Below are 61,356 nucleotides of genomic sequence, written 5' to 3'. Positions count from 1 at the left end.
ATGCCGAGAGGTGCATCCGACCAAAGTATCACTGTGCAGCACAAGCTGTTTGCTAAGCCAAAGTGACAGTCCAAGACGTACTCTGTGAGGCTCCCAGCGCGAGGACCACGCCACAAAGGAGAGCTAGTTGCCAGCGCTTCATTCTAGAGAACGTGCAAGGTGTTTAACGAATGCAAAGCGCTGCTGGTGCTGCGCTTTGTGACTGGCAAACCGGGGAGCGTTCAAACTGAACTAGACAATGAGACCAGGTCACAAATACAATACCATAATCACGCAGAACTCCTTCACCTGCAACCTGGAAGTGCGGAGTTGTGTGCTTGCTGGAATGTTTGAAGGGCGACGGGGTTTCATGAGTTTCGTGCGGAAGTTCGTGAAAGTTCGCGAGATGGACACCCTGTCCACTGACGAGGTGGAGTATTGGCGGCAACCCCGGTTATATTTTCCCACAAAACCCCTTGAATACTTCAACGCGGCCACACAACACAAGCAGAACCACAAACGAGCAGGTTGGCGCCGATCATATGAAGATGAACCAAGTGCATGAAGACAAATGGGTTGAGCTTTATACCGGGGTAAATCATGGCACTCAAAGCCTTTAGGGTGCATGTGCCTATCAAAAGATAGCCACCTGTTTACACACAGACCGTAATGCAACTGAAACCTTGCAGGTCAAAGCAGAGGGCATTCCAAACATTCATGAAACGCTTTGTTCAATCATGTACAGGATGACGTGCGGAATCGCGTGCGTTTTTGTCCTGCGCTAGTACACAGAGCATCACTAAACGCACTTTACTTTGGACATTTCCTCGGAAACTCGACGCTCACGTCTATTTGAGAAATATAATTCACGCATACTCGAATGGGTGTTTGAGCAGGTTGCAGACATATGTACATTGAATAGCAAGTATATGCGGAAGTTGCATGCTGTGTCCACGACCTGAAGTTGTCGACAAGTAGATAGCCGCGCCTAGCAGGTGGGGTTCCTCCTCGTCTTCGTGTTACCTCGCATCGCGACGTGTGTGCACTTCGGCGACATGTGCGCGACGCGCGGTCCATCAGCTGCCAGGGTATTCCCTAAGGTAGCTTACAAACGGTGTTGTCTGAATCAGAGGACATTGTTGCGGGTGCACGTGGGGCTGAGCCCCATTGGGGCTGCTCTAACTTGGGCCTTAGATAATATAAAGCCCCATGCCGCTGACGTGTTCTGAGTCATTGTTCTGGACAGATGTTGAAACATAGAATGCCATGCCCATGCTCTCACGCTGAACAAATAAATTCGCGAGAACACCATGCACAGCCCATAGTTTCTTCCCATGATTAAGCGCGTCGCTTGTTCTGTCTAGACTTGTTATACATTGACGATGGCACCGTCCAGGATGAAGACCTGGCTCGCAGTTGCTGGTGCGCCTCGCTGCATCCTCTTTCTGAGTGCAACAAGCATGTGCTTGAACATAATGTTAACAAGCTTGTTCATACGTGCAGTTGCGTTGCTGGCATTGTCCAGCGCTTTCGCTGAGGAGGCAGAAGAGAAGGTGGGGACAGTTATCGGTATCGATCTGGGCACAACGTGCGTTCCACCATCCACTCCTTTGCGCGCATGTGGATCCTCGATTGACCTGTGGTTGTGTAGAATGCATGGATGCTCCGTTTCGCTAGTGATCTTGCCTGTAGATGGCTGAGCCCGCGTGTCCTGTGGATTGCGAAGAGGGAGCTGTGGCTAGGAATTTTCAAGTCTGGAGTACCGTGAAGCGCGTGCACCCATCGTTCACGCGCATCATATACTGATCGCACATATGTTTTCTGCAGGTATTCGTGCGTTGGCGTGTACCAGCATGGAAAGGTGGAGATCATCGCCAACGACATGGGCAACCGCATCACTCCGTCGTATGTGGCCTTCACTGATGAGGAGCGCCTGATCGGTGACGCTGCCAAGAACCAGGCAACCACAAACGCAGCCAGGACCATCTATGATGTCAAGCGCCTCATTGGCCGTGAGTACGTTCCTTGCACTTGAACAGGTGTCCCCTGCCTCTGGGCCAAGACTGTTGACTCATTGGACACTTGTCCCATGTTCGCGCGCACCCTCATACTGTCTCGCGGACGCGACGACCACTGGGCTGGCCAGGATGCCCACGAGAATGCACTTTCTGTTCATGATGTCTTCTCTACCTCAAACGTCTTAAAGCAGTAGTCTCAAAGTTTAGGAGGTTTGACTCGCGGCCCCTTTAGTTGCGAATGTCCATTTAGAGGCATGGCATGTTGCATTGCAATGGCCCATCATCACTCACACAGATCAACCAGCCGGCAAGCCTTGTGACGCTTGCCAATCCAGAATGCTTCCCAACTCATCTCAGTCAACGCTCATCTTCCACAGCACACCCTCTGGCTGCGTGTACACTCTGTGTGTTATCAAAGTATCTCGGATGAGACAGCCTCATCTTTTTCTCAAAAATCGACCGAAAAGGGCCAAATGAATAGAGCGACTCAATTGTTGATTTGTGTCCGCATGGTTGAGGCAGGGCATGTTGAACCATAACGACTGAACCAGCGCCGTTATGTTCGACCGGGCAACTATCCGGAAAGACTCTGACTCACGCCTTGTTTATGCAGCTTCAAGGACAAGGAGGTGCAGCGCGATCTCAAACTGGTCTCCTACAGCATCGTGAACAAGAACACAAAGCCCTATATCTCCGTCGAGGTAAAGGGCGAGACCAAGGTGTTCTCTCCAGAGGAGATCTCCGCCATGATCCTCCTGAAGATGAAGCAGACCGCGGAAGCCTACCCTCGGCTACACCGTCTCTTCCGCAGTCGTCACTGTCCCCGCATACTTCAACGACGCTCAGCGCCAGGCCACTAAGGACGCTGGTGTCATCGCCGGACTCAACGTCAAGCGCATCATCAACGAGCCCACCGCCGCTGCCATCGCCTACGGCCTCGATAGCAAGGCTGGTGAGAAGAACATCCTCGTGTTCGATCTTGGAGGCGGCACCTTTGATGTGTCCATCCTCACCATTGACAACGGTGTGTTTGAGGTTATCTCGACGAACGGAGACACCCATCTTGGAGGTGAGGACTTCGACCAGCGCGTCATGGAGTACTTCTTCAAACTCATCAAGCGCAAGTACAAGGTCGACGTGTCCGGCGACGCCCGCGCCAAACAGAAACTCCGCCGCGAAGCCGAGCGTGCAAAGCGTGCACTGTCATCTCAGCACCAGGTCCGCGTGGAGATTGAGTCCCTTGCCGAGGGCGTGGACCTCTCTGAGCCGCTCACCCGCGCCCGTTTTGAGGAGCTCAACTCGGATCTCTTCAAGAAGACGATTGGCCCCGTCAAGAAGGCCCTCGACGATGCCAAGTTCAAGAAGACCGACATCGACGAGATCGTGCTGGTCGGTGGCTCCACCCGTATCCCCAAGGTGCAGGAGCTCCTCAAGGCTTTCTTCGACGGCAAGGAGCCCAACAAGGGTGTCAACCCTGATGAGGCTGTTGCCTTCGGTGCCGCTGTCCAGGTGTGTTTTCGGGTTCTCATTTTATGTCGGTATTGTGAAATGGCCATGGTGCACCTGTCCTGGGTTGATCATAAGAACATATTGTCATGCACTTGCCTCTGGGGTCCACATGGAATTGCTACCAACCTGCAATTGGAACTGGGACATGAGCGTGATTGAATGTTGTCATACGATGTATCATCTGCTTCCAACCAGAATTCTTTTCACCAGGCACCTCAACTGGGATTGTTGTTTGCGACTGTTTGTGTGTGTATGTGGGACTTATCCCAGGGGATTGTCTTGCTGTTTTTGCCAGATATGCACTAGCGTCTGATAGCAGCCGATGCGTTGCCCACGAGTAGTGCATGCCATCATTCTTGGCAACTGAGGAATGGCTGCCTTGCGGCTGGTGTGCTTATTTTCCTGGCCTCGATATCCGTGAGTGTGTTCTGATAACTTCTGCCTGTTGCAGGGTGGCATTCTCGGAGACAACCGTGACTCCAAGGTTGACCAGGTTCTCCTCCTCGATGTCGCCCCTCTGACCCTCGGTATTGAGACCGTCGGCGGTGTGATGACCAAGCTCATCCCCCGCAACACCGTCGTGCCAACAAAGAAGTCCCAGACCTTCACCACCTACCAGGACAACCAGCAGCAAGTCTCCATCCAGGTGTTTGAAGGTGAGCGAACCATGACCAAGGATAACCACAAGCTCGGTCAGTTCGAGCTCATGGGCATCCCCCCCGCCCCCCGTGGAACCCCCCAGATCGAAGTCACTTTCGAGGTTGATGCCAACTCCATCCTCAATGTCGCCGCCGAGGAGAAGGGTTCTGGCAAGAAGGAGAAGATCACTATCACCAACGACAAGGGGCGTCTGTCTCAAGAGGAGATTGATCGCATGGTCCGCGAGGGTGAGGAGTTCGCTGAGGAGGATAAGAAGGTCAAGGCTCGCATTGATGCGCGCAACTCTCTCGAGACGTACCTGTACAACATGAAGAACACCGTCGAGGACAAGCTCAAGGACAAGATTGACGAGGACGACAAAACCACGGTGCTCGACACTGTCAAGGAGGGCCTGGACTGGTTGGAAGAGAACCAAGATGTTGATGCTGAGGAGTATGAGGAGAAGCTCAAGGAGCTCACGGACGTCTGCGACCCCATTGTCGCCAAGGTGTACAAGTCTGGTGACGGTCCTAGCGCTGATGAGGATGAGGATGACAGCAGCGACGAGCTCTAAGTGTGCTACGTCCGTAAGCTGCTTAGGCACGTTCAGGGCGCTGCTGATTATCGGCTGCCTGGCACTTCACTTGTCTTGCTATATTTGCGTGATGGGGTGAGGGGCTTGAATTTGCGTGCCTGAGCAGCATAGAGGGGGGGGCGTTGGGCTGATAGCTTGACTTGTGACTCAGCATGTGATGCTGGACGGAATGGTGGGTAGATGACAGACATTCTTTATATAGAGTAAACATAGACAACAACCTGCATTACTACTGACAAACCAGGAACATGTAATCTTCCTGACATTTCATGTATTTGAGGACAAATACCTGACATTACGCTGCAACAGCAAATTTCACTGCATAGGTAAGTCGGAGACTGACAAAGACGCTGTCATCGTAGTGCGACCTTGTTGCCGAGGAAGGCATAGTACTGAGCCAGATAAACATATGATTGTCTGCGGTCAAAACTGTCGCCATTCACAAGATGCGTGAGTCTCCTCTTGCACACCTATGTTCTGCATGCCTTGCATGTTTCGTGACAGGTTAAGACAGTCTTGTTCGCTGCAGCAGCGCTCAAGCTGTCTTCGCATCTCTCTAAATTGCCATCTTGGCACGAAGCAACGGGGCAATGACATGTAGCAACCTCTCTATCCACTGTTCCGGCTGGGCATGTGTTGACTATGTTTGGATACTTTTCCTCCTGCGTTATCTACAGACCTGCCATTTTGTCTGTGTCGATGTACGCTGTGACGGGGGTTTACAAAAAGTTACAGATACGCTGATGTGCTATGCTGACTGCCATGCACGGACGGTGCATGCAATCAAAATGCACTGACAGCAGCATAAGAACCTGGCTGCGCCAGCAAACAACAGCGTTTAGGACAGACTGCTAGTCACACACCCCCTAGTACTACAAGCTAGAGTTCCATTCTCTAGCCCTTGCAACACGCTGCGCAACTGACAGGATAAGTCCCCACAGCCACATCGATTCATTGCAGACAGGATGTCACTCACTGGCAGAAGTGTAGCACAGTGATTTGGCCGCCCGAATGGCAGTGACAAAGTAGGAAGTAACACCTGTCAATGCCTGGCATTGAAATGAGTGAGCATAGTTGTCCCATGATTTGACAACGGGCAGCCGCTGACGAAATCCGAGTCAGAGTCGTCAGACATATGAAGTCCCTACCAAGCCTTGCCTAGGGCCTAGGCTAGGCCCGGCTAAGCCAGTAATTACACCTCATTGTCATGGCTGTCGGTTGTTCTCGCCAGACCTTTTTGCACATACAGACGATGGCACGTAATATTGCTGAGAGAGATACATGGCCACCTGCGATGAAGACCTGGCTCGCAGTTGCTGGTGCCCCTGCTGAACAGAACCCAATCGGGAATCGCTCAGAATAAGTACGCACGCTTCCAAGCGTTACAAACGAAGGGCGCCTTTGCATACGCTTTATCAAGCTAATCAACTGGTAACGCTTGCAGTTGCCTTGCTGACAGTGTCCAGCACTCTCGCTGACGAGGCTGAAGAGAAGGTGGAGTTAGTTGGTATCGATTTGGGCACAACGTACGTCCCGCCACTGCTTTACGCGTTTGCTTCTTTGATTGACTACATATGGGCACTGAGCATGCTTTGCTGCTCGTTTTGCATATGCGCTTGCGTCAACTTTGTTTTGCTGGTATCTGCTCCGAACGCTCCCGAACAAGGGAGCGGTGGCTAGAATTTTGAAAGCCTGGCCTCAGGCGCTTCCGCCGAGCGATGCCTACTGTTATAAACAAGGCTGAATGCTTCAGGTATTCATGCGTTGGCGTGTACCAGCATGGAAGGGTCAGGATCATCGTCAACGACATGGGCAGCCGCATAACACCGTCATATGTGGCTTTCAATGACGAGGCGCGCCTTATAGGTGACGCTGCTAAGGAGCAGGCGATCACAAACGCAGCCAGGGCCATCTACGATGCAAAGCGCCTCATTGGCCGTGAGAACGTTCCATGTGCGCAACAGGTGTCCAGAGCGTCGACGAGGCGCTGAGTTGCACAAGGGAATCCTCCCCGGCTTGCACCTCGAGCCCGCCCCAGACGCTTATAAGCAACATAATCATGTCGTTACCGAGGCTGCCACGATAGCATGCTGTCCATGGGACGCCCCGCAAGCGCCTTGCACAAATAAAGGAATCCGATTGTACAAGGTCCGTACCAAACTTGTCAGTCAAGCGTTTCAACGAGCTTGTTCAAGTGCCTTTGATGCAAGACTCTGAAATGAGAAAGGTACTTTCATTCCGATGCCCGTGGCTGTACTCCATTGCTCATTGCACCACAGATGCGGTTTCAAAGAGCAACAGTGACGCAGTGGGGTTTCAATCGCCAACACACCAGTGAGTGCGCGGCAACGCCGCATCTACTACAGTTTTCAAAAGCACAGATAAGAGTGACTTCTGTGCGTAGTTCAACTTGCTCTAAATGAGATACCTCCGACGATAAGTAGCTTGCAAATTGAAAGAACCCCCACAACATCCCAGAAAGCTCCGCACACCAGAGCCGCCACACGGCGTTTCCCCCGACCCTGTAATTACGGGTCTTAATGCCTGAAAATACTTGACACTGGGAGTCTACGATGGAGTTTGAACCCCGATCTGGCGAATCACTGCCGCCCTGGCCTGGCACCTTCTCTTGATACACATCTGCCCGCTCTGAGGAAGTTGTCGCCTGCCTGGTGGTGGGCGTACGTTACTTGTTCTTTTTATGGAGGGATCATCGCTGATTCCCAGCATTCTTTGACCTAGGCTCGAATTCTCAAGTTGCACGAGTTTGGTTGAGCTGCTTGTGTCCAGTTGGTTCGGCAATGTTGTGAATGGCACATCATCACCCAATGCAGGCCAATGGCAGGACACCACATACTATGGATAATGCGGTGCATTATCCAGAGATGCACAGGAGCAACAAGGGAATTTGAAGGGCTACTCAGGTCTGAACACACTTGAAACCCAGTTTACAATCCCTGCAATCGGGCTACAAAGGCAGGGCTCAAGCAATGTAAAGGTGCAATTCAGCACACTTCACTCCATGCTCATTGCAACTGAACGTTCGTCAAACACCGCACTCCCTCTCACCGGGTGTGAATGCATTGTTGCTACCTAGTATCCTCTTCCAAGCCTCGTTCAGCTCACTCACAGCAGGTCTTCTGGCTGCTTTCACACACCATGTGACAACAAGTAGCCCCATCTGTGTCTACACAGTCCAAGGGAGCAACTGTCTGGAAGGACCCTAACTCATAGACAAGGTGTGCAGCTTCAAGGACAAGGAAGTGCAGCGCGCCCTCAAACTGGTCTCCTACAGCATTGTGAACAAACAACACAGCCCTATGTCTCCGTCGAGGTGAAAGGGCGAGACCAAGGTGCTCTCCAGAGGAGATCTCCGCCATGATCCTCCTGAAGATGAAGCAGGCCGCGGAAGCCTACCTCGGCTACACCGTCTCCTGCGCAGTCGTCACCGTCCTGCATATTTCAACGATGCCCAGCGCCAGGCCACTAGGGAAGCCGGTGTCATCGCCGGACTCAACGTCAAGTGCGTCATCAAAGAGCCCACCGCCGCCGCCATCGCCTACGGCCTCGACAGCAAGCCTGGTGAGAAGAACATCCTTGTGTTGCATCCCGGAGCGGCACCTTGGATGTGTCCGTCCTCGTCATTGACAACGGCCGTGATCGAGATCATCTCAACCAGCGGAAACATGCATCTGGGAGGCAACGACTTTGACCAGCATGTCATGGAGTACTTCTTCAAGCTCATCAGCGCAAGTACAACGTCGATGTGTCTGGCAACGCTAGCGCAACGCAGAAGCTCCGCCGGGCGGTCGAGCGGGCAAAGCGTGGGCTGTCATTTCAGCACCAGGTCCGCGTGGAGATTGAGTCTCTTGCCGACGGCGTGGACCTCTCAGAGCCGCTCACCCGCGCCCGTTTTGAGGAACTCAACTCGGTCCTCTTTGAAAAGACAATTGGCTCCGTCAAGAAGACCCTTGATGATGTCAAGCTTAAGAAGACCGACATCGGCGAGATCGTGCTGGTCGGTGGCTCCACCCGTATCCCCAAGGGTGCAGGAGCTGCTCAAGGCTTTCTTCGACGGCAAGCGAGCCCATCAACGCCCCACACATCTACCATGACGAAGCCGTTGCCTTTGGTGCCGTCATCTATGTGCGTTCTAGCTCTTAAGTTTTTGATGGTGCTGTGATATGGTTGCGAATTTGCTGGTTTGGGTACGACACCTGCTCTTCCCTACATGCTTGCAACGCGCACGGATTATCTCCGTCCTACCTTCTCAACCGTCTTGGCCGTCTAGAAAGACGTCTGTGGAATTCTGAGAAACGTCTATGTCAACTGGGATATTGGCTCATGCAAGTCTCTATGGTATCGCAGTTTTCGTCATTGCCATGATATAACTGAGCATACTGGATCGAAACCGCGCTGCGCAATTGTTGCTGTCAAAATAGACATGGTGTTGCAGCGCTCCGACTGCACATGGGCGGGAAAAAACAAGGCTGGCCAGGCGACGGGGGATGGATGCTGTCTGTGCCACTATATTTGTCGTCTTCCCAACGACAACTTGATTGCAGACGGCCCACTCCTGCCCACTATTGCATGTGACATCGTGCCAACGTCGGTGGATTCACATTGTCTCTCATGCGCCCTTTTTGAGCTGCATGCCTGTAGGCCGAGAGTATCGAAGGGTGTGCCAGAGAGGCATTCGAGAGCAACGCATGATCAATGATAGTAAGGTTTGGGCCTGGATGAGGAGGAGGAGGAGAAGGCTCGCATGAGGACGTGCCTTCTCAACTTGACAAGCACCGGCAAGGGCAAGCTCAAGGACACGCTTGGTGAAGACGGCACGCCCACTGTGTTCAACATTGCCAAGGAAGGGCTGGAATGGTTGGAAGAGAATGATGGGCTTTCTATTTATAGCAAGGAGTATGTCGAGGAGTTCAAGGAGCATATGGACTTCTGCCTCCCCAGCGCGGACCCCAGCGTCCCAGCTGCCCAAGTGCCAATCCGAAACATGTACTGGTCTCGAATACAACAATGATGTCTTGTCTTCATACGGTGCTTCGCCAGAATGGGTTTCGACCGCAATTCTGGTCCCCAAATTCATGCATTTTTGGGTATCTGAACCCAGAAAAGACAGGATCTGGAGAATCACTGCTGCTATTCTCATTGCTATAGAAGTCCTGGTTCTCTTCTACTTGTGCACCCTCGTCGCCAAGGTGTACCAGTCCGGCCACGGACCTAGCGCTGGTGAGATTAGGACGACAGCAGGGACGATCTCAAAGTGCCCTGCGTCGGGCGAGCTGTTGAGATGTGAATATCAGCTAGTCAGTAGGTGCTGGACGCTTACGAGAGTCCTAGGTTACATAGTGCATGTATCACGAGAACGGAACGTTCGAGTGAGCTTCATGCATAACGAGAGCATTGCTGAGAGCTACGATAGGTGTCCTCAGTGTAGCAGTATATAATGTAGTGCGTGGCATACATTATGCGTGCTTCTAGTCCCTGAGTAGCCTATTTAACAGAGATACTGATGAGCGGTGTAACACTCCTCATTTTGCACCCTGTCATACTTCAACATTAAATAGGGGCTTACAACTAGGCATCGCTTGTCGATACGCTGCACATTCGTAGGCTGCTTGCGTAAACACATGCTTGCCAAAATGTTGCTGCTTTGAGTTGCTGCTTTGAGACTTTGTTCGATGGACGACAAGTTGCGAGCTTCGTGTAAAAGCGTCGCGTCTTAGCCTACAAGGTTCGGCACGACCAAGATGGTTGTGGAACGTTCTCGTGGAGTATCTTCGTCAAGTGAGAAGATGACTGGCGAGTGGGCTACTTGTCGTGAAGAAGAGGTTCAAGGTAGCGCTGCGTGGAGTTAGCATTACGCAGAGTTGCGAGATGGGGCTCGAGCGTGGAGGACATTCTAGAAGTTGCAAGACCATCCAGGAGAGACCTGTTTTGTCTTCAAGTTATGAGCTATGAGCTGGCTGCACACGTTGTGCACAAGCTTCAAACTGCCTATACTTCGTGACTGTGAGGATTCCATTTGTGGAATTGCAAGCATGGCATTGTTGCATGAGAACTTTGCATGGGCGCTCACGTAGTTTGAGTGAGCCATTGCCGCATTTGCAGAGTGCATATGCCTAGTGTTCTGCATGAGCATCGCATGTTTTTGTTGGCTCTCAGTGCACTGAAGTGGGGGAGCATTTGCATAGGGTTGTTTGTGCCTGTATGTTTGCTGTCCTCAAACATATCTCAGCACCTCCTGAGGGGGAGTGTTGAGATATGAATATCAGCTAGTCAGTAGGTGCTGGACGCTTACGAGAGTCCTAGGTTACGTAGTGCATGCATCACGAGAACGGAACGTTCGAGTGAGGTTCCGTGCATAACGAGAGCATTGCTGAGAGCTACGATAGGTGTCCTTAGTGTAGCAGTATATAATGTAGTGCTTGGCATACATTATTGCATGCTTCTAGTCCCTGAGTAACCTATTTAACAGAGATACTGATGAGCGGTGTAACATTCCTCATTTTGCACCCTGTCATACTCCAACACGAGCTACTTCAGGTATGTTACATGGCAAGGCTGAATAGTAGTGCTCGCGTGCGGGGTCTGGGCGTGAATACCGATTGATGTCCTTTTCTGTTTTAGTGACAGTTTAGTGCTTGCCTTGTCATGCCATGTTTGTGACACGGTGTCAGGTTCTTGTATTTCCATGCCTGGGCAGCATAGAATCAGGGGGCGTCAGGCTTATAGCCTTGACGTTTGCCTCTGCACTCGATGCTGGACGGAATGGTGGGTAGATGACAGACATGGAGAGTAGGCATACCGTGACAATACCAACAAACGGGCCGTTACGGTCACGCTTTTGGACTCGCCGCCCAGTTTACATAGAGAAAATATGTTGAATTTATAGGTATGTTTATAGACAAAATAGTCGAAAATGATAACACGCTCCCAACAAGCTCGCCCGTTTGTTGGTATTGTTACGGTACGCAGCGACCTGCATTAGAAGGCGGGTGCACTGCCTGTGAGACCTGTGCTGTGCGTTTCTGACCTACTCAAGGACAGGTCGTACAGTAGCGCACTCCTTGTTCAAAGCACCAACCCCTGCAGGAATGCATCACTCGATGTGTCATTCACATTTCGCGACTGCCATTTTTACATGAAATGCCGTTTTATATCTGGTGGTTGAACGGCACCAGATATAGCTGGGGCTGGGGCTTTCTGTTCAACCTAGTCGCAAGGGCTTTCCGTTTATTCCCTGCGCGCCCTAGCAGGTCTGGCGTGGGAGACAAGAACGAAGACGCAGGGGGGTGCTTCCCCGGCGTGAGGGTGGTTTTTTTGTGTGGTTTTTCACCAAGAGACAATCGGCTGCAAGCCTGTGATGAGCTAAGTTTTGCATGTTATGGATGCCATAATCTGCCTTGCGCGCAACTGCACTCGAGCTCCAGCCAGTGTGGGGTTTGCAAGTTTTTACCGGTGCACCCTGGATATGGTGGTTCTGTGCTGTGTGCGGCCGTTTTGCCTATGCTTCTCGAGAACCTTTGAGTGGTTCTGTCATCCAATCACTGGAACAACCTTTGAGTGGTTGTTCCCAGTGATTGGATGGCGATTTCTCCTCTCTGTGTAACATAGCATTACGCAATGGCCGAAATATAGCGGCATGTCGTGTGACCAGTCCCTAGTCACACGTCATGTTCGGCAAACGCTTGTTCAATGACGGGAGAATACCGTAGTAAATTAAACATATGGTTGAGAAAATGAGGGGCGTTACGGCATTACATTATTAAACAACCGTCAATTAGGTTGAAGTCCAAAACATTTCGCGTTTCAATTTATTAAACAACCGTTCATACGGTTGAGGAAATGACTGGCGCCGCAGGCGATTTTTTTTTCATGGTACAGCAATTTGTACCGCTTGCGGGCGAAGCTTCGCGCATTCTGGTCCCGTGCCACAGGTGTAGGAGAGTACTGTCGCTTTCGCTTGTTCTTGGAACCCTCGGGCCTGCCAACCCTTCGCTTGGCGGGCTGTGTCTGAGCTGTGTCAGGCAACTCACCCCTATCCACCCCATCGGAACCCTCGGGCAACTCACCCCTATCCACACCATCGTCGAGCAAGCGGGCTGGTGCGTCCTGGGAAGCCAGCACAGCCTTCCTTTCTCGGAAGCGTTTCACACGTGCATGGGATAGAACTCTCTTTCTGATTACTTCCTTCTGCCTTCGCTCCAGCTCAGCCGGGCAATCACCATCATCTGCACTAACATCTAACACCAGGGGCGCTCTCTCATCTTTCTCAAACAAGTAATCATCAATGCGATTCCATTCTCGCTCATCATGTTCGGCTTTTTCAGCAGTTGTCATGTCCTTCACCTTCTTGAAACACAGCAATGACTGCCTTTGCTTGCGTGAACCGGCCCCAGCTGGGGTGGACGGTGCGTGACAGTGCATGTTGACAAAATGGTGGTTTCTGCAAGGTAAGATGGGCCCTTATATGCTTACATTCATGACAGGGTTCGTTCTGGTGTCGGGCTTCGAATAGGCCAGGGTACACAGGGTGCCGCAGGCACCTTAAGAAAATTCTGGACAGAGTTACCCGTTACATCCAACATTTATTAAACAACCGTTCACAAGGTTTTTTTTTCCCCCAATCATTACGCGCTACCAATATAATAAACGCCAAGGAAGGTTGTCCGGCCCAGCGTTACGCGTTACGAACCATATGTTTAATTTACTACGGTACCATGTCGCACGTATTAAATACTGTCCAAAAGGCCCTTGAGCATCGTATGTACCATGTCCTTGGGCTTTTAGAATTTCGCCTGCAGCGCCAGTGGTTCATCCAAAATGACGGATGAGTAATGATACGTCAAGTGTCACGCTTGAGCCTGTGTCCAGAGGGACGGACCAACAACAATTGTGACGCCGGACGTTGTCGAGCCACCAGATATAGAAGGGTAAGGGTAACTGCAATTACCAACCCGTGTATCCAAACCAATACGCACAGGTCCAATCACATGACAGTCAAGGCATGGGACGTTGCCATCACATCCAGAGCAGTGGCACAGATTGGATGTGACGTGCTCACCCAAAAATGCGCTTACCAAAGCAGAACCCTGCGTGCTAGTACTCACAAGCGAAAGGAAAATAATGCCATCTTGCCACACGTACATTTCAAACACATGGAGCCGTGCCACTGGTCATAAGTGGACAGGTGATGCAGCACAAAGCACAACAGTGCATCATGACCGCGCAGCCTTGTTGCCCGCCTTGTCGCCTGCCTCCTCTGAGCCATTCATCAGCTCCTCCAGCGTTCGCTTCTTCTGCGGCTTGGCCTCTGTCGTCGCGTTGGCCTCTGCGAGCGGCTTGGCAGCTGTGCTTGCATCAGATTTCACACATTTCTGCACACCAGGCAAGCCACATCAAAGAACATTCCATTGCACATGTGCATGGCATGCGAGAGCAGCCACAGCTTTAAGCTAAATCGCAGGGCTACCCAAGCATGAGTGCATCACTGATCGATCAACGCATCCCTCTTAGCGCATGCAGCCAGCTCAACGCAACTAATGCATGTTGGTAGGGCAAACACGGTTGCTCCCGGTGCACAAAGAAAATGCGGGCAGGTGCCCACTCACTAACGTCAGCACAGCTGCTGGGGCTATCCTAAAGACAGTGTTCACGGATGTCTGGCAACATCAGCTTTCCATTGATCTCCGCAACATGGCAGCCCCACAATTTCAGCCCAACAATCACGCTCTTGCCGACAAGCCCAGCTGCTGCCGTCCAAATGATGGAGCAGTGCTTCGCCAGAACAGGTTTCGTCCGGTCAGGAAAATCAACGCATTTTCGGGCATCAAGACCCGAACAATCAGAGTCTGTCAAAACACTGTGACGGGAGACTTCTTAACAACAAGGGTTGCCAAGCATTACAACAGCTCATCTGCAAATCAGATACTGCAAACTTGCAGGAATCCTTGGGGCTTGACATGGTTCCCAGCTAACTAATTTCTTCTATTTATGGGCATGTGAACCTCGTGTTCTGGGGTAATGCTTATCCTCTGTTGCTCAAAGAACTACTCCTATCCATTCTTCTACAGATAGGTGGGTGCTACGAGGATATCCTGGTGAGAGATGAGCAGTTTTGCTAGCTGCATCCACTACCACGTACCTCTCGAGTAGCCCGAGATAGTGTGAGTTTACACAAATCATGGCGAATGACACCAGTGGCATGACTCGGCATGGCACCTTCATGTGGCATGTGTTTCTCCCACCATCATCACTGTATAAACAGTGGACGGGCTGACCCGACACATGTGCCTGTGAGCAGTACTGCATCTGAGAAAAGCAGGGTTCTTCCATGCGGCTGAAAGCATCCGTAGTCTACGAGATACTAGGTCAGCTCCGAGGGTACTTATAGGTGCCGAGATTCGTTTTTCTCGGTATTGTCTGGATAAAAGAACACTCAGATGGAGAACGCAGCTCGCAGCAATTCCTGAATGTCTGACCAGTCATGATGTAGACTTCAAATTCCAGAATCTCAAGTAGTACTTGGAAATGCCAATGTCCATGAGGATGCGGTGGTGTTGTAAGGTAGGGGAGAGAAAGAACCACAGCTCAGGACGAAAAGTGCTAAGTATCCACGTAAAAGATACATCATTGTCACCAACCCCATGGTATGCGTGTCAGATGCAAAAGCGTTCGCACCTGGCTGCCAGAGCCCCTAACCCCCAAGTCCTGCACGTCGGCAGCATCTGAGGACGCCTTGGCGCGAGACTTGGCCGACTTCTTCTCCTTGGCTGGCGATTCTGTCTGCAACTCTGCCCCAACGCCGCCAAACATCATCTTGAGCTGATTCTTCAAGGCTTTGTCCTGCACATACCAACGCCTCGTCAAAGTGTGGCGTTTGACAAACGACAGCACACAGCTTCCAACCCGCAAACCTTCCCAAGCGAAAAGAATCCGAGGTCGCACTCGGTAACTGCAGTTCATGTGGATGCAGTGGTGTTGTCGAGCGATACCACAGGTAACTAACTACCTGTGTTATGGTTCGAGAACACCCTTGTTGCTTCGCACACTCCGCCACACTCCGGCTGGCCGTACAATGATGACGGACAAGGAAAGTTCAAAGTATCGGACAAAGAGACATGAAGATATGAAGACATGAAAGTCGCGCAGTCGTTCAAATCAAACTCCGTGGAAAGGCATGCGTGTCCGGCACCCTTTCATCCAATACATGAGTGCCGTTGCAAGTTTTTGTTGGATGTGTGGTTCAGCTTGAACTATGGTGACTCGGTCTCTCTGTGTAATCGCATATGCCCGCGAATGACACGGTCTGGCAAAACGCTACCACTCGTTTGATTTTCCCGAATGTAGATTAGAGGGAATCACGGCAGCCGACTTTGGGCCACATCAGCAGAATTCAAACGCTGTGAATCCAACACACACCTGAGCTTTTGCGGTTGTCAGCTCCTCCTGCCTCTCTTTCAGGTCCTTCAGGACAGATTCCAGCTCCTTGATCTCACGAGCCACTGCCTCCAGAGGAGTCTCCTCCACCTCTTCCTCCTCCTCCCCGTCCTCGTCATCATCACTGTCAGCCTTGTCAGCCTTGTCAGCCTTGTCAGCCGTGTCTGCCTTGTCTGCCTTGTCTGCCTTGTCTGCCTTGTCTGCCTTGTCTGCCTTGTCTGCCTTGTCTGCCTTGTCTGCCTTGTCTGCCTTGTCAGCAGATGCTGGGCCCCCTGACTCTGGATTCGCCTCAGCTTTCTCTGCAAGCCCCTCCTGAGATTCTTCGGGTTTGGCTGAAGCATCTTTGCTGCTGACTTCTGAGGGCTGCAGAGCTGCGGAGGCAGTGGCTGCATCATCGCTTGGGGCAGGGCCGGCCACAGGAGCGGGGTTTGCAATCTGTTGCTCCATCTCGGCACGCTTCTGCAACGCGAAGTCAATTTCAATCACAAATGGTTGATCGTTGGGAAGCAGCTTTCCTGAGATTGACGATTTCATTGTGTGTGCGGAACCTTGTGTGCTTGGGCTCTGAGTGAGGCCAAATACGTGGACGACTCAGGCTATGTTACCTGAGTCGATTGTAACGGCTACCTTGCTAAGAGTGTCACTACCTCAACTGGTAGTGTTTGTTAGCAGTGACGACGATGTATCTGTTTACCAGCTTACCTGAATCCACATGGACATTGGCAACTCCAAGCACTACATCGGAATCAGTGCTACCAGTAATGTCACTCGAGGCAGGCCATCCCGAGGGAATCAATCAATCAATGCAGCATGCAGTCAAGCATGCTGTCTGTGACACCGGCTACAGGCCAGCGCTTGCTCTCACTGTGCCTGCTGAATGTGCCTGCGGTCCTTCCGAGAACCCTGCTGGTGACACGCAACGCATAGCGTACATACGGCACCATCAGAAGGCGCAGCGTTGCACGAGAAACAGCATAACATGAAGGTCTCTTGAGCAGTCTTGGCACGCTTTTGCGATACATGATCAAGGGAGCTTCGTTCTGGTGCAGCTTTGTCACGATGTCACATCTATGAATCGGTCAGCATAGGATGGGAGCGTACTTGCTTGAGCAGGAATTTTATCTGCGCGACTGCTGTGTTGATGTGTACGATGGCGTCGTCCACTCTGTCCAGCAGCTCCAGGGGGATAGACAGCTTGAAGTGCAGCTCGGCTTGCCAGCGAACGTCCACCTCAGCGCACGCATCGAGGTGCTTGAGAGCCTGCACAAAACGTAGGCGAGCCTCACGAACGACAAATTACGGGTTTGACAACTCCTCTTACACGACATTCCCCTTTCGAACAACTTCGGACGGTTTGAATCATTCGAATTGCGCTTGGGGAGCTGGGACTCGACTGGCAAGAGCACACACCACGAGTTGCAAGAACGCGTCGTTTCATATACAGCAGGCGAAGAAAATGTAAAGTACCTGCTCATAATCGGCGATTGCGCTCTCAAACGATTCCCGCTCGGCACTGATGTCTGCAAGCACATCATGCACCTCTGCAAGCTGGGATTCCACCTCCGCTCCAAACTCACATTTTTTAGTCGTAAAAATGAGGCGAGCCAACTCTGCCATCTGCCAAGCCAAAGCCAGGTCGCCATCGTCGTCGTCTTCAGCACTGGGCTCCTTTTCCTTCGTCACCCCTGTGGAAGTGCTGGCGCCTTGATCTTGCCCCGCTTTTGACTGCACACAGGACGACGATCAGGTCCTGTTGACTTCTTCTGGGCTTGTTTGGTTCATGTAAATAAGGTATTGCCGCTGGCTCTGTTACAGGTCTATCCTTACATGAGCACGGGAGCATGGAACATGACATCTCCTGTCGACCGAACAACAGCAGAAATCGTACTTTCAAAGCCCCCAAAAGGTTCTCTCCTTGCAATCTGGCGCACCCTAACAAGGATGCCGCATATTTCAAATACACTGGTGCCACCGCAGGGTGCTTCTCGCCAAACTTCGTGACCTTCAGTTCGACACTCTGGGCGAAGTAATCTGATGCCGACACGAAATCATCAGCGTTGAAGCATTCTAGGCCATCCTCGAAATGCTGCTCAGCTATGGCAAGGTCATCGTCAGTGATTTGAGCCGAAGCGGACGTGGATGCCATGCTGCTGAGACGTAACTATTACCGTGTCCGGTGCAAGCGCGGCCAGTATACTCGAATCTACGTGCACTTGTGATATGAAAGAACTGCCATGGGTACAGCGGTGTCACGGACTCTACGACAGTGTGCCAGTCACTCACCAAAGGTGCTGGAAATTGGCAAAAGGTTCCAGTGTCACTGGCAGTGACTGTGCACACAGCACCCGTCGGAAACGCCCCTACCTCCAGGCGCCCTGTCAGCGCAGCTTCGAAATGGACGTGGAACAGACGACCCTGCGCTGTGCAGTCGATTGGGACACCTGCCGTGTGGATATCTCGTGGACATCCAATGATGTGGCGTCCTTACGTCGAATACATGCGAAAGATGCTGCAGGGGCCCCGGGGCACGTATCACTTAACACTCTTCTCACGTCCTGGCAGGAAAAAATTGGGAACTCGTTATGAAAAGGCGGAGATGTTGCCAGACATCTCGGCTGTGTGAACAAAAACACCGGTGCTACTTCTTTGCTGGCTTGCTAGCATCGTCAAAGGCTTTCACGATATCTTCCATGTCGGACATCAGGCTGATCTTGGGGAGGTCGTCAGCAGGCTTCGGGGGACGAGCAGGCTCAATGTCGTCTCCATAAATAGCCAGCTTGATGGCAAGGGCTGCCAGTCCGAGGCCATTGGCAGCGAAGAAGAAAGTCGCGAGGTACGCGAGTCCGCTGATGATAGTTCGGACCGTGATCGCAATGTTGCGAGCCGTGTACTGTTCTGGGAGCGACTGACCTGAGCAAAGCGACAAGCGTCAGTGTCGGAGTGCCTTTCGCCAAATAACAGACGACAAGGACAACCCACACGTGCCAAAGGCCGGTGACAAGAACTGAGGCAGCTAGCTGTCCATGACTCGCCGTCCAGAAGCGATAGGATGGATAGATTCGTACAGCACGGAATCTGCCAACTGGACAAGTTCAGCGTTCAAGAACACAGCGTAACGATGCCACGGAAGTGTGCGAGAGACTCAATCGGAGAATTTGGTCAGCACTTTCTATTTCTCCACCTGCATGCTTCAAGCCATAAGGCCACCGAAGATGGGAACGTCATCAAGCGAGTCTAAACGCTGGATAAGCAGCTCAGCCGACAAGATGTTCGCTAGAGAGGTCGAGGAACAACCCCAAACACAGATAGAACTAGTGCTGACCCCGAAGTTGATGACGACCGTTTGCTGCAGATTGCGACAGCGCAGCTGGTTGAGGTCGCCGCAACACATGCGAGAGGTGATGGATGCACACCACCATGCATATTAGCACGAGTAATCATGACAAACAACGCCTCGACCGCTACGCGGCCTCAGCTCAACTCTCGCAATCCAGTTTCCTTTAGTTTGGTTGGACTACGTGCGTGAGCTTGGGGCAATTCGTCCCCCTCCCACTTCGCTGCAAGCAAAAATAGATAACTATGGTACGCCCGCCGCAAGAGATTTACATGTGTGGGGCTCAAAGGCACACACCTGATAGGAAGTTGTCAATGTTGCCACACAGCACACATAGGCCGGCGGCGATGGCGAGAGCCTGTACAGCGCCCAGAAACGCGTCGATCGGTGCAACAACGATGGGCTCCGCCAGCTCCGGGTCCTCCTCCGCCCGCTCCACCGGCTGGGCTGCTATCCTCTGCACACACACGCCCAGTCTCACCACCCATCATACCCCTTTTGTCACTCTACTGCAAGGTACTGTAGGACGAGGTAAGCAGCGCAGGAGTATGGTGGCCACCATCTCAGAGGCTATCTTTTGGTCACAAATACCGATGTCTCACTGCTGCCAGTGGTGTGAGACACCACCAATGATGCCCTCAAACCAGTGAAAGTAGTGAGGTAAGCAAAGCAGAAATGAAAACGCAGTTGAAGACAGAGTGTAGGTATGGGTGCCACCCGCCTCAGTGCCACGAGGCGGCTGGGATGCCATTCTCTGCACAAGCACCGACGCCTCACTTCTGCCTAACCGGAGGCCCTTCTTGCATGCTGCATGTGACGCTGTTTCTCTGTACATTGACTACGAACTTCGCTACTAACTATTGACGCCGATTTGGGTCCCATGACACCCAAACAGCATGGATCGAGCAATCGAGCAGTTCAGCAATGTAACAGAGCCTGCCGGAGAGTAAGTCAGGCTGGAAACTGACAAAAGTCAAGGACAACCATGGTCTGTCCCCGGTTACCTTTGCTATGAATTGCCATGCTGCACTTGGCGTTGCCCATCGTGCATGTAGATGTAGTGATATTGCGAACAGAATCCTTTCAACAGCTGCATTCATGGTATTTGTGCAAACGAACAGTCGGGGCCAGAAGCCACCGCGCAAGTGAGATGCCTGCCGCCTGACAATGACCTTGGTGCCGACCCAGTGTCTTGCAGCCAGCTCACTTATCGCCGTCACTTCTGGTCAAGGTTGTCAACGGGCTAGGCCTCATTGTACCCAAGGACTTCGCAGCATCACCCTAGGCACCATCACTAGCTGGCCAGATTCAGGAACGCCTGCCTAGACTCAGCAGATTGCAGCATCGGTTGGTGTGATACAATGCGATATACTACCATGTAAAGCAACCTGGTGACGGCATAGGTGATCATCAGATACGAACACAACGCACAGTATGCAAGCACTGATGCAGAAAATGAAGGTATTGTACGATACCTTCAATAAATACGACACCAGAGCGCCAAATAAACCAAAAACTTGAAATGGCTAACATTATAGTGCAATTCACTCATTCCTTATCAACATTGGAGATTCATGCTCTGCACTGGAAATCCCTGCACCTGTCGCCACTCGCGAAAGCCACTTCAACTTCGCGAGGAGGTAGGTATATACGCACCTCGGTTGTGAATTTCTCTGCTCGACAGACGAAAACTTTGTACAGAAAGTAGATGAGAAGGCCGCAGTACAAGACGCCAGCCACGTTTGTGATAAACTCGCTCTGATAGGATGGGTTGTAGGGTGCAAAATCCTCAGCATGCGCTGCAGCCGGATACAAAGGGAACGCTGCGAACAGCAACAAGGACGAGTCTAATATTGTTTCGTGCTCTTCACTGTCGATTGTGTTCGTCGAGTGGCGCGAGTGCTTGAACTGCTGCTTGCCTGAGGGTGTGATGGGCGCAAGTTACGAGCGCATAATACTGGTCTGGCTATGTGAGAGCAGAAGCTATCGCACACACTGCCTGACATCCCATGGGGGCGCTGATAAGTTCCTGACAGCATTCCTGGCGCCTTGAGCACGCCAGACGGAAGTGGCATGTTGCCCAGTACAACTAGTACTCGAAACAGTCCCTAACACATGCATTCACTTTAGCATAAATGTCGTGTTCCTTCGACCTCTGCTGACAAAGATGTATATGGTTACGCGTCACCTCACTCATCACCTGCTACCTTCACGCTATCGACTATCCCTTGTCTATCCACACTCTTCTCGTCACTCACAGGTCTCCAACACCCTGATGCAGTGGTCCCCTCATGAAGGAAAATTCACTCCGAGAGGGTGAAAACACTTACAGACGCACAGCTTGCAATCAGTATCCCCGAAACGACCAACGAACCCCAACCTCCACAACTATACGTTCACGTCAATGTGCGAACCCCCTACCGCACAATAATACCGCATTATGCGGGTAAGCCAACATTCCAGCGCATCTGAAAGTCGCATCCAGACTAGGTCTTGGGTGAGGGCGTCACCCCCATCCCGCCGAAGGTTAACTGTCAGAAACCGGGCGCCGGTCGGTGGTGCCGGCGTCCCAGTCGCAGCAAGTGCAGCTCGAGGTGGTGGAGAAGTTGATTACAGTGCATACAGATTATAAGACGACTACATGGAATATAATCATTGTCATGTGCTCAGCAGCGACTCGGTGCGTGATGTCAGCTTCTGCCGGTCATATGGAGTGACCAAGTCTGTGCATTATGCTCTGGTAACCTTCGCATAAGTAGTCCTTGCAGACTCGCCACTCCACGCATCTTGTCTGGCTTCTACGGTCCCCGAACGTTGTCGGTGTCTTGCGCATGTTGCCCTCCTTGATCCAGCCGTAGCCAGCTCAGAGAAGCTAGTTCGCTTGTGCGCTGATGACTCGGGTCATCCCGGTACGTCCCCACTAGCTGAGTCATCTGCTGAAGGGACGCATCAAGGTGAATCTGATTGATGGATACACACGATTGTTCCGCGATGTACTGGGTGCTGTGACAGCAGCACCCATAATCATTTGCTGCGACTATGGAAGGACAGATGCTGTGATGTCCTGCTCGCTCAACATCGCTTTGAACTCCAGAAAGTTGAGCTTGCCGTCTCCATCCTTGTCGTATTCATGCAGCGTGTTGTTCACAATCTGCGCGCCAAAAGCAATCTTCGTTGTCAAACATTAGAGCTCGAGGGAATTGTTTCAAAAGGTTAACACAGAGTGGTGTGAGTCTCAACCCAATGGCGAAAGCCATTCAGTGCACTCCGGGAAGAAGTGACAACATCCAGGCATGTTTTTTTCTACATGTACAAGAATACAGCTTTTCTCCACTCAAAGCATCTCGAGCAATTTTAGGACAGAACCCATGCCTTGAGCAATTTCGCCTGGAAAGGAAACAGGAGACGAAAAAAAAATCGGCTCCCTTCGCAACGTACTGTTATGGCTAAACAAGATTGTGCACAGCGATCTCAAGAGAGTGTAGAAGATGAAACAGAACGTACACTGTGTTCTCCGCCTGGGCGAGTTGTCAAGGGCAGCATGATCACACGGCAGACTTCAGGTGATAGAGGATCTGGGACAAATCCTTTAGCTTACATGCACCCAGACCAGTCTGAAGCCCTGATTCCTAAGTGGGACTCGGGATGTTACCAATGCCCGCGTGGATACGGCAGCGTTGTGAACAGGCACTTCATCATCGCCGCTATTGGCAGAAGGCCCCTGCATTGTTGACCTCCTTTGTGAAGTTGCCTGCGATGATATGTGCATCATGTTTTGGAGACTGGAGAAGTAGTCTTTGCCACTTGATGGCTGGGTGGATGGATGGAGAAATTATCTCAGACGTCCAACGAGTCAGCGCAGGCCAAAGACCAGCAAGCACTCATCGTTATCATTGATTCAGGTGGAGGTAACAATCTAGAAAGCGCACCACTCGCAGCTGCTCATCCGAGATGTTTCGGCTCACGCTTTTCCGCAGCATTGCAAACAGTTCAGTGTCGGTCACATAGCCATCGCCTTTCACGTTGTACATCTTGAACACAACTGCAACAAGCAAACAGACCACCTTCAAAAAACACCAACGCACCACTGTGGGCACTCACAAACTCATGTCGACTCACGCAACACGAAACCCTCTCCTCAAACATATGTTCACAAAGATCTACGGCGGCCACAACCATCCCGCTGTTTGTTACAGAGGACAGTGTGGTACAGTATGGCTCATTTGCCTCAAAGGCTTCTTGGGCATGCCGCGTGCTTGGTCACGACTGTCGAGTGGTCGTTACACATGTAATCAAGTCAGCCCATAGGAAGCACAGCCTGAGTATATCGGGGGCCGTGACCGCTGTGAAAGAAGACATGGTCCAGTATGGACCATGTCATGGCATGACATGGAATCCTTGGAAAGGCAGCAGAATCTATCGCTGAAGAGCTAGAGCTCAACAGTATCTAGCATATATTAAGTACGTGGTATAATCTGAAAGAATAATGTGTCCCCAACAATGAGCAATGATGCAGAAGCTTGCGTTCGCCGCGTCTGCTACAATGACTACTCCTGAAGATGTTGATTGGCAGTTTTCATGTGCAAGCTTTGCAGGCGGGGAGTCTTGCAACAGAAAGGCACCCTTGCACGCCAGCACAGGCAACGTTATGATGCTGCGATTGGCAAGGCCTGCAAGGCCGGCTCCCCGGAACAGGGCCCTGCCTTGCATGTGTTTATTGTTATATCCACGGCCCCAGCTGAAGATTATCCGGGGATACCATGGCACTTTTGAGAGCTACAATCGTCAGTTGCTGAAATCAAGAGATCATAATCATGGCAAAGCACCCTCCCACCCCCCTAGTCACCCCCATCTCACTGAGCTGGCAGTTACTTGGCATCCACGTCAATGGTTTTCCAGCCAGTGCCACCAAACTTGTCTGGTGGATTCGTTTCCTTGATGGGCGTGCGTTGTCTGCTTTATGAATGAGGTGAAGCATGGTTGTGACACATATCGGGCCTGATATCAAGCAACGCGGCTGTGTGGGGACGCACACTCTTTCTTGTCCTCGATGCTTTGAAGCTTTAAGAAGAAGTCCACGGCCTTATTGAACTGGTCAAGCGACAATCTGCCATCTTGGTTGTCGTCAAACATCTCAAATAGGCGTGGCAAGAAAGGGTTGCCTGCCAGCTCTGGCACCAGCTCAAATTGGCTGACAGACAGCTCATCCGAATTCTGGGACAGCTTCGCGAACCTGCATGACCGCAAGCCCGTTCGCATAAAAATCATATTCCCATCATTGTGCTATGAGTACGCGTGCGACATGTGCCGTGACATCGGTCATTGCCAGCATTCGCAACTTGCACAGGGTGCAATGACTGGAAATGGAACTTCGTTAGCTGGAGCGGAACGCACCCGATTCCACATATTGATTGGTAATGTAAAGTTTCAATGTGTTCGTGTTGGGTCCATTGCACGTGACTGTATTGTGCGGGCGAGGGACGCAAGCTATCCGCTCGCGATGGTTCTTGCAGATTGAGCACCACGAGCATCTCATGAACTCAAAAGACACTGAGTGAAGCATCCTTATGCATATCTTAATTGAAACACGCACCGACGTTTTAGACGTTCTGCGTCCTTCTTCGTCAAACCAGCACCTGGAGCTCTTGCGAGCTCGCTGGAAGCAACACCCATGCTACTGAGGCTTCACGTCAAGCGACAAATTACATTTAATTTGATTCGAAGCCGTACGCTGCGCAATCATGCATGAACGCTACTTTGAGAACAGTTGGGCGTAGAACAAACTTGTGTCTAATGTTCTAATGGTCGATTCTATTTTGCCATTGCAAGAGAACATGAAGCAAGGTTGGGAGAAAGACGGGACGCTGGTATATCTCATGTCGTCAACGAATTAGCTCAGCCTGCGGGCCTGGGCCAGGAGCTGCGGCCCCAGTCAAGCGACTGGTAGCGGGGCAGAGCTGCAACGAGGTTTGGCAAAAATTCAAAAGCATGGGATCTTCCTGCTAATGTCCTTACATTCATGCGTGCACACGACCTGACAAGCCGTGAGTGTAAACCGGCCGTAAGCATCCTTGCTCAGGCCTTGGCAACCTTGCGTTTTTCCACATTTGAGGTAGCGGGGCAGCGCATTTCCTCCCAACTGATGGCAACCATTGGTTCCCCCGCCAGGCTCTTCGCCCAAATCACTCCGAGCTCGTTCTTGGCCGTGGACAAGTAGTAGTCACGCATGGTCCCAAGAGACAGCACCTCTGCGCGCACGAGGTCCCCCGGACGAAAGCTCTCACTCATCTTCACCTGCACGCCAACCCCAAAATCAATCAAAACCAAACAAAGCAAGTCTGCCAGCCCAAAACGGAGCGTTGACAGCAAGGCTAATCTCGCGCCTAAATCGAGGGACGCAGCATCCCCCACAGAAGGACGCAACCACGGAAACCCCAAATCAGTAGCTTATAACAACACTGGCGCTCCCTTGACGTCTTGCCTCGTGCGAGCAGATGTGCTCCTGTGCGGCCTGATGGTCCTAATCACTTCCATTTCTGCTTTTTGTGAGTGCGAGACAGGTGTTGCACTTTGGCATGAGTAATGTGCTGGCATATGAACTGCTTGACATCTAAACCTATCTATGGGTATGTCTTCATATGCCAGAATATCAGCGCAGCTGAGAACCCAGGCCTGGGATGACAATGTCCTGTGCTGTTATGCCTGGCCATGTAGCAAGACACACCACAATCACTAGGACAGGTCAGTGAGCCCAACATAGCGTGGATTGTTGGGTGACAACTTGCTCGGCAGCACAGTCGTTGCAGCCAACTCGAGCCTGCTTTGGCAACGTAAAACACATCGGCGAAAACGCAGGGAATTCATGTGAATCTGGGGAAAAAGAAGGTGATTTAGTGGAGAAAAACGCCAGTCTGCCGTAGCGCGACATGTCAGCCAGCTCATGCCGCAGCTCAGGGCGGCAGAGAACCAAGACCCCATCTCAAACGAGAAGGCAAATCTCCTAATGTCCAGTAATCATAATGCATGACTAAAAACCCTCTCACGGGTTTCCTGTGGCAAGGATCCTGCTTCCCGCAAGCATCAAGGCATGCAGAGCAGGTGGCTGGGGGCAAAACTCGCCATGAAAAGTGTCCTAAGTTCACGATCACGAACTTGAGGTGCAAACGTTGTCACGATGCCCCTCCCAATAGGGATAAGCCTACCCATTCCCAATCTGGTCATTATAGGTAGCGGACAATGACCATGGACCCATTATTGATGCCTCGGCTTTCAGCATATCTCAGCAGTCTTGCCTGCTGCGGTGCTGAACCTCACGACCAGAAGAAATACACGGATTAAGAGACCATGCGCCCACGCCCATTTGAGGGCAGTGCAGGTTGTGTAGACTGGGTTTTGAACTGAAGATGCTAAAAGGTTCTGGATGGGCTGAGTAGTGCCATGATAAAATTCGTATGCAAAGCGACAGCGAACCGTTGCTATCTCGAGGGCCCGGATATCCTGCAGCCTGATGATTCCTGTGAAGTGAGAGTGCATGGCTTTTGTCCCCACGCACAGCAGCTCTGTTACCGCTAATCTTCCAGTCAGCTTCAACACCCTGGCAGTCACGATGTCCCCAACTGCTGGAACCAAAGGTGCGTCATCCTTCTTCGTGACCGAGACCAGCTTCAATTGCGCCCCTTCCTGCACAGCCAAGTGCATCTTCCTTTGATTGACATGAATAAATCAGACACTTAGTAACTCGGTCTAAGAACCGCAGCATATGGCACCGGTATGCTCCTTGCCAAGGAATGCAACGGTGCAGCAAGCGCTGGCTAGCAACGTCAGGGTTCAACTAGCACATGTCCCATTCTCGACGGCCGAGCACCAATGAGTTGAATCTTGACGATGCAGGGCCATCAGATACACGCGTTCCAAACGTATGGCATGCGGACTCAATGTAACAGAGAGCGCTCGCACCGTGGCCGCTGAACAGTCCGAGCTGAGCACAACACCACATCGTGAAGCACAGACATAGCCATCTTCGACGAAAGTCCCTTTGCCACTTGAAAATTCATCCTGTAACAACCCTTCGCCTCATCAGGATTAATAATGCCGTACTTCGGTCATGTCGACAAACGTAAAGACGATGAGCACAGGGTTGCCCAGAAGCGAATGCAACGCTCAAGCCACATGCTAACGAATTTTACTATGTGAGTTCCAATGTTTCTTTGAGCGTACCACTGACCCCAAACGATCTCCTGGGCAAGCGATCCTGCTGTCCGCAGCCATCACTTCACCAGTTACAATAGGTCAATATAGACCTGGAGTGCCATAGAGTACCTGATACTGCTTGTACTGCTTGAAAACACACTCGTCGAAAAGGGCGCGTTACTTGCAACACAATCTTTACGAGCCCTACCCAACTACAAAACGCACATGTGCCGACTAGGGAGACTACTCTGATTAGAGTACATCAGCCAACGCAACCTCAGTTTACACCTCTCGTTGCAAACACAGACACTGCAAAAGGCACAGAATTCGCTTTTTGAACATCACGATAACAATATCACACCAACTGACCGCATGGTGAGCATGCGCAATCAGTCAGAGAGAACTCGCCCAATCATGGATTTCCGACCAACAAGGTCAGTTAATGGAGATCCAACGCAAACTAGCTGAAAGTAAACCTCCACATCCTCCTGCTGAGCTTTGGGCCATCGCCGTTGCGTCGGCGCTCAAAATCTGAACTCCGGCTCGATTTCCATTGCCCACGAAAACTTCCCAAGCAGCGACTTGTTAAAAACCCGCTCAAGGGGTAGGTCCACGCGCTTGCACCACGCCACAGTGATGCGTGGGTCAAGGTAGTTAATCTTGGACGTCCCCAGGGCCACAGTCTTGAGTTCCTCACGCGAGTTTTTCACAACGTTGAGCTTGTCCAGACGCGCTTTCGCCGACTCCAACTTTTTTGTCAGCCTGCACACAAATAGCGGCTCGTTACACATGTTGTGTGCAAGGGCAAAGTAACAGTCCTCGGGATGGTGCCTCAGGTACCACCAAACATCGAGTCATCCTCATGACAACACACACATACACCCTCAACAGGCACTACGTGTGTCAGCAAACCAAAATCTGCTGCGGTATTACAGCTGTCAACAGTTGGATCGTCATCCACTTGGATGTCAAGTTAGTAGCCCAACACGCACCGATCTACGTTGCTGTCGTTGCGAGCTTTCGCGGCCGCCAGCTCCTTTTTGGTTTCAGCAAGCAGCTCTGCAGCCTTATTGATGTTCTCGTTCATCTTGGCCATGCTGTCCTCATGGCCTTTGTTCACGGCGCGCTGATGGTTACACAGAATCGCAACCTGCACAGGCGCTGGACAGCCTTAGCTCCACCGCTTCCACGCTAATCAAATGCCTTTTGATCGATCAGCATTGCCCATGATAGCCTGCGAATGACACTATCTCGAAATATCATGGCCTACGGAAAGTATTGTGGGATTGTCACCGTCTGACCAAGCTGACCACGGTCACACAGAGTGACCAGTGACCTTTACATGTCACTTTCAGGCACACTTTTATGAACTTTAGAGCGAGCCGTGTTTTGGATTACAATAACTAACCTACTTAATGGCAATGGACCAGGCCGCGTAATGGTTACATTCGGCTCGTACGAATGAGCTTCCCCTGCACACGTCGCGGTGGTCAAGGGCGTCTAGATAGAATAACAGCCCAGTAGGCACGCGCCTCTCCTATCAAAGGGTGCATATCATCGCAAGGGAAACTGCAGACTGAGTGTCACGCTCCAGGACTCGCTTGCATGGGACGCAGACCGTTGGCTGCAACCCTGCTTTGCAACCCCTATCATGTAAGCCAGGCCCTTCAAGGTATGCTTGCCTAAAGGAGCTGCCATTGTCCATGTGGTTGCGGCAGTGTTGCCAAAATATACATCATCTCCTATTTTCACTTCACATAGAGGGAATTATCATAGCTCATAGCCGATCTACATCACGCATTCGAAACGGTTCCCGTCCATGATACACAATCATCATCACTGACATGCGATCGAGGCCAGGAACGCACCTCTTTGTTTGCGCGGTCGTACGCAGCTTTCTTCTCGTCAGGAGTGATAGTTGTGGCGGGCTCCCAGAGCAGGCGGTCTAGCGTGATGGACGCGTTGTACGTGCGGAACACCTTGACGGAGAGCCCGTCCATATAGTCTTTCATCATCACGTTGAGATTCTGCGCGTCCATCATGTCAAAGAGCTGCGCCTCGGGCTTCTTGGCCTTCCCCTGGCCGTCCACGGCCATGAAGGACTTGATGTTGGCGTACACGGTCGGGTGCACGGTCACGGTGTTCTCGTAGCGGATGGAATCTTTACCGAGGAAGTCAAACCTCATTTCGTTGTCGGTGAGCAGCTCGACGTTCTCCACCTACAGAAGGCGTGGCCCCAGGTTGCTGTCTGACTTTGACATTTTGACAAAACAGATCCGAACAGGACTTCAAGCAACGAGAACATCGATTCGTATGTATGATCAAGACGAGGTGCCATCGAGGTGAAGTAGACCCGATTTGCTGGTGATTTGGTGTTGCATGGGCTTGAGTGGGTGATGTCTATGGGAAGATGCATCTAGGACGGACACATGCGGAGTCTCACCTTGAGGGTGCAGCAGCCAACGGTGTCTGCCTCGTCTTCATCTTTCTCGTGGCCAGCTCGGAGCGCGAGTTTGTCGATGAAGTAGAGTGCCGTGGACATTTGTTGCTGCTGCCTGTCCTTGCTCTTCCATAGCTGCTGGTAGTCCTGGCGAATGCGCTCAATGTGGTCCTTCAGCTTGCGCGCCTTCTCATACTTGGCCATGTCCGCGTCTGTTTTGAAGGCCGAGTTGGCGCTGAGCCAGACGTACTTGTAGCCCTTTGAGTCGATGGGGTCCTTCCAGTATGCAAGCCACGTCACCGACCGGTCGTGGCGGATCTCCTTCCATCTGCGACAGCATGCCGGTTCAATTTGGATGCATTTTTGGGCCTCTAGATCGGGAAATCCTGGAGTGTGTGCAGCATCGTGTGGCCTGACATCCCAACGCTCAGACACGCACGTGCAACGGTGTGAATGCAGCATCTGGGCACTGGTGGAAACTCGTGACTGCTGCATCACCACTCGCCAAAGTGATGCACATCCCGATGATACATCACCGACCAGATATATTTCGACAATGCAGCCACTGCATTGACCGTCGTACTGCAATGCTTTTACGAACTCCATCTGGTGAAGATAAGTGAACAGTCGAGGCAGCCGAACGCCAACGAGAGCAACATGGGTATGCGCTGTGCTTGTGAAGAGTATTCTCCGTACAACATCATGAGCTGACCTATCGAATGCCATGCGGCCAGCAAGCTGGGGTGATTGGCAGCCCAAGGACAGGGGCGGGGTGGCATACTCTTGGTCCGGGTAAGGGTGGGTCGGTTTCGGGGCATCCTTGCCGATGTTGATGACGCAGTCCCGGGGGTAGATGCGTCGCTTCAGCTTACCCATCTTCGGGTGTTCTCCTCGACCCCTGAACAGCCCTGGGGGCTCCACACGGAAGTTGCCCACCAGCTCCTGCTGCCCGTCCACAAGTGCGTACTTGTACTTTGCCTCCGCCGCTTCTCGCTCCAACTTGGCCTTCTCCTTCTCCTGCAATTGCACGCATTTCTCATTTCTTGGGCACATGCCTCCAGAACCTCCAGATTCTTCGACTGCACTTGGAGTCGCCACTGCCGATGTGGATGCAGTGGTATTGTGAGACTTACATCGTCATCAGCATTGTTGCATCACATCTGAAGCTAAGCAAGACTAGTCGGCACGGGCCGAACGCAACCACGCATTCACGCTCAAACTTCTCGTCGTCGTGATTCACCATCATGCACTGCTTGCACTCCAGTATCTCACTATATCATATCCCTCGACTCAAAGCACAGCGAGCATTCATAGCAAACCCTGGTATTCGGAGGACATACGTTTGGATAGTCTCCACGTACTTTGTGCCTGGACGAACTAGACATCCCACCTAGTGCGACTGCCCTGGTCAGGGCAGACATGCATGCAGAATGATCTTTGCAGTCGAGCCTGTTGAAAAACAGCTATCGTTGGATAGTTCTAGCATTGTACACAACTGAGTGATGCTAGTACCGAACACATATACAGGACTGTATGTGAAAAAAGGCTCCACCTTTGTCGTAACGACAAACCTTGTACAAGCCGCGGTGCATGCGCGAATCGCTACCTCCACTGGGAAATCCAACAGAGCCATCCAAATGCTGAAAAGCATACAGCCTGAAGGTTGACCCAGTGGCACGATTGTTAGAGACTAGCAGGACGAAGCAGACAGCACTGACAGCATGGAGGTGTTCCGACGGACCATCAACACACAAGCAAACCACAAATCCACCGGGCAGGATGCCATGCCACTGACCATAGGACTTACCTCTTTTGTCAGTTCCTTCTTCTTCTCACGTTCAGCTTGAAGATGGTCGTAAATGTCCTGAAAATCGCACTTCTCCAATGACTTGACGACGTGGCCCTTTCCCAGGATGGCCTGGAATTCCTCCCAAAAGTTCTTCTTAAACGTGGGCTTCTGCATGTAGTCTGTCTGCAGCATCGCAGCATACATCGTGGCGACCTCCTCCTGTACACCATGACGTTTGTTTTCCAGGTTGACCTGTGCCGTCAACACACACACAGAATCGTCTTCCCTCGCTCACGTCATGTCGCACTTCAAGCTGCCGCTCAAGTTGCACGTCAAGCCCCACCTGCTTTTCGCTGATACACACTCAGCAACACCAGATCAGTTGCGTATCACCGCTAGAACCCCAAACCCTTCTTCTGCACCAAAGGCAGCTTCTCAGAGGGTTTCGGCCTCTGGCCTCAAGATACAGCCTTGCCAGTGTCCGATCCACACACTCCTACCCATAGATTCTCAATCTCAGATGTACCACTCCCCGTGCCCATGTCTAGAAACCGGTGATAGCAGAGTTGTCATGCATGTGTCGTGCCTCCAAGCGCTGGAGAACTCCTGCTTTGTTAGCTGGTGAAGGTCAAGTGAGACCTGAAGTCGAGTAATTGTTAACATGATACAAATTCTCGTGCTTCTCTGGAGGGAGTACACAATGAACAGGAACAGCACACGGGGGTATGCTGCTGGAACACTGGCCGTTGGCACTCACCTGCTCGGGGGTCAAGTCAACTGGCACATTGTCATACTTCATCTTTACTCCATGAGGCACGTATTCCGGGGGGAACAGTATCCCCCCGTGCTCCAGGGTGGTCCACAATATCTTGCTCTTTTTGCCATTGCCATCACCCCCTCCGCTAGTTTCAGCCTTGGAGTTGCCGTTTGTATCTGCTGTCTTCGTCCGCTTGGCTGCGGGCTTGGAGGTGGAGCCGTTACTCTTTCGTTTTGGCTTATCTGTTTCCGCCTGCTTGCCTGCACGTCGTACTGGCAAGTCACATCCCAGGTTTGTCACCCCTGCAATACGCTCACGTTCCGCTTACCGAACATTGCAGGAAGTGGAAAACACGGCAGACGTCGATCATAGTCAATCACCTCGACAACGATGCAGAGCTCATACTACATGTGCGTATTTTGGCGAGATACTGAAGCTTGCGTGCACATCCATGGTATCACGCGTGATGAGTGCGGTGAACCCTCGGAGCCTGTGAATGGGTGGGCGGGCGTAGAAAAGTCATCGAACAATGCACTTAGATACGATCTCTGTGCGTTGAGTGACCCTCCTGATGCCGTAAGAGAAGACACTGCGAAAATTACTTCCATAGTCGCATTGGCACCCTGAAGCGCCAGAGTGCAGCAATGAACAACAAACGCATGACTTCGCCTCCTCAACGCCGTGCACAGTGTAACCTCTTACACAATTTCATCACAGTTATGAAAGATTCGGTCGCTTCCCGTCCTCTTGTTATAGGACATCAATCCGCTTGCCAACAGTGAATGTCACACACCAGATCACGTGCGGTCAAGAGTATGCAAGAGAACCAGAAGCACAGCTTGTACCTCTCTGATGCATGAGCGTTTCACCGTGGCGAAGAAGAGTCGTGCCTGCTCTCGCCACTCGAACATTAAGTGGTTCGTCCTCGCTCATGTCTTCACTGTCCTCCCGCATGGCACGGCCTGGAACATGAGCACGAGATCCAGAATCGAAATCGTCATCAGACACAACTTCCGGAGCAGCCTTCTTCATGCGCGCCGCTAAAGGCAGGTCCTCAGAGGACTCTGACATGATGCGTGCTTGACCTATGCCACTTTCACAATTGCTAGTGACACAACCAGTTCGCAAAAAGGCATTCGGGCAACACCAAAGCCACACAGCAACTGGCAATGGACAAGTGGAGAGGCTCAGGTATATGTAGCCATGGTGATTGTGGACACGGTTTGTGGAACGAACTGTGTCAGCCTGTCAGGACTCTGATCAGCGATGCTGATGTCATGCACATAGTCCATATAAACAGCTGACCATCCCAGACAAGAATTGGATCCGGTGAAAGAAGACAAGCCATCCATTCAAATGAACTTCTTCTACTGCCCCGGTCCGGTATTGGACATATCCTGTCCGTATTTGAACCTGTTCTTCTTGAGGAATTTGCGCATCGAGACCTTGTGGATCAGGTTGCGCCTCTGCAATAACGTCATTTGAGCTGTTCGAGATTTGTTCCGTTTGTTTCAGCATCATAAGAGCCTCAGGCGGTACAAAATGGCATTGCGACGTATACCCTGTAAGGATTTGCTTTCGGTGACTGTTAGGCAGCCCATTTCCGACCAGATACCACCGTCCGGGCACTGCTACATCAGCTGCAAGGCTGGCATACTGATGAAACAAGATGGCAAAATGAAAGCGGACAAGCGTAAGGGCCAGTTTGCGATTGTGAGGAACAATGATGGCTGTGTAGCGTTGCAGTGGTGGGAACGTTTGGTAGGCGAAGGGGACATGTTTACGCTGGCAGAAGAGCCAGAAATCGACCAAATTATATTCGAGTGGGAGGGCAAGATGGAGTGGATGAACAAGGAGAAACGGGTGCTGACCATGAAGTTCAAAGAGGTGCGGTCAAGGGGTATGATGAGCAACCATGGTTGAGTGGGAGTGGGAGTGGGAGTGGGTGCACTTTCCGTATGGGGGGTGGCATGGAAGGCAATGACCATCAAGACATTCACGATACATATGTGCAATGCTATGTAACATTTGAGCCCTCGTGTTCAACTCTATTTCGCTCTATGACAGCTAGTGCTCACAGTGTTCAGATGATAAGTTCTGCCATGAGAGCAGGGGTAAGGTAGAAACCAGGCGCTGCAGGGCAGTTGAACGACACTTGCGTTCCTGTATAATATGGCAACTGGTGTCAGCAGTCATGCCGCTTTGTTGTACAATGCCTGGGCTCCAAGTATGATTTACCCCATGCAGCCACCTAATCAAACTACTTCCTATGTCCAGGTTGCATCAATTGTCAACGTTTTCATTGTAAATTACATCAAATGTTCCAAGCAGGCGTTCGCAGTGTTCTAGATCCAGGCCGCAGCACTCGCAATTGGCGGTCTGCTCTCCCACTCAGTTCATTCACCTCTTGCATTGGCACTAGCACTGCCAGAGTGCATGCTTCTCTCTCAAGCAAGTCCCTCCCTGCACATCGAAGGTGACCGACGCACAAACCAACCATATTGACATGATAAACAAGATGTGCAGGACCCAGATCGTGCGCTCTTCTTCTGGTTGCAAGAGCCTGAGACAAAGTGGGATGAAGAGATTCTTGTTCGCGCCAACAAGGCGATCAACGGCCACAGCTGGAGCGCAGCCAGCCCTCCAGTAGCGACCCCAGTCGCTGCCACGCCACCCAGCGTGCCCGCCCAGCCTGTAAGGCAGCCTGCCGTGCCATCCACATCCCATGCGCTGCCTCTCACGCCAGATGGACAGCTGTTTGACTTCAACCAGCTCGTAGCGTGCGTTCCATCCGCGACCTGCGTATGTGTGGCATGAGAAGTGCTGATTTCCTGTATCTCAGCTTGTGGCACGGGTAGGACATGTGCAGCCAACATATGCTTCGTACAGCTCTAGCCATGGCTACGTGAAGTGCCGTCCGTATGAGTTGTATCAAACCTGAAGAAGCTTGCTAACCCCGTGCGTTTGGCTTTTCTATGTTCACAGAAATGTAGAGCTAAAGGCTTAATTCTATCAACGGCGTGCATGTAGATTCGTATGATACAAGGGACTGCTTTGGTCATGGAGGCAGTAACACGTAATTTTCTGGGTTTTCGATTTTTCATTGTTGAAACTCCCCTACTCCAAGAGTCTGCAGTCTGTACTATGTCAGCACACTGCATGAAGCGGGGAGTAGCGCATGGGTCGTTTGGAAGCATCAGAACTTGCAACCTGATTTGCGCGCCCGCAGATAAACTGCCTCCCTCAGTTATTGTTACAGCGACACTTTGGCAGGTCTGGTTAGCTTCGTTTTGGGTCCATGGCCTCTTGAGTGAGGTGCATATCTGTTGATCGACTCGAATGTGTAGGTGCAAGCACCTGGTAATGGATGATGCTGTCGTAGTTTCCACGCCCTCAGGTCGATTTGCTTGCTCCCAGTGCTTGTGTTGAACTGCACAACACTCAGATCAATGGGCTGTGCCCACCTCCGTCCTCGGAATGCATGCTCACTCCAATGTGGGGCAATAAAGGGTGATATGTTTTTTCATGTCGAATGGTTTGCATGTGCAGGGGCATGCAGGCTCGATTGTACGAGCAGCAGGCTGCGTCTGGGCCGTCGCTGGCCGACATTCTTTCCCCTGCCGCCGTTTGTGACTTTGTAAAGCTCCCCGGAATGCTAGAAGCTCTGAAGGAATATCTGCCTGAACAGCACCGGAATCAGGTGCGATCCCTGACTTGCATTCATCCCTGCTTTGGCGAAACGACCACCAGGCTCGTTCGAATCAGAATACGCAGTCACATACTATCCCAAAGTAGTTCTTGGAGTTGCCAATGTCCATGTGGATGCGGTAGTGTTGTAAATAGATACATCATCATCATCAGATGATGGCAGGAAACAGACCACCAGCAACCGAGACAGCACATTCGAAGATACATCATCATTACATCACATAGATCATGGCAGGAAATGTACAACAGGCAACCAAGACAGCACATTCGAAGTTGTACAGCTCATAGAACATCAGCGATCGGAACAAACAATTCAAAAAGATGCATCATCATTACAATCATCAACATGCATTTTGCAAGCCATGGTTACCATATGCACCTGTGGCTTGCAATAGAAGCCTGCATATAATATTACGTGTGCCCCATAGCGCGAGGCAAGCAGCGTTTCGAGCATTCTTTGGAAACTCGTGGTAAATTCAAGGGCAGGGAGCGGGCTGACATTGCGCTCTCGTGCTTTGAACTATTGAGGCTCTGCGCCAGATGCTGGCCATGAGAGTCCTGTTTAGCTTCGTGATAAAAAGCCCATTGACATCCTGTAAAATAATAATAATAAATAATGATAATTCGATTACAAAGCCATAGGGAACTTTCCCTGTACTCATGCCAGCATCTGAAAGCAACGGACCCGGACGCCAAGCGAAAAACATGCTGGCTCCCGCTATATGCAACAGAGTACCGGCACTTGAGAGCATCGGCCACGCACAAAGGCTCCATCGAGAACAGCCAAAGTGGAACAGAGTCTCCAGGAACGCGCAGCCGGGAACCAACCAAACAGTGCGCAGAAACCCAAAGCCAGGGTGTAAGGGCTGGCCAGCCGTGGGAAGAACCTAGGGGTCGGGATTTTATAGCCTCCGACCGTGGCTGTGGGGACAAGGCTGACCTTCCTCCACAGGCCAACACCCTCCCTGGTTGCAGTTTACCCTCCTGCCCAGGAGCCAGATGCAGTCGGTTGTCCAGGCAGGAATGCCACGGGAGTTGCTGGGGCAAGTGGGCCTCAGTTCTGTATATCCCTGTGCGACAGTCTGCGTCTGAATCACGCGTCCCCTGATGTTTCCGGACAACAAATGCACCAGTCCAATAGCTCTGCCACCTTGTTCTCACTCTTTCACTGAACGATGGCTGTCCGATCAATTGTTACAACCAGATGAATGAGGCACTGGTGCTTCTGCGATTGAGCTTGGATTCAGAGCGCAGTTGTCGGCATGTGTGAGCTGTCAGGTTGCACTTTCACCTTCACCTGTACCACTAGGCCATTGAGCGGCGCTTCGGCAGAGGTATCCCTGAGCCTGTCGCCTGCTGCCTGCTCTTACCATTTACTAGTATGGCCATCGATTTACAGACCTAGCTTGGCAAGCGCGCAAGGCTTATCACGGCTTTTTCCCACATGCATTGTGCTCTGCATCAAAGCATGTTGAAGCTCATTGGTGGCTGACTGTACCATGGCTTGCAGAAGGCATTCGAGGCACTTCCACGCTCAGCGCAGTTTGCGCAGCAGCTACAAGGCTTCAGTGCAGCGATTCGCACTGGCCGCATTGACCTCTCGCAGTTTGGCTTGCAGCCCAAGGGATTGAGTGTCGTGGATTTCTTAGAAGCTGTGCAGGCCCTCGTCGCTTCTGATGCTGAAGAGCCGAGCGACGGCGCCGCTGCCATGGACTCGTAGTGCTGCCAGGCCATGACTTGTTGGGGGCATCTGCTGTTTGTTTGTGTGCTGTGCTGCAATGTGAGCCAGCATGCCAAATTGTTGGTGCTGTAAGATACATCATTTGCTGATGGCATCATGCAGATACTGTGGCATTGAGCACAGGTCGCGCGGATCGTATGGCCGCCTTCAGCACACCGTTTTTAATAGCGGCATGTAGCTTTTGCCATGCCCCCACCAGGGTTGGGTTAGCTAATAACGGCCATGACACTTTGACTGGCGACGACTGCATGAGAAGGTGGCTAAAAGACAATCCATTTACAACAGTTTTTCGACAAATTAGTAAGTCTTCGTCGTGTCTCAAGTTGCACGCAACTTCAACACAAACGCAGTTGATAGCATGTTCAAACGCTGGTCACCGCTGAGGTGCACATAGAACTCGCGCAACACACAAGCTTGCGTTACGTACTGCTAAATAGAATTCCCCAGGCCAGTTTGCAAACGGTATCACCACTTTATGGTAACATAGTGGTTGTTGCAACAATTGTAACCCAGTGACTGTTCTATGACGTAATCCAACGACTAAGTCGGTGGAATCTGCGATGGAGGGGGTCTGACCCCCATGCCTCCAAAAGTGACCGCCCCCATCCTTTCGCCAGTTAGGGAAGCTATCACTTTTCATTTGCAGGCTCAATTTCTGCTTCCGTGCCCCGATCACTGCCCGTCAATATAGCCGGCAAGAGCATCATCATAGATATTATTGTCTGAGACTCGTTGAGTCGGTTCTCGTCCTTAGCTTTTGTTTGACCTTTGACGAATAGAAACGATGGAGGGTGCAACTGAGCGAGAGGACTGTGTCTACATGGCCAAGCTCGCAGAGCAGGCTGAGCGTTATGATGAAATGGTTGCTGAAATGAAGAAAGTGGCGAAAATGGTTCAGGAGCAGGAGCTGTCCGTGGAGGAGCGAAACCTGCTTTCCGTCGCTTACAAGAACGTTATTGGTGCTCGTCGTGCCTCTTGGCGCATCATCTCCAGCATAGAGCAGAAGGAGGAGAGCAAAAGCAACGGGCCTCATGTGGACCGTATCAAGAAATACCGTCATGTGGTGCGTTGGGTGGCATTTTTTGGACCTGTTTGGATGCTTGGCTGTCGGAACTGGACCGTCCTCACTCACATGTTCCTCCGTGAGACCTTGTTTCGAGACAGCGCCCGTAATTACTGCATGCTGATTTACATGATTTCGCAGGTTGAGAAGGAGTTGCAGGACATCTGCTTGTCAATCCTGGACTTGCTAGACAACCACATGATCCCCTCTGCGTCGTCTGGTGAAAGCAAGGTGTTTTATCTCAAGATGAAGGGCGATTACCATCGGTACCTTGCGGAGTTTAAGACTCAGCAAGATCGCAAGGAGTCAGCGGAGCACACATTGTTGGCTTACAAGGCCGCACAGGTGTGTGGACCATCCTGGCGGGGACGTCAGAGTCCACGCCAGCTGCGTGCCATTTCATATGTCAGTCGCAACATCAAACCAAGAAAAAGTCAAAGATGCAAGCATGGATCTCATTGCATTGAGTCACCTCGTTATCAAGGCTGCAATCGTGACACACATAGCCACAGCTGGGGACACTGGAAACCGACTGTCCGCAGAGATGGTTACGCAAGGCCTTTGCATGATACTTTTGGTATCACCAAAATATATTTTTTCGGTGTTCCACGTAGCTTTCCGGACTGGGTTGTGCAAATCTGGTTTTAAACATAGCGCAGCATATTTGTTTGCCGCGTTGGCGAGAACGCGTCGCCGACACCATTTCTGGCCGTAGGATTGGCCGTGGCCCTTAGCTAGATGCTCTCTTGACGACTGCATATTTCACTGCATCGTGGACAGAGTATATTTTCGGTGGTACTCGAGGATGGCACTTGGGGTGGCAACTTCTGATGTACGTCATACCGATTTCTGATATGCGAGTTCTGGGGCGTATGGACTTTATCCATTCTTGTATTAGCGAATGCACAATCGTCTACAAGCAGGCAAGCGGAGGGTTCATTCATGACTGCTGAAAGTCGAAGTATTGGATAGGAGAGTTGAGCGCACTGCAACGCGTGCACAACGAACTTCCATCAGAGAGCGCTCATTTGGTTAACCATTTGTCCATCGTCTGGCACAGAATAGGCGTGATTGTCGTGGATGAGACGCTTAGCCGCAGTCAGATATCATGGGAGTCACCTGTGAACCACAGCTGCAGTCGCCAGTATACTTTCCATGTCGTGCATTCGTTGGGGCCACCCATGCATGAGGATGTGAGGTTTGTGGTGTCAAGGAAGGGAAGGAATCCCTGAGTCATCACGCCATGCCCCTCCAATCATTGCATATCATGGTCAGCTAGTAAGTGCAGAGGAGGCAGCATGCTACGAAAAAAACGACCTGGCGCATGTTTTGGATTGTGATGTCAGACTCGTGAAGGGCGGTGGTACAAGTTTGGCAGTTATGGAAAGCATCCCATGCATAGAGTCCGATGTAGGTGGGTGTAGGACAGTCAATGTGCCATTGTTTGTAGCTCTCATGGCGATAGTGTGTAGACAAAGGCTTTGCAGCAGTGTTTTCCAGCATACACAAGGAACAACTGTGTTGATACCATGCCAGAACGTGAGCGGTCACGTTTGGAGCTTGATCATTCATTTGTTCCATTTGCGGATTGTATGCTCAATCAGCATTTTCAATCAGTATCTGAGTGTGCTCTTTATATTGAATCGCCTCTGCAATGTCCATATCCCGCCCTTGCTGGTCTGCACAAGCTACTGCATTGGAACATGCTCGAGCTCCAGGCTCTAGCCAGTGCTCAGCACCATCTATGAAGGAGCCATGGCGATCTGTGTTGCTACACGAGCCACAACAATTTCACACTGTAGTCGATCCATGCTGCTGCGCAAGTCGTACGTAGTGCATGTTTCGGACAATCTGGCACACCGATGTATGTCACATCCAGCACACCATCAACCATGGTGACTTGACACAATTATAAAGTTGGAGGAAGAGAATGAGATGTTATGTTGGTCTGGGGGCTTTCAGTCATCTTCTTCTTTTTTCCGGATAGTGCGCCATGGCTGGATGACATCATCAAGATGCAACCGTCGTAATAGGGGTGCTGTGGCACCTATTGTGGAGCTGTTGCCAGTCAAGCTCGCTTGTGTATACAGGAATGTGATAATGATGTTGATATGGCAATCGGTGTCTCATCACCACCAGAACGATCTTGATCGCTGCCTTCTTATGTGCAGGACATCGCCCTGGTGGAGCTGGCCCCCACCCATCCTATCCGCCTCGGTCTGGCGCTCAACTTTTCGGTGTTCTATTACGAGATCCTCAACTCCCCTGAGCGTGCTTGCCATCTGGCCAAGCAGGCGTTCGACGACGCGATCGCCGAGCTAGACACCCTTGGCGAGGAGTCTTACAAGGACTCCACCCTCATCATGCAGCTTCTCCGCGACAACCTCACGTTGTGGACATCCGATGTTCAGGTATGGTGCCTTCCAAGCGTGTCCGACCTGTGCTCTCCCACGTCGCGTGATATATTTCAATGAGTTGCCGGACTTGCCATTGACGTTGCTGATGCACCACATTAGCAGAAGTGAAGATCTGGCACCGGTACCCTACCATGTTCGCAGACATGTTGACAAGAGCCAGTTTCCGCCATTTGGCTGATGAAATTCTAGATTGCATGCTGAATTTGTATGTGCCAGTGCATGAGTTGTTGATATGCCGGTGCAGCGGTTTAAAAGCATGCTGCATCATCAGGGGTGATGCATTTCGCTCTTGCTATTGCTGCCAAATTCCTGCATGTTAGGTTGCATGGGACACTTCAGGGATGCTTTGCCATACCTTTTGTAGCCTGGTGTGAGGCCATGAGGCCATGACTGCTGAAGGGCTCCGAGATTCAGCGGAAGCGGGGACGGATGAAGCAATCCAATAATGCTTCAATTGGTCAGTCCAAATCACTGGTGCGATACCTGTGTATGTATCGCACGGAGCACTTGTCACCTTGGCTCAGGAAATTGCCCCTCTTCTATCGTTCTGATCGTGCCGTTTGCAATTGCAGGAAACGGAGGGACCTGGCGACATGAAAATCGAGGAGGCTGACTCATAAATTGGCCAGCTGAATTCAGCCAAGCTGCTCCATATGCCTGTCACAATCTTCTTCCCGCTTAGCCTTTCCAGCATATGCATGATGGTACATTGATGCCGTGGGACTGATCGCTGATACCATTAGCTATAACCCACGCCAGGAATATGCATTGACAGAACAGTCCGTAGATCAGCAACCAAAGCTTTGGTTGCAAGATTTGTTGCTTGAGTTAATCAAGCAACTCAAGGTGAACCCGACAGCAATTGTCGGTTGTAGCGTACTGACCTCAGCGGTTGCAAGCATACTCGCTGTGGGGACCTTGCCATCAGCCTTGCGCAACGGCTCGTCCAGGTCATGTCTTGTAATATCCTGAATGTTGCAGTCTTGCCATCGATTGGATCGAGATACTCGATTGGGGCTGCGCATTACTGCTGACATCAGCAATGCCGTAACAATACCAACAAATCGGCTTGGTCTCGCGTTTAGAAGTGAAAGCTCAAAATTTCGACTCGATTAATATAATCGTTATAAAAAAGGTTTTTAAATTTGTCAGGTTGGTGTGGGGACAGTTATCCATTGTGCTACCCGTAGTACATTTCATTACGCAGAGAAGCAGAATCATCAAAGCTCGAGCTGTACCAGTAAACCAACACACTCTCGGAAAGGTACAAAGACCCCTCAGGGAATATCAGCAATTGGAACTAGCAGGCCCTCTTCGAAAGCTCCACCAGCCAAGGTCGCAAAAACTCCTAGGCCGCTTCTGTACATGTATCCATTCCCCCTGCACAAAGAGACACTGAGCTCACGCAATGCACTCTCAACAAAGTCGCCCTTGAGCACGACGCCCGCGGCACTCGCAACAATGGCCAGGGTGTTGAGCAGCTCAGTTGCCGGCTTTCCCAGTCGGCCGTAGGACTCATGCGACAATGTGACAAAGGTGTAGCCGTTGGGGTCAGCGGTCTGGTACTTCAAGCGCTACCCGTAGTAAATTAGACCGATGGCCGTGTCACGTCACGCCTGGAAAGAAAGGGCCACAAATCTATAGGGTTTACTGCTGTCAAGCGTCACGGAAAAAAAATCTCGGCCAACAAAGTTGGCCCAATAAGAAATGCGCCCTGTCACGCTGTCACGCTCGAAAATTTTTCTAAATCCTACGGCCAGCGCGCAACCTGCCAGAACCCTGAGCCCCAGCGAAGTCGCTGTACAGTCCTGTACCCTGATGTATTCCTAGTTAACAACGGTGCCAATTGGGGTACCCCGCATGAGCTCCATTACTTGTATTGCATTGCATCGGTGTGGACCTTGTTGCATGTACAGATACAAAGATCCATCATTTATATTGCATTGCATCGGTAGGTACCTTGTTGCATGTGCATCATGAGGATTGTGAGTGGTTGCTGAAGACGTTTCTGCGTTGTGTGCAATGTACCTTGCTGCTTGTGTCCCAAGATTGGTTCGTGGTGCTCGTGTGAATGCCTGCTGGTAACAAAACGTTGTGGGCCTCCATATAAAAAAAAAATTCGCCTGCGGCGCTCGACCAAAAAGATGGCATGGCCCAATAAAGAATGTGACATTGTCACGTTTCGGAATTAGGCCACAATAGTTGGCCCTTTAATAAAAGAAAAATGGTCACGTCACAGCACAAGCGGCCATCGGTCTAATTTACTACGGGTAGGTGGAGGTGGCATGTCATTATTTAGGGAATTCTGGCGAAGGAGCTTACTGTCCTTTTGCACCCACAAGTGTCACATCATGTGACAATCCGAAACGCTCGGCAGTCTGTTAGCAGTTGCTGCTACGGTACACCTGCAGCTCTTCTTCAGGTGAGTGGTCCACGTCAGCATGTTGTGTGCCATTCTGTGCTGAAAGGTCTTGCTTAGCCCATCCTCGTTATAAATGAGTTAAAACATGCCGCAACGGAAACAAGTTGTCTCTATCTTCTCGGTTGATGCCCAGCTGGGAACGACACAATTGGGATGTTCGCACACAACGTGCTGGAATGTGTTTTGTCACTCGGAGAGATCTGACTGATGGTGCAAGACAAATGTACTCACAGTACGAAGTATGCCTGAAAACAAAATCGCCATCTCTCGCTTGGCGGGACTGCAGGTTGTGTCTATGCACGTCTAGAGATCCCTGTTGCACGACGCAGGCAAGGTGAAACTCGCCGCCTGCTGTATACGCGTTACGAACAGCGGCTTGCAGGCTGACCGCCCGCTGCTCCTTGCTTGTGTACCCCTGTGAAGGGAAGTCCATCCGCCTGATACAAGTGCTGGCCCTGGGGAAGCCCATCGCCTGCTCGGCGTGAAAGCCCAGAGTGATGAAACCACACTGCACGTTCGGCCCAGCAGGCAGAGCCTCGCTTCCTGCGTGGGATTCCCGAGTGACGTTGCGAATTCCGGCAAGCACTTCTTGAGACCAAAGATAGAGCACTAGCCAAGCATCCTCATATCAACCATGGAGCCCTGATCCCTTCCCCCCCTTCAATAAATGTGTGATGCGCCTGCAGTCCAGCTGCCCAGTCCAGCCTGAACAGTGTGCAACCTGTCATCGCTATTGGTATTGTCAACCATCATTGTTAACATTTGATCGACACAAAACGCAGGCATGCACACAAAACTTAGAAATCCACAATTTCTGAACTTTTGCGTTACCTGGTGATCAACATGAATGGTGTTTTCATGTAATCCATCGTATACGATCCGAGTTCTGCATTCGTAGCAATCGGGACGGGGACCCAAACACCCAACTGCAGCACACTCCATGGCCCTTCGTTGATAAGTTTGACATCAACAACGTATGACCTTATCAGCCCCGAAGAGACTGCAAGACTCTGCATCAGTTGCATCAGCTAGTCATGCAGAATCCTCACAACGCTGCACAACAACAGAACTGACACCGGTGATGAAGGTAAGCAGCTTGGGGAGGAAGGGCGTGAGTTCGTCAAGAAGGCCCCTCCCCTCCTCTTCCTCTCTCTCCTGCAGCGCCTCCCACAGCCACCCAGCCTTGCGCTGGCTGCGCTTATCCCCCGCGTTTTCAACAGCAACAATCTCACGCAGGCGGGCGGCGGTGATGGTCACACCAGAGATCAGCGTACTGAGCTCTTCGGTACTGAAAAGGCGCAGGAGCTCCTTTGGGACGAGGGACCACAGCCCGAGCTGAAATTGGCGGATGTAGCAGCGGCTGGCTGGCGGCACGAGTGTCTGCTCAGCCAGCAGCTGCACGTACTCCTCGCAGTTGGCGACCGTCACCTAACACCCACACGCAGCTTCATTTACACACGTCACCTACCCACACGCAGCTTCATTTCCATAGTTTCCACACATCAGATGGTGGCCGTGCATCCTTGAAGTGAAGAACTGAATGTGCTTTGTATGGAGTTCCTCATGTGGGAAATGGCCTCCGCCAGATTCTTTCAATGATGCAGCACTGAATCACCGCTAAGTATTTAAACCAGGGAGATGCAAACTTTTCAGCATGCAATCTCCTAATGTGTGTGTCAAACCTTCCCGGAGCGTCTCTTTGCCCGACCCGTGACAGTTATTTAATGTACATCACATTGATATTGCACCCCATCACGTCAAATTCATACCAACATAATCTAGGTTTCGGGAGATGTTGATCTCTAAGCCGATTTTGAGCGTTTTTGTTTGAATACTTTGCTTCAATACTGTAGACAAGCGCGCACTGTACCAGCATTTTCACCACAATTACACAAGTGGCAAGTGAGGTATTGCCATGCTCCGCCTGTCAGCAAAACCTCCCTTAGCAATCTGTAAAAGAGGTCAGGTGGTGATTGATCTTTCGCCGCACAGCAGGGGCGTAATAGCGTTGCCCGCTGGACTGAGATTCCAAGAGCTGGATCAGATGAGATTTTGCACGTGATGCTCCGTTTAGGCTGGTTGAACAACTGCCAAGTGTCCGCACCTCTGTTTCTAGGGCCCCGGGTTTGAGTGCTTCAAGGAGCTCTTCTGCGTAATTGCCGTGCACACTGAGGGCTTCAAGCTCCGCTCGGGGGTCGCGCTGGGAGTATCGATTCTCGCCGGGGCCGCTGGCGGCAGGCAACGGAGGGAACTTGGGCCACCCAAAGGTGAGCTCCTCTCAGGCCAGCTCTGCCTCACTCAAGTGCATTAAACTGGTGAGGTAGCGATACTTGTCACGGTCAACGGCTTGCAGATCCTCCATGCTTGGCTCCTGCCCTTGCAGTAACTTCAAGAACGGGCTGCACGGCACGCACTGTCTTTGCAATGCTGCTGCACAGAACTGCAGGAGCGCAGGTCCGCACGTTCATGACATCAGAATTGTCACCAGGATTACGGTTTACGTCAGGTGAGTCAGCCCAAAGAAGAGCAGGATATGACTAAGGTGGCGTTCGCCTGCCGAGGTGGGGACGTTTGGAAAGCTCACAATGATAATAAGATGTTCGGAATAGGCACAAAAGCAGTGGTTGGCACATTGTCCAAAAGCAGCTGCAGGTGTTGCACCAGGTCTCGCTCGAGCGTGCTTCGATAGCACCCGATCACAGCTGAGGCATGAGATCACACATGGAGAAGCGTGCGCCAAAGATGCCGCGGTCCCACAGCGCCTTGCCAACGAGGAGTCTAACCAGAAGGAACAGCTGCTCCACACCGTCGTCGTCTTGCGCGGCATCCTCCATACCGAGAGCTGCGTTGGGGTCCGGCTGAAAGCAGTTGCTGTTGTCCGCCCAGAACAGGCCACTCGCAGTCAGCTGCTGCCCAAACGCCTGCCTCGACTCTGGCTACCAGCAGGCAATGCTGGCAACGTGAGATTTGCGTTCACGAGCATCTGCCTCTCACGTGAATGCCACCATCAGTCACTCTGTTATCAGCAGTGTCTGATGTCAGAGAGGTGCCATTGAGCGTGCATGAATGTTCATGTTAACAAGCCTCGTGGCCGACTGCGACCTACATTTGCTCTGACATGAATGTTGAACTAGGGCGTCTTAAGCATACCGGTACATATCCATATATGAGCACCACGCCTGAAATTCCAGAAATTGCAACTCTTGCCCTTGCCTGCTCCAATAGTTGCATCATTTGCGAGCAATATGTAATGGAAATCATTACATAGAGCTACTGATGATGATGTATCTTTTTACAACACTACCGCATCCACATGGACATTGGCAACTCCAAGAACTACTTGGGAATGGCTACTACTATCCAAAAATGTCTTTTGACACAAGGAGGCAGTTAGGCACGTGCCATTGTGCGCCACAAGCAGGGTCGAGGAGCATGCCCGTACGCAGGTGCACGAGGAGAGAGTCAAACTCGCGATGCGTCCATGCAGTTGGTTTGAGTGTTTACTGCATTACAACATCAGCAAATGGTATGCATGACCTCAGGGGGGTTCCCATCAGTACTTCGCCAGAATGGGTGCCGGACCCATCTTTGTCCCAGAAATCCATGTATTTTTGGGTATCTGGACCTGAAAAATCAAAGGGTCTGGCTAAGCACTGGTGCCCATGTGGAGTCTCGGCGGACTCCACCTTCGTCGGTGGTGCCTGTGCTGTCGGTGTATGTCACCTGGAGCTTTTTGTGGGCAAGTTCGCCATCCATCAAGGTGTTCAACTGCAAACAGACCGATCGGAGCAGCTCTTTCCTGCACAGCGTGTCCATGCGCTTGGATGCATGCCGACCAGCGTGGCCCTGAGGCCAAACCCCCCTGGGTACGTCTCGCCGTGTGTTGCGGCAGAAAGGAGATGGCGTTATATTGCATGATTCAGTCAACAGATGGAAGTAGTCGGTGTGCCGCAGGCCGCCGCAGCACGGACGTGGCAAATAACTAAGGAAAGCTGGGGCCACTTCATAAGATATACATACCGTGTCTCACAGCATACTCATGGGAACTTTGGCCACCCACACCTTGGGATGATACCAAGGGCGAATGATGAAAGAATGGAGATTTGGACGCCGCCGAATGTTGGCAGGCATAATCTACGGCGGAATTCGCTGCAAGAGCAAATTACCTAACCATATGTGTCCTGGGCACACCGAAAAACCGCTTGCGCTGGGCCCACATTCAAACGCATGACCTCTCGAATCGAAGGTGGCAGTTTAATCGCTTGACCATAGGTGGACCAAGGGCGAAAGAGATGTATAAAGTAGCTCTCATGCGATATTCAGGACAGAGTAGTTGCCGTGATGGCAGGTCAGTGGGGCGCACACCTCTTCAATCCTCCAGCTTCAGTGCAGAAGAATTCATCACATGCTGCCTTCCAAAGTACCTGACAATGTCGGCCGACGCCACTGTCTTGTGAGGCAGCCATGGAAGTAGGTGATGCGGCTTGGCAAGGGAAAGGTGCGAGCAACGACGTCGAGTTCCCACAAAGGGAAGAAGAGCACGCGTACGGCATCCTTGCCGGGCTTGACACTGATGTGCACAGCAGTTTCAGCAGGCGCTTCGGTTCCCGGGCTGTGCAGGAGAAGGAGCAGCGCTTCGCTCCGATGTGCAAGTGCCGCCCGGACAAATGGTGTTGCACCGTTTATGTCGGCGATGGTTGGCGAGGCACCGACGGCAAGCAGAGTGCGTACAACCTCCGTGCTCGCTCTTTCCGCAGCAATCGCATGCGCCGTTGCACCATCATGGTTGCGTGCTTCCACCGGTACGCCGGCCTGAATGAGAAGCTGACAAACGCTCACGCAGTTCCCATACGCAGCACTCATCAACACTGGCTGCCCATCATTGGCAGTCGTGTCAACAGCAGCACCGGCATTGATGAGAAGTCGGCACATGGCTTCATTGCCCCTTTCAGCAGCACGCATGAGGGCCTTGTAACCTTGTTTGTCTGCCAGCCCCAAGGCAGCCCCAGCGCCGATCAAAATGTGGCACTTTGCGCGGTTGGTGTTAAGTGCAGCCAGCATCAACGCTGTGGTCCCAGCACTGTTTGCCCAATCCAAGGATGCACCCGCGTTGACCCAAAGCCAGCATATGACCGGAATGCCGATTCGCGAAGCAAACATCAGCGCCGTGGTCCCAGCATTGCTCGCCCGGTCCACGGTTGCACCAGCGCCCATCAAGAGCTGGCACACCACCTCATTGCCGTTCTGTGCCGCCAGCATCAGCGCCGTCAGCCCATCACTGTTTGCGAGATCTACGTCTGCCCCATTGCCAATCAAAACCTGGCATGCCACCTCCCTGTCGTGGTCCACAGCCAGCATTAGCACCGTGATGCTCTCACTGTTTTGTTCATCAACAGCTGCACCAGCGCCGAGCAGACGCCTGTATACCACTTCCTTACCCGCTTGCGCCGCCAGCATCAGCGCCGTCAGCCCATCATTGTTTGCCGAATCCACGGCTGCACCAACGCCAATCAAAAGCTGGCACACCGCCTCATGGCCGTGGTGAGCAGCAAACATCAGCGCTGTCTCATCATGACTGTTTGCAAAAGCCACGTCTGCACCTGCGTCAATCAAAACCTGGCATACTGCCTCATTGTTGTGGTACACGGCCAGCATTAGCGCCGTGAAACTCTCATCGTTTTGCTTATCTACAGCTGCACCGGCGCAGAGCAGACATCGGCATACCGCATCCTTACCCTCTTGCGCAGCCAGCATCAGCGCCGTCACCCCATCATTGTTTGCCAAATCCACGGTTGCACCGAAGCTGATCAAAAGCTGGCACACCGCCTCATGGCCTTGGTGAGCAGCAAACATCAGCGCCGTCCGACCACTATCTTGGACCAGATCTACGGTTGCACCAGCACTGATCAAAATCTGGCAGACCGCCTCCTTGCCCATGGCCGCTGCTAGCATCAGCGCCGTCGCACCGAAACTTGTTCCCAGATCCAAGGCTGCACCAGCGCCAATCAAAAGCTGGCATATCGCCTCATCACTTCTGTGCGCAGCCATCATCAGCGACGTCTTGCCAGAGCTGTTTGCCAGGTCCACAGCCGCACCAGCGCGAAGCAGAAAGTGGCATACCGCCGCATTCCCATGTTCTACAAGCCATCATTAAGCGCCGTCTCACCTGTACTGGTTGCCTGATCCAAGGCTGCACCAGCGCAGGTCAAAAACCTGGCACACCGCCTCCTTGCCATTCAGAACAGTCAAAAACATCAGCGCCGTCTTCCCAAATCTGTTTGCCAGGTCTATGGCTGCACCAGCGCCGATCAAAAGCTGCATACCGCTGCATTGCCATGTTTCGCAGCCATCATCAGCGCCGTCACCCCATCTTTGTTTGCCAGGTCAACGGCTGCACCGGCGTCGATCAAAAGCTGGCATACCGCCTCATGGCCTTGATGAGCAGCCCACATCAGCGCCGTCTTACCAAATCCGTTTGCCAGGTCCACGCCGCCCCAGCACAGAGCAGACAGTAGCATACCGCAGCGTGGCCGTAGTATGCAGCCAGCATAAGCGCCGTCAGCGCTTCACTGTCTCCCTGATCAATAGATGCACCTGTACCAGCAGAAGTTGGCATACCGCCACATGGCCATTTTGCGCAGCCAACATCAGTGCTGGTCAACCCACTGCTGCTTGCCAGCTCCACGGTTGCACCAACACCGATCAAAATTTGGCATTCAGCTTTGTTGCCAAATCCCGCAGCCAGCATCAGCGCTGTCAACCCACTGTTACTTGCCAGATCCACGGCTGCTCCGTTGTTGACCAAAAGCTGGCACACCGCTTCACGGCCATTTCCCGCAGCCAAGCATCAGCGCCGTCCCTCCATTACTGTTTACAAGATCCACTGTTGCACCAGCGTCAATCAGAAGCCGGCATACAGCCTTATTGCAGTATTCTGCAGCCAGCATCAGCGCAGTCACAGCGTCACTCTTTGGACAGATCCACGGCTGCACCGGCGCCGAGCAGAAGCTGGCACACTGCCTCATTGCCATGTCTTCATGCGAACATGAGCGCTGTTACACCATGATTTCCGGCAAGATCCATCGTCGCTCCCGCACTCAACAGTAGCCAGCATGCGGCATAGAGGCCAAACTGAGCAGCGAGCATGAGAGCTGTCCTCCCGTCATGCCCTGCATGGTCAACAGCTGCGCCCGAAGCCAGCAAGGCATCACACACGTACAGGTAGGCATCCGAACGCTGGTGACCACCTCCAAAATCCGTTGTTTGACTAGCGTTCGGCTCGCTGCAAGTATTTGGTAAGCGCCGACTTGCAACCCGCCCATGCCAGGGGTGTCCAGCCGTCCTTGTCGGTAATGGTCTGCTCGCACGCCAGTAGCTAGCAGCCAGGAAATGGCAGGGAGGTTTCCATTCTTTTGCTGCGTTCAGGATTCAGCCTCGTCTTCATTGACTGCGGTGGCCATGAGCCCAGGGATATGCGGCGATCAGATGACTGCGGGCAGTGTAGCATTGACTCACGATTTGCATTGGCCACTGAGCTGCAATTCTACAAGGTGACAGCCGCGAGCTGAGTGGCACTGGCAGGGTGACAACAGCATCTCACGGCGTGTGGACGTGCACCACGCGAGATGAACCGCAACACACGAGGTAGGTTTGCACATTGCGCCAGTGATACAGAGACGTGCATGTGGTATTATGTGTTTCAACAGAACGGGACGCACCATGCAGCGCTCACATGCCTCGTTGGTGCTGCGGTGGATATCCAGTCGCGCGGCCCTTCCAAAAAGCAGGACCTGCATGACGGCCAAGTGGAGGTCGGCAACGTCCCAGACGGAACCGCAAACTGTTTGCACCCTCAGGCAAACCATGGCACTACACACGCAGGATCCGGACTGGCGTATGGTGCATGATTTCGCACTTCACCTCGTTCATGGTACAAGTCAAGATAGTCACTAGAAAGGCCTTGTTTCAGAAGTCACAGCAACCAGTCATACGCCTGTGAGCGAGATGTGAAGCGCCTCGCACACGAGTGTGCGCATGCCTGTGAACACGAGGCCCCTCTGCTCGAGGTGATGTTGCCTGTACATCAAGGACAAACGCAGCTGGCAGAATGCTCCACGTCCAGCAAGCTTTGCATTTTGCCACATCTCGGTTCTTGCGCACACAGCATGAAAGCTCGCTCTCAATTATCAACGCGCATGCATGCAGCGCTGTGCTTGCGAACATAAGCACATGATGCTGAACAACGCATCAAGCATGCATAACGCTGATTTTATGTGCAATTCAGGCAAAGTAAAGTGATCGCCCCGTACCTTGGAGACGATGCAGAAAATAAAGCCAAGCGCGATACATTAATCACGCACACTCCTAGAAATGGCGTCCTCCAGGAGACCACTTGGACTCACGATTGAAAAGTGAAACGCCCCATATATCGGTCAGTAAGTTGTATTATGTCTTCCCGTGCTGAAGAAATCATTGTATCATCAGAACTGCGACAGTATGCGACTGTGGCGGAACCCCAGAAACGATGATATCCGGCTGATGTGCACGTACATTCCTAAAGCCACCACTCTATGAGCAATGGAGCACCATAGTATTGACTGGTGACATTCTTGGGAATGTGCACTTGCCTGAATCTCGTCCAAGAGTGTCTGGCATCGAAGGCATCGGTGAGTCAGCTTTTCATCAAGGCGCATGCACGTCTCGGATCGCCCAGTGAAGCGAACCTTCCAGTAAGAGGGCGTGCCAATCTTTTTAAAAAGTGAAATTCATCGAACTGTAACTGCGAAAGCTATAAAATAATGCGTTATAGCGACTGAAGGACAGTAGATCAAGCACAAGCTGCGCTCTTACGAAGCTGCTACTTGAAAACGCAGGCAGCAGCGCCTCTGTTATTTATCAGTACTATGTGCTTGGTTTAGGGAAGGTAAGGGAGCACGAGGTCGTGCTTGCTATCGACAACCCATCAGGGCCTTTGTGCCAGAAGTGGAGATGGGTGCATCCCAGTGGGAAAATAGCATTTGAAACAGAAACGGTTTCTTGCAAATAATATGTGTTGCATTGTGTCATTGATTCCGCGATGGTGATGCACATGTCCGACATCACGCACGTCACAGGGGACGCATCTCGAGATTCGGGTGCGTTAGCCTCTTCTCGCTGCGCAGTTATCCAAGCCCATCCGTAATCATTTTGCAGAGTGTAGCGACATGCTCAGAGAGGTTGCTGAAGAGTGGAGTAAAAATTTCAGGAGATGAATGAGGACCTACCTTCCTTTTAGGACTTGCCCCTCTCAAAAAACAAACCAAATCAATTGGTAATCACGCCAAGGCCCATTTTTCATTGAAGAATTGCATATCAACCCCCAGAATGTTTCATTCCAAAGCCTAGCGATACAGGGCGGACTCATAACAATATCATTGCAAAGCTACGACTGAGCAGCTCTCACGTTCAGTTTTTGGCACGCTCGAGCTCCGCCAGGTGGCTATGCAAGTCGCGTTTCCGTGCCTCCGTCCGGTCTCGGGCAGCTTCGCTGACGCACAGTGCAGCAGTGGCGTTGTACACGTCGCGCGAATCGGACTTCAATGATGCATTGGAGAACTCAGCTTGTAGAGCGCCGTGTGGATGCCCATGCGGAGCGACAGTGCGCTGGACGATCTTGCTCGTGCTCAGAGGCACTTCGCTCGGCGTCTTCGCGGAGAAATCCTCAAAGACGACGGCTGCTTTGAAAGAACGAGCCTCGGGGTGCAAGGTGTAATACGCATCCGTGTTGGATTGTGGCACCCATGGCGGCCGCACTGCACGTGTCACAAGATGACTCATGCTCTGTCATCAATAGAATGCATTCCCCTCGGTGCTCTAGAAGAACAGGGGTGGTGTCATCGAAGTGAACGATGAGCTTTACATGCATGCTGGAAGCGAGCAGGCGCATGCAATGCCTGACAACAGGTCGTTCGTTGGCTATGCAACTGACAATGTTGGCCGATTGAGTCAGAGAACTGCCTCCATGTAAGCCATGGCAGTTGCCAAAGAGGCACACCGCAATCTGCTTCCCAACTTGCACTCGTTTCTGATGGCGAGTTTCATGTTGTCAACCCTTTGTCGACCCTTTCGGTGAGCGTATTTCAATTTTCTTTACTGCCGACAGCGAGTGATTTTGCTGGTATGAAGCATGAAGAATCTCCTTTTCATCCCGGGCATGACAGTCAAGCAATACTAAGTCAAACATGCTAAAGGTCTGAATTTCCCCAAGGAATGCCGCCACTTTGGCGCTGTGCCTGCATTTCCTTTCTTGCCGCCGTGCTGAGTTGCCTCGCCTTTGCGGTTGGTGACATTGATGCATGTTTTTGGAGTTCGGTGGAGCGGTACTTGCCGCTTGTTCCCAAGGGCCGACCAGCCTGGGCCTGAGGCCGAAGCCCGCTGGGTACGTCTCCCTCGCTGTGTTTCACGACGGAAAGGACATGTCGTGATTCCGATTGATTGATTGATCTATGTAAGGAAAGGGTTCAGCCCCGATCGCAGTCCCAGGAATGCTTGCATCTTTGAGGCGTCTGGACCCGCAAATTCCAGTCTGGGGAACATAGAAGGGGTGGAAGCATACGTGCAAAGTAGATGTGGCCATCCCCGGGAGTGATGTTCCAGTGCTCAACAACCTTGGTCAGTTTGTACTTCCTCACGACGTCGTTGCCCCTAATGAAGATGTTCATGTACGCCTTGAGGCCTTCCTCCGTGTCGACGCTGTTGATGAGCACTTTGATGATCCAGAACCCCTTTGCGTTTGGGTACATTGTTATCTGCATGCATCCGCAGATCACATGCTGTCTTTTTGCCGCTGATCCAGACCCTTTCCCGTCGGATGCCTTGTTGTTTGCATAACCATTATCCTGAATGCAAAACGCATCGGGGGAATCGCAACTTATCTGCACACCAGCATCCTGCATGCAAACTCCATTGGGGGGAACGCGACAACGCATGAGATCTGCAGTTTGTGGGTTCTCTGGCACCCCGTTGTTTAAGGGTACACGCGTAAGCTAGATGATGCTGTATCATTTATCAGCACTATCGCATCCACATGCATGGACAATGGCTACCCCAAGTGCAACGAGGAGATCCTGTACCTGGCATTAGGCTTTCTCGATCGAGGGACAAGGAGCATTGAAAGTCTGTCATGGACGCAGAGTACTTCACATGTAATGTTAGCACAGAAACATGACGGTACATGACATCGGTGGCTAGATGTTCCTGGGCTGAGGCGCAAGTTGCGCTGCACGCCGATTCATCTCAAGCGGCCACCTCGCACTGCTATGCAGAGACGAAAACCTCAACTCTGCCTCTCCAAGAACACTTGACTGCATGATGCAGTCAACCAAAAGCCCCAGACGCGAGAGGAAGGGAGCCACTCTGTTAAAAGAGGTAAGCCAGTAAATAAGGTTGTTCGTCAAAGAAGAAGGAAGAGTTGATAGTGCAATCGTGTCATGAATGTCGACAGGCGCAGCTGAAATCCAGAAATAGTGTCGAGTTTTACGATCGCCTCACCTTTGAGCTCTCCCAGTCGGCAGAAATCATCGTCCAGATCTTATACAGCACCTCGCTCTGGAGGATTTTGGTGGGCGTGTCGGTGAGGTGCTGTGCTGTGCACGCTGGTACAAATGCGTCTGCCATGCGCTTTGCCTCCTCGTGCCACCGGACCTGAGTCATGAGGTCTTCGGTCGTCTCGTATGGGTCCGTGAGATACGGATATGCCATGCCGTCTACAAAGCCGTCAAGCCACTTCACATTGTGTCCGCGATGCGGCCCACAAGGCACAAATTCCCGGCCAGCTACCTGAAAACAGGATTGCGGTGATGTCGAGCTCGCATTGGGCGGTGGTGATGGCAGTGCTGAGTCTGAACTTGCATCTGGAGTTGCGGCTGCCTGATAACAAGTTTCCGTGTGGTCAAGAGGGAGAAATTGTTACATGGAGTGAGCAGCGGCTTCGTAGGTGCTCTGAACGAGCTTTTCGGAATTGTGACTCGCCAGGTATCGTTTTCGCCTTTAAAAGTGTGGTAACAGCCCACTCGTCAGTGCTTTGTCAGAATAGAGACCGGCCTCCATTTCTGTCCAGCAAATTCATGCATTTTCAGGCATCTGGAGCCGCAAATCACACCGTTTGGCGAGGCGCTAACACTCGTGCGAGCAGTGCAGCGCTTTCCTGCAACCTCGACAGCCGCAGTCATCGGGCGCTCCTGATGATGTAGGGAGGCGGAGCTGCCACAAGAGCCTGCGCCAGGAGCTCACTCGAAAGCAAGCACAGCAGGGCATTGTTACCCCAATGGAAGGGATTGTTCGATGCAGCACAAGAGGCTGAGATCTGACTAGCCCCAGCCATTCTCATGTCCTCTGCACATTCCTGGTATATGCATCACACAATTCCTGGTTCACATGGTGTCTCTGCCCTTGTTTTAAATGACTTGGCGAGAAACTGCAACTTGCGCGTTTCATAAAAATGCTACTGAAAGCATACCCTCAAGCGCTTGGCTTCCCCCTCCTGCCTCTGCATGCTGCGCAGCTGTGCCAAAGCGTCATATGCCGTTGGAAGGTACTCGAATTCCGTAAATAGGCCGCGCACTTTCGTCACTGCCTTGGTTGCTGCGTTTGTGATTTTCCCATTCTGAAGTGTGGTTCCTAGCAGCATTGTCCGCGCCGCCTCCTGCTTTGCGTGCCGCCGCTTCGTCACCTCGTGTGCCTTGAGGTTGTGCGGAAGTTCCTGGATGTTCTGGAAGCCTGCCCGTGTGTAGGCAAGGTAGATGTACTCGGCCTCCGCGTTGATATAGTCTGGCAACATGCTCCCGATCGTTGGCCTGCCGTACCTTGGCAGTTCTGCTGTCCCTAGAATGGCATCCTGGGGAATCCCAGTGTATGCGGCAGCCATCTGACTGCAAGTCAAGCATCACGCTCACTCGCAGCGCACCAGGCAGTTCGCAAAGCACGCGAGGAGAGAAGGCGTTGACGAAATAGGAGCTTCAACACCACCTTGTGACATTTACATGCCATGCCAACTTTGGAGGGCCGTCCAATGTCGATATTATGATTTGATAGAGCTGCCTGGGCCTGACGTGAGCATAGAATGCATCTGTATAGGCATCTCTGTCTAGTTGTGCAAAGCCCTTGGGTCCAATTGTTGGTTACCTGAGTTCTCGGGGTACGATGTGCTATGTGTACACAGATGTGTGCGGCTTGTAAGGCAAGGCGATCTTTGCAGGGGGTACAGCGTTGTTTTCAACAGGTGGAGGGCGTGTGCGGCATCGAGAGGAGGACAAGGCATTAAAGTACGCTATGCAACGGCGTTTCCGAGCCAGTTCCCCACCACTACGGACACCATGACGGACGGCTCAAGGGCCTATGAAGGTCGGTCCGGCGATCATGCGCTCGTCGACAGTAGCGGTCATGTAATATCATGAATTTGGCGTAATGGGCCATAAATTGCCCGGTATTCAGGCAGTTGGGTGCGGTTTGTATGCAATTACACTGGCACTCCTCAACCAACTTGCAACTTTGCCTTCGCTTTGGCATCGCCTACGTGCGTGGTCCACCCACCTGAGCTCGGAAGAGTTGCTTGCACTTGCGAGGCCAGCAGATACCAAGCGGTCAATGTTCGCTTGGGCGCCACTGCTTGCGTCATTTGCACTCGCCATTTGGCACCCTATCGCCTAGCTCATGTCAGAGTCAATCAAGAAAGGAACGGAGAAAGGAATGAAACACGCAATTGGAAAGCACATGAATGTACAGAAGGTGGCTTGTCCACCGTGATTGTATCCCGCATTGCCTTTTCCTGTAAGGTGTGCTGGCGTGTGGCGTAGGCGATATCTCGCCTTCTACAACCATTAACCTGCAATAAGAATGGTGGACGATGTGAAGTGCGCATGTGCAGCATGTCTGGCTGTATTTTCTGAACTTCCTTTGTGGCCAGTACGAACGACAGCAACTCGACAGATACATGAGTCGGACATGTGACGCTCACTGACAGTATCGGCCATGCCACAGCTCTTGAGTCTCAAAGCATCCTCAGTCCATACAGCATCAAATCAAGGGAATATGAGATGATATGAGCTGTGAAGTTTGCACGAAGGGATGTGAAATAGGCGTTAGTGCGTGCTCTGATTAGCCAAGACGCTCTTTCGAGCACAGAGTCGCTTTCATTTGCTTGGTTGATAGATTAATTGGTTGAGCATAACAGTTAGATACAGTGGAGTCCTCGAGTGCGTTACTTGCCTCCAAAATGTGCAGGTGCTGGATGGATGAATACCAACAGTCCCGCTTTGCGCGCCTTTGCCGATCCCTTCACTTGGATGTGTACTCCTGAAAGTTTACCTGAAATAAGAACCGAAATGCATGTGATGGATCAGGGCACAGTGATACTTGCATCATACCGCCTGGCTACCTGACGTCAGGGTTGTGCATGAGTGGTTGCTGCCCCTTGTGACACCACATGCACGGCAAGTATCGTTATTCGAACTCAAGACTTGTGTCAACGTTCGTGATCTGTGATGCAACTGCCTGTGTAGAGTCTCAAGCTCCCGAAGTTTTCTTCCAATCCAAATTGAGTAGCCGCTGTGCAGCCTTGTCCACGTCAACCTGCACTTCATCATTAGCATTCAAAGGTGCAAACAAATCAACCGGGAATTTGCCACGGGCTCTGAAACGACATCTCTCCTAGGGGCATGACCGGCGCGCATCGTCCTCACTCGGCATTTTGGAACTCCGCCGGGGGTTTCCGGGAGACCTGGGATACCTGCAAGAGACTCCACAGACAGCCGACCCGTGGATGTATCGCTCCTGTTCATACCGTCTCGTTTTTTATGCCAGATGAAAGGGCGTGAACATTTCATTTCCAATTTGAGATGTCTGAAGTCGTGACACACATGACCGTTGGTGTAGTTGGATAAGCACCGCCAGCCAGAGCTATGAGCTGACGCATGGTGGACGACAAAGCTGCCAAAAAGGTGAGCACCACTACTTCGCCCTTTCTGCGCACCTACCCGCTGGCTGAAATGCTTGGTTCATGTGAAATGGGCCTTGGCATGATTCCCGATTGATTCTGTTTGTTTTGTTTGTGAGCTCCGCTGTCTCGCTCATTTTCTTAGAAATAGGAAGTTGCAGTGCTTGCTTGGTGTTGAGAGCCGTTGCACTGCATCCCAGGGGCGCTTAAGCGGCCAAAACTGAGGCTGCGTAAGGAAGCCTGTGGGGGCGTAGTTCACTCTGTAGGCAGCATTAATTGCCTCGTGCCTTCAGACTTCGTGGTGTTCACACGTCTCACCTTCTGGCACACAAACTGCAATAAGTTGTGACACACTGTGCAACAGCAGTGATGAGGTCAGCCCTGTCATATCTTATCATCACGTGTGTCACCATGTGGATGCGGTACTTGGAGATGATGTCTAGGAGTGTAGAATTCCACCATCAGGCTTGATTCCCGATTGATTGATTGATTGGCTTATTCACCAGATTCCCAAGTAATTCTTGGAGCTGCCAATGTCCATGTGGCTGCGGTAGTGATTTTTTATTTTTTTTTAACAGATACATCATCATTACATCACATAGATAAAGGCAGGAAATAGTCCACAAGCAACAAAGACAGCACATTCGAAGACATACAGCTGATTGAACGTCAGCGGTCGGCACAAGCAAGCCTGTCAAACGCGCGGCCGCTCGCACGAGCTACAACTTGATACATCATCACCATCAGCATCGTCGATGCTGGATCATGCATGTCATCTCTCGAGAGCCTTTCTCGCATGATGACACGCGGGCTACACCCAGCATGCTCAGCTGTGTCATGCTCGCCAATGGATAGTGTCGCGTTCAGGCGGCGAGGGCGGAAAAGCGCGCCGAGCGGCAGGAGAAGAAAGCTGCCAGCAAGGTCGAAGCCAGCTGTCCGCCCCCCAAGGGCGGCCATGTCCGTCAAGGGGGGGCAGCACCGCCAGCCACCGGCCTTCGACTTCCCAGATCGCTGACAGCAAGGCAACGGGCAGCCATTCATCAAGCGGCAGAGGCGGCCGGGCTTCCACATGAGAGCGTCGGCGATGGCAACGCTCGCGCCTTGGTGCTTGGTTGCCCGTCTGACGATGCTGTATGTAGCCTCCCGTTCAGATGTGCTGTGATGTTGTTGTTGGCGCTGCTGTTTGCTGTTTGTGTTTATCTTCACCAGGCTGCGGAATCATTCGGGGTTTGCAATTCAATACTCCGTGCAAGAACCTTGAAATCCGTCTAGGTACATGTATCTCCGATACCTCGATGGGTTCCCTCATTCGCCCCAATTCCAGTGGGACTAGATTGGCATGGGTGCTCGTTGCGTCTGACGTCCTTGGAAGTAAAACATGCAGGACATTCATGTGTGGGGTACTCGTTTTCTATGATGTGTCCATTGACAGGGTCACAGCGTTGCCGTCATGCGAAATATAGTTAATTATCATTCAAATTATATCCGAATGATGTCATCAAGTTCATCATGTCTGCACGTCACAGGTCGACAGCATGTTGCCATCATGTCTGTGATGTCCGCATCTCGAATTACGACAGAATGTTGTCATCATGTCAATCATGTCCGCCTGTCGGGTTCTCCAGCAGCGTGGCTTTCACTCGACGCGGAGCTTCTGCACACAGTTACTACCCTTGTGCATTTCAAAAATGGACCTGATTCAATCTTACACTCTGCAGCCGCAGCTGGACGACACCCCTTTGCGCGACACGGCTCTCTCAGAGCTGCTGCAACGCCATCTGCACCTCACAGTGCCAGAGCTGGGTGAGTCTCGGCAGCGGCCCCGGGACATGGCACGCCCCGGGGCACCAGCCACCCTTGAGCGGCCCTTCCACCGCAGCGTCGCACCCAAATTGGGTGGCAGCGCACTCAGCTTGGAACGCTTCATAGAGACCACTACTGCGCAGCTGGAGCTGGAAAAGCAGGCCGAGATAGATCAAGCTTCGACCATTCTCAATACGTACAGCGCTGCTGCAGCTCAGGTCAGCTCTGCATTACCAGCTCACAATCAAACAAACACAGCATCGGCCGCGAAGCACGCCAAGACCGGCAAGGCCTGTTGCAGCTTGTTTGCAGCTTCCTAGATCGTACCTCCTTCCACGAACTGTGCGAACAGTTCGTGCGAACTCTGGCTAGCCAACTTCACCAGGCATTACTCTCAGGCTCGTCCAAAGTTGGAATTTGACCAATACCTGCTATTCTGTATGGACTGATACGGACTCTTCTATATGGACTGATACCTGCTGGTCTATAGTTATCAGTCCATGTCTTCCGTCTTGCAATTTATTCCT

The 61,356-nt window shown here is 51.8% G+C and overlaps 5 protein-coding genes and 2 pseudogenes across 5 annotated transcripts; 3 read left to right on the top strand and 4 right to left on the bottom strand.

Moving 5' to 3' along the window:
• The first annotated feature begins 1,361 nt into the window (after positions 1-1,361).
• On the top strand, positions 1,362-4,719 carry LOC149810480 (luminal-binding protein 4-like; annotated as a pseudogene).
• A 1,273-nt stretch (positions 4,720-5,992) lies between these two features.
• LOC149810479 (heat shock 70 kDa protein BIP2-like) lies at positions 5,993-8,904 on the top strand (annotated as a pseudogene).
• Positions 8,905-17,262: 8,358 nt separating this feature from the next.
• LOC149810478 (uncharacterized) lies at positions 17,263-18,340 on the bottom strand. The gene is made up of 3 exons (XM_089994252.1): positions 18,083-18,340; positions 17,662-17,919; positions 17,263-17,454 (listed from the first exon to the last, which is right to left on the bottom strand). Exons 1-3 carry the CDS (start codon positions 18,338-18,340, stop codon positions 17,263-17,265), a joined length of 708 nt encoding a protein of 235 aa, XP_089850378.1.
• Positions 18,341-25,603: 7,263 nt separating this feature from the next.
• Positions 25,604-27,226, bottom strand: LOC149810477 (uncharacterized). The gene is made up of 2 exons (XM_089994251.1): positions 26,999-27,226; positions 25,604-25,822 (listed from the first exon to the last, which is right to left on the bottom strand). Exons 1-2 carry the CDS (start codon positions 27,224-27,226, stop codon positions 25,604-25,606), a joined length of 447 nt encoding a protein of 148 aa, XP_089850377.1.
• A 1,016-nt stretch (positions 27,227-28,242) lies between these two features.
• On the bottom strand, positions 28,243-33,775 carry LOC149810476 (DNA topoisomerase 1 beta-like). The gene is made up of 8 exons (XM_089994250.1): positions 33,550-33,775; positions 32,705-32,964; positions 31,966-32,166; positions 30,940-31,175; positions 30,162-30,486; positions 29,587-29,937; positions 28,719-28,868; positions 28,243-28,536 (listed from the first exon to the last, which is right to left on the bottom strand). Exons 1-8 carry the CDS (start codon positions 33,773-33,775, stop codon positions 28,243-28,245), a joined length of 2,043 nt encoding a protein of 680 aa, XP_089850376.1.
• Positions 33,776-38,937: 5,162 nt separating this feature from the next.
• On the top strand, positions 38,938-42,480 carry LOC149810475 (14-3-3-like protein). Its single transcript, XM_089994247.1, has 4 exons — positions 38,938-39,216; positions 39,358-39,561; positions 41,388-41,627; positions 42,206-42,480. The coding sequence occupies exons 1-4, from the start codon at positions 38,938-38,940 to the stop codon at positions 42,251-42,253; spliced, it is 771 nt and encodes a 256-aa protein (XP_089850373.1). The 3' UTR covers positions 42,254-42,480.
• A 2,607-nt stretch (positions 42,481-45,087) lies between these two features.
• On the bottom strand, positions 45,088-45,931 carry LOC149810474 (E3 ubiquitin-protein ligase TOM1-like). The gene is made up of 2 exons (XM_089994249.1): positions 45,926-45,931; positions 45,088-45,483 (listed from the first exon to the last, which is right to left on the bottom strand). Exons 1-2 carry the CDS (start codon positions 45,929-45,931, stop codon positions 45,088-45,090), a joined length of 402 nt encoding a protein of 133 aa, XP_089850375.1.
• Positions 45,932-61,356: the final 15,425 nt, after the last annotated feature.

This window comes from Nuphar pumila, unplaced genomic scaffold, assembly GCF_984573655.1.
Source record: "Nuphar pumila unplaced genomic scaffold, dmNupPumi1.hap1.1 HAP1_SCAFFOLD_335, whole genome shotgun sequence".
In the NCBI taxonomy this organism is placed as follows: Eukaryota; Viridiplantae; Streptophyta; class Magnoliopsida; order Nymphaeales; family Nymphaeaceae; genus Nuphar; species Nuphar pumila.
Note: the sequence above shows the minus strand (reverse complement) of the source record. Positions and strands in the feature narration are given on the sequence as shown.

Coding starts and splice junctions, on each gene's coding strand:
- LOC149810476 (XM_089994250.1), bottom strand. CDS start 33,775: ATGTCAGAGTCCTCTGAGGACCTGCCTTTAGCGGCGCGCATGAAGAAG. Junction 28,869..29,586: donor ACGACCGCGCAAACAAAGAG/GTGCGTTCCTGG, acceptor GCGCCTGTGCAG/GTTGCGATTCTGTGTAACCA. Junction 28,537..28,718: donor AAGCTCGCAACGACAGCAAC/GTAGATCGGTGC, acceptor CACCATCCCGAG/GACTGTTACTTTGCCCTTGC.
- LOC149810478 (XM_089994252.1), bottom strand. CDS start 18,340: ATGGCATCCACGTCCGCTTCGGCTCAAATCACTGACGATGACCTTGCC. Junction 17,920..18,082: donor ACCTTTTGGGGGCTTTGAAA/GTACGATTTCTG, acceptor TCCTGTGTGCAG/TCAAAAGCGGGGCAAGATCA. Junction 17,455..17,661: donor CAATCGCCGATTATGAGCAG/GTACTTTACATT, acceptor CGTTTTGTGCAG/GCTCTCAAGCACCTCGATGC.
- LOC149810475 (XM_089994247.1), top strand. CDS start 38,938: ATGGAGGGTGCAACTGAGCGAGAGGACTGTGTCTACATGGCCAAGCTC. Junction 39,217..39,357: donor TCAAGAAATACCGTCATGTG/GTGCGTTGGGTG, acceptor ATGATTTCGCAG/GTTGAGAAGGAGTTGCAGGA. Junction 41,628..42,205: donor TGTGGACATCCGATGTTCAG/GTATGGTGCCTT, acceptor TTGCAATTGCAG/GAAACGGAGGGACCTGGCGA.
- LOC149810477 (XM_089994251.1), bottom strand. CDS start 27,226: ATGCACTTGGCTGTGCAGGAAGGGGCGCAATTGAAGCTGGTCTCGGTC. Junction 25,823..26,998: donor GGGCCCTCGAGATAGCAACG/GTTCGCTGTCGC, acceptor GTTGGCGTGCAG/GTGAAGATGAGTGAGAGCTT.